The sequence below is a fragment of the Narcine bancroftii genome, chromosome 2 (genome assembly GCF_036971445.1).
Source record: "Narcine bancroftii isolate sNarBan1 chromosome 2, sNarBan1.hap1, whole genome shotgun sequence".
Taxonomy (NCBI): Eukaryota; Metazoa; Chordata; class Chondrichthyes; order Torpediniformes; family Narcinidae; genus Narcine; species Narcine bancroftii.
Window position 1 is genome coordinate 98,014,703 of NC_091470.1, and position 72,089 is coordinate 98,086,791.

At 38.6% G+C, this 72,089-nt stretch overlaps 1 protein-coding gene and 1 non-coding gene across 7 annotated transcripts; both read right to left on the reverse strand.

Annotated features, from left to right (window-relative positions):
• Positions 1-247: 247 nt before the first annotated feature.
• On the reverse strand, positions 248-44,891 carry tia1 (TIA1 cytotoxic granule-associated RNA binding protein). Of its 6 annotated transcripts, none has more exons than XM_069917607.1 (14): positions 44,639-44,888; positions 38,684-38,730; positions 37,923-38,019; positions 36,369-36,464; positions 31,669-31,723; positions 29,654-29,741; positions 21,452-21,527; positions 20,483-20,591; positions 19,548-19,643; positions 13,843-13,927; positions 12,991-13,114; positions 5,210-5,361; positions 3,304-3,423; positions 248-1,601 (listed from the first exon to the last, which is right to left on the reverse strand). In XM_069917607.1, the coding sequence occupies exons 2-14, from the start codon at positions 38,692-38,694 to the stop codon at positions 1,526-1,528; spliced, it is 1,185 nt and encodes a 394-aa protein (XP_069773708.1). In that variant the 5' UTR covers positions 38,695-38,730; positions 44,639-44,888; the 3' UTR covers positions 248-1,525. The 6 variants fall into 6 exon arrangements, with proteins under 6 accessions (XP_069773708.1, XP_069773709.1, XP_069773707.1 ...); XM_069917608.1 differs by lacking the exon at positions 44,639-44,888 and adding an exon at positions 44,181-44,319; XM_069917606.1 differs by lacking the exon at positions 38,684-38,730 and having other exon boundaries at positions 44,639-44,889.
• Positions 44,892-46,540: 1,649 nt separating this feature from the next.
• Positions 46,541-46,611, reverse strand: trnag-ccc (transfer RNA glycine (anticodon CCC)). Its single transcript has one exon. It is a non-coding gene; the product is annotated as a tRNA-Gly (tRNA).
• Positions 46,612-72,089: the final 25,478 nt, after the last annotated feature.

A 72,089-nucleotide genomic window follows, 5' to 3' on the forward strand; every position in this document is an offset into this window, starting at 1 on the left:
TGTATCTTTATTATATAAACACTATTTGACCTGCTGAGTTTCTCCAGCTTTGTGTTAACTTCAATCATGAAGTCTGAAGACGTTAGTGTTTTACTCCCATCAACACTGTCAACTGGTAGCTAGGTTTTTATACAATTCTTGTATCAAAGTCTTGACAATTTTTAGCTCCAATCAAGAATGTAATTATTAAAAGCAGACAAAATGAAGCAGAGATTTTTTGTGGCTGTGATTAAACAGAATAAAGGAGTTCAGTACGATGGCCCAATGACCGTTTTATTTATTGACCATTAATAACTGCTACAGTTTTAATGCCGACAAGGTCGTGCAGTTAACAAACCCAAATCCAAGTCAATTGGTCCTTCACAAACCTAGTTCATGTGATTTTTGCCTGGAATAGATATCCCCTGAGGTGAAGTTTTATTTTAATGCTGATGCGGCTTAAACAGAAAATAGAGACTTTTTCCTTTTATGGCCTGTTTAGCCTGCATCTATTCTTACAACTTTGATTGAAAACCCGCTTTTACCATCTGTGCTCATCCCATAGTGTCTGTAACAACAGGTTAGTCTACCAACCATTTCAATGACAACCAGGGAAGATGCTGGATGCACCACCCCCTCCCAGACAACTGCACCGACTCTGCAAGAGGTAAAAGCTGCCCATCCCATGACCAGCACTTCCATCTTATCTTCCATTCTAACAGGTAGGGATGGAGGAAGGGACCCAACATGAACAAATGAAATTGAAACAAATATTTCCATCTTGGAAAGAACTCTGTTCCATTTGTTTCAACATCCAACTTTAATAAAGATGAAGGCAATAAAAGTTTAAGTTCCACATCAAAAATTTAACCCAAAGAAAGCTTAATATTAACAAAATTTGTCATTGTATTTTCCAAGTGCCAGCCCTTGAATGTTAACAAAAGGGATAGTTTCCAGCTCTTTCTAATTTTGGGGGGGGGGGCCTTAAAAAAAATCCACTAGTTGAGTATGGTTAATCTGCAGTGCATCACACCACTGCAACAACAATTTACTTGAACTCCTGGTGCTGTGCTACTAGTCATTTTGGTAACTCAAAACAGTATTAGAAGAGAATTTGCTAAACAATCCAATGGATTAAAAAAAACATCAACCCATTTAAATATGCATATATTCTGGCAAAAGTTGCAAACATATCATTTGGGGCATATCACTATTTTGCCCAGATACTATTTTCTCCAAATAATACACAGGCAAGCTGTCATGTGAACATATTTTGAAGAGAAAACATTTTCACATTTGACTTAATGCTGCAACTATATTTTACAGAAGAGCATCAGAAGGACGAGATCCTGTATGTACACCACACTAACCAGACCTCTGCAAGTCAGTTGTCTCAAGTTTAATCGATTAAAACGTTTCAGTCAGTAGAATTGGCACAGCCCTCTTTGATCCAGAAGCCCAGGCAAATGTGACAATCACATTAAGACGATATTGATGAAAGCTTGTGAGGTTGGCAGTCTTCTCAGTTTTGTGACTGCAGAAAATTTCAACTGGAAGGTTTTCCAAGACATTGTGCTGTCTGGGAGACAACAGGCGGAAAACACAAATTTTCCCCTGGTAACCTAGGAAAAAGCATTTTAAAACAATGTACAACTGATATGCGATAAAATACATTTACAGTACCTCTTATGCATATGCAGCCAATATTGCGAGCTTAGCCGATCATTTACACTAGAATATACTACATTCTGAACACCCTCTGAAGAGACACGTCAAGAGAATGTTTTATTTTAAAAGTACTTTTTTTTTTATGAGGTGCTCCAAATAGTGACCTAGCCAAGAACAGACAAAACACATCAACTGTGGCAGGTGGGCTTGTTGCATGATTTGGACATCCCTGGCCATGTAACAAAACCCACAATTACCTGGTTAAGTCAGGGGTGCAAATGCCACATCACGGACAATATTTAAATTCTGCACCCACCCCCCCTCCCCCACCAATCATGTGCACAGGCTTTTATTTTGGGCAGAGATGCATTAGCAATCTCTAACAATAAAATGCAGCCTTCAGACACTGCTGTGTCAACTGCCCAAAGTGTTTACAAGCCAACACTTCAGTCATCAATCACAACAGTAAAATTATTCCTACCATCAGCCTCTTGAAATCATTTACAAAAACACAAAAAAAGTATCGTTGCCATGTGTTACTGGTGGAGGTTGTAAATATTTTAATCATCTTTACATGCATATTGCATATTCTGGAAAATCAGTTAACAACCACATATCTGAGTGCATCAGGATTATTCTAGTCCTGCTTCCTGATGCACCCACCACCTTCAATCCAACACAATTTGGCAGAAATGGTGCTAGTTTTATTTTGCCAGCGGCTGTACTTTTAAAAAAAATGATGCAAAGGTGTATTCATTTTAAAATGGAAATTCATTCAGATTTTGGAAGCAAGCTGACAGATACACTAAAATGATTTTTCTTCATAGTTACTTTACATCTGGAAATTTCAGCTTCAACCAGCTCCTGAGGAAATTGTTTTGCAGTGCCATGTGTATTTGCACTGCTATGATCCGGGAACTATGGTCCCAGATGATAGATGTTTTAGATGATACTGTCTCCCAGTATCAAATCCAAGTCCACACTAAGAAGTGCTTTTGCTATGAGTTCACTATGTTTTTAAAAAAATCAAAATTATTAAAATACTACTTGAAAATAACGAAATAACAGAAATAAATGCTTTCATTGCTATAGACTATGCTGTGTACATGCTGAGAGCTCAAGGGATTCTACAATTTTTCGTCTTTTCTGAGGGATCATAATATCCCTGAATAAACTACATTTACAAAGTATGGCCTTGTACAGTAGAAAGGTGGAAAACAGGATTATCTAATTTTATAGTTTAAAATCAAATTTGTGGAATGCAAAACTAAATTGCCTAGTGTCTGTATAGAAACATGGCATCTAACATTGTGCAATTTGTCTGCTTCATTTTACAAAAGTGGCAGGCATCACTTAGAAACCCCTGCTTTTATTTATACTCTTCAATGGCCATAGGAAAGACTGTAATCTTTTTAAAAAAATAAGAAACTGGGACAAAAAAATTGGCAAACATCCAGCATCTTTAGATAGCTTGGATGAGGCAGATTTCCATGATTTCTAAAAATGAATTGCTTTCCTTTTAAAATAAATACAATGCAGTTGACATCTTTCATTGATCTGGCTTTGAAAAAAATCTTTAAGTAAACAAAGGCTTGACGTGTCCACTGTGGCAGGAAACCACTGGCTATAGGTAGGAAGAGAGTCCATTCTGCTCACTGGGTCTGGTAGCCTGCCATGCCAAATCCTGCTTGGTTGGTTATCACACTGGGACTTTGACCTTGTGGAGGTTGGACTCCGTAGTTAGCACCCATCCAAGCAGCAGTGGACGGTGTCTGACTGCAAGAGAAAGGGAAGAGAAAAAAAATTACACAAAATTACTGGTTTCATATAAATGGAACCCAGAAAATTGCCTCCTCTTCCAAACCCTAATGCTCTAAGATGCCTACTGAATCACTAATTCAAACAGATGCTAAACCAAATTACTCAGCACTTCAGGAAGACAATTATTAAATAAAAATCTCACTGTTTCAGATAACCATCACCATTAACCACTGCCAGAAAATATTTGTAGATTTATGATGGAAAATTTGGGAGAAAGGAACACTTAAAAATAAAATCAAGTGAAGTAACGCCCATTCAAGATTGCTTCAATTGCATTTTTTTTTGCCCATTCATTATACCCTCTAATTTCCAAGTGTCCCAAAGTCAACTGGAACCTTGAATATACTCAACGACTGAACATTCACCTCAATGCCCTGAGATCAAGGATTCTAAAGATTTCCACCATGTGCCTAAAGAAATTTCTCTTCATCACAGTCTGAAATATCTGATTCCTTATTCTGGGAATTGCCTCTCAGCAATTACTGGTCAGGCCATCTCTGATCTTCTGCCTAAATGAAACAATTTCCCACTTTCTGGCCACTACAGACCAAGCTTTCTCAATTATCCCCATGACAGAAAATCTTGAAAAACAACTCAGGAAAATACATCTTTCCCATACATCTGAAACACACTCCGATAAATGTGACAAAATATCTGCAATTACTGCTGAAAATCCAAAATTCTTGAAAGAAAGGTTATTTTTGTTTGTCATACCTGCATGTTAAAATGATGCAGTTAAGTCAACGTATCTGCTCCATTTATGAACAAATGTTATGCAGTTTCACATCTTTAAAAAAATCTGTTCCTTTTTCTATTCTACCATCATTTTGCCCAGTCACTTAACTCATCAACATCCTGTTGGATGATATCTCTTTTCTGTTTATTCTCCCTTATGGCTTTAGTCAGCAGAAAACGTGGATACATTACACTCCTTTCTCATCCAAGTCACTTAACAAAATTATGAATAGCTGGTCCAAAGAAGACCACATGACCCTATCACAAATAAAACATCAGATAGAATGGTAAATACTTCATTCTATTCCTAGTTTATAAGAAAAAAAGATTCTCATTTATTTACTTTTTCAATTCCTTCATACAATACACTGATTGCCTGTGTTCTAAAGGCAAAACACAAAAGGAGACTCCAGTAAAGAAAGGTACTTTCTTTTGTCATATTGTAAACTGGAGCTCCATCACCAATGAAGCATTAGGGTGCAGAGGAGATTCACCGGAACATAGCTAGATTTGAAAATAAGTCTTATGAGGCAAGGTTAGCAGATTGAGCACTTTTCTCTTTGGAGCGAAGAAGGATATCTGAGAGGCATAGATAAGGTGGTCAATCAGCACCTTTTTCTCAAAGCAGGAATAGTAAACATCAGAGGTTATCTGTCCAAAGTAAAGAGAGGAAAGTTTAGGGGAGACAACAGGGGTTTTTTTTTAAATATAAAAGTCATGGATCCTGAAATGCCTTGCCTGGGGAGGAGGTGGCGGTTGGAACAACAACGGCTCTTAGACAGGCACATGAATAAAAGAAAAATAGAGGGTTACAAGGTAGGAAGGGTTTCTTAATTTTTAGTAGGAATATATAGGTTGGCACATCATCGAGGGCTGAAGGACCTGTACTGTGTTGCAATGCTCTATGTTCTATTAATTATTCCTCAACATGTCAGCCAGTTCCCTCAACAAGAGCCAATTCAGCAGATAACATTCCATATCAAGATATGAAAAAAAATTCTCTTACTCCATTCTGAATCCTTGTTGATTCCAAGCTTGCCCATAAACTCCGTATGGAGGCATTTGCCAGCCATTAGGCATATACTGCCCAAATTGTTGAGTATTTCCATACCACTGACCAAACTGGCTCCAAGGTTGAGGATAACCCATTTGATTTTGCTAAACAAAAACATTAAGAAATAACAATATTTTTCTCAAAACATACAAAATTTCTTATATCATGTGTTTATAATAAATTTCCTGAAACATGCATTAGATTGCAAAACATTGCTAGATTTGCTTTGCAGTAATCCTGTACACGTTTAACAATTTTCAGTTCTCCCTCCCAAAATTAAACATCATTTGACTGAACGCGACTTCTTTTCAAGTTGGTTCTGACTGAATCCTATCGCAACATGCCATCAAATTGAGACTTTGGAGAGCAGCATAAGATGCTGTGATCCATGGATGTGACAAGAATACGTTTGCTGGATAAATCTTATTACAGTGATCATGCGCACTTTTACAAGCTAGTTATTCATTTGTCATTTGCTCGGTTGAAAAAACTCTTTTCAGCAATTTAAGGCCCAAGCAATTAACACTGCATTGTTTGCCTCAGTTAGAATCATTTCCTCTCATTGAGATGTTCACAAAGTAACTCATATTGACAGTGTAAGATTGCTGGTTAAAACAATTTATGATTCAATGGATAGGATCACATTTTGTGAATGCACAGTATTTGATTGATCGTTTAAAGGTTCATTTTATTAGGAGTCACGTGATGGAGTAGTGGCCGGTCGGGAAAACCAGCCCTCTCCAGGAAAATAGGAAAAAAAGTTAGGAAAGAGCAAAGCATAACAAAAACAAAATACAAGAAATAGAAGATAAAGAAAAGAGAAAGAAGATGGCTCCCAAGAAGGAGAAAGTAAAAGCAACTGGAAAAAAAGTTGAAAAGTCACCGGAGAAAATAGAAGAAGGCCTTACCTGCACGAAGGAACAGGATGCTGTGGTGGCGAGGAGCGCCCGACCCTTGAGGTCAGTACCTGCCCTGCAGAGTCGCGACCCACCAGCCAGCGCACTACAAAAATGGCTCTCGGAGCCAAACAAAAGTGCGCAACTGCACAATCAAAGGAGAAAGAGGACACTGGCAGGAGAGGGGCTCAGCAGAGGAGCGGGCTGTCACAGAGCGAACGGCTCAGGGATGCCCGACAACAGGCGCTCAGCTGGAGGACGAGGAAGCCAGCAGAAGAGGGAGGTAGACAGAAGGATGACCGACGAGAAGATCAACATCAGGAAGCACAATAGACGAGCAGCCCAGGAGGGGAGGACCAGCAACAAGAGACCCAGCAAGAAGAGAAGAAGACACAAACACAGGCACAGACACAGAAGACCAAGATCTTCACAGAGAGATAGAAAGAAAAACAGATGGACAGAATATAGATAAAGCTTTTTTTGAAGAACAAATGAAAAGAACAGAAGATAAAATGCAAAGATTAGAGCTAGTCATGACAGAAATAGGGAAAATAGTAGAAAATGTGGAAGAACGAGAAATGGCTGTAGAAATGGAAGTGAATGACTTAAAAATAAATTGGAAGAAAGTGACAAAAAAAAATTAAGAGACACAAGAGTTGTTATCTCAGAAAATTGATATGTTGGAAAATTATATTAGGTGAAACAACATAAAAATTGTGGGCCTGAAGGAGGGTGAAGAAGGCACAGATATGAAGGAATTTATAAAAGAATGGATCCCGAAGGTCCTGGGAATGACAGAAATGGAAACAGAAGGGGCACACAGAGCATTAGCTACGAAACCACACACACATCAAAAACCAAGATCCATTTTAGTAAAATTTTTGAGATACATGACAAGATAAAATATACTGGAGCGGGCAAGGAATAAAGTTAAAGAAGACAATAAACCATTGGAATACAAGGGACAAAAAAAATATTTTTTTACCCAGACATAAGTTTTGAACTCTTAAAGAGGAGGAAGGAATTTAATACAGCAAAATCGATTTTATGGAAAAAAGGTTACAAATTCATATTAAAACAACCCCACGCTTAAAATATTTATACCCAGGGAGCAAAACAGACTGTTCTCAGATCCAGAGAAAGTGCAAGAATTCGCAGAACGTTTGCAGGACAGGAGAAGAGATGTAACAAGAATGAAGAATGGCGATAAAGAATATATAAAGATGTAAAAACAATGTATATGTAAAGAACTAAAGAGGGAAAAGAGAAGGGAAGGAAGGGGAAAAAGAGAGCTTTGTTATGTGTGCTTAAAAAAGTGTTTTCTGGTATATAGAAATGAATAAATGTATTCCATTAGAAAAAATAACATATAATTTAAAAAATAACATTACAATATTCGAACAAATATGGGAGCCATACATGAAACACAATAGAGAAATCCTACCATGGACTTCCACCACCTAAAATGACAGAAGGAGAAGATAACGAAAAGAACTGACTCAGTAAAATTTCTTGTTTATTTTTATTAAGTTGACAACATTGTTTAACGGGTTTAATGTATCGTATAGAATGAACTTCAAATAAATGGGGAAGGGGGTGAGGGAGAGAGGGAAGGGAGGGGGGAAAAGGGGGAGAAAATGACACTGTATATATTTAAGAAGAAAAATATCTGTATGTATCTTGGTCAATATGGTTTATAGTGTGAAAAATAAAAAAAAATTTTAAAAGTGTTTTCTGGAGAGGGCTGGGTTGAGGAGGAATAACCGTCACTGCAAAATCAGTTGATGCTGTGAACAAGATCGCAATCCAAATGAAAAGGGGTGTTGTGGTTGCCCGGCAAGGGATATGGGGCAACTCAGAGGGGGAGGGGGGGGGGAGAACGACATTTTGGGGTCAAGGTATTAGTGGATGTGGGAACTGCTGAGATACTTTATGTTTTAAATGTGTTATCATACATTAAGTGTAATAAGAGAAAACTAAGAGATGAAAATGGGGAAAAGGGAGATGGAGGTGGAAAAGAGGTGTATGCAAGATACAAGATGGCCATGTTGAACTATATGACCATAAACGTTAATGGAATACATAACCAAATTAAAAGGAAGAGGCTACTAAATTTATTGAAGAAGGAAAAAATAGATATAGCATTTGTGCAGGAAACGCATCTAACTGAAGCAGAACATCAATTAAAGAGAGATGGGGTAGGACAAGTAACGGCAGCATCCTACAATTCTATAATTCTAAAGCTAGAGGTGTAGAGGAGGAAATAATGGATCCAGCAGGGAGGTATGCAATGATAAAGTGTCAGATATACTCAGAATTTTGGAATTTGCTCAATATATATGCCCCTAACGAGGAGGATCTAAAGTTTATGCAGGATATTTTTTTGAAGAATGCAGACACACAAGGAAATATATTGATAGGAGGGGATTTTAACCTTAATTTGGACCAATGTTGGATAAAACTGGACAAAAGACAAGTAAAAAGAATAAAGTAGCCAAATTCATGGATAAATCAATGCAAGAAATTAAACTTATAGATATATGGAGGAGGCAACACCCAAGAGAGAAGGAATTTTCATTATTATTCGAGTAGGCACAAAACTTACTCAAGGATTGATATGTTTTTGTTGTCAGCCCATATTCAAGGGAGAGTCAGGAAAACTGAGTATAAAGCTAAACTACTATCAGATCATTCACCCCTATTATTAGCAAAAGAACTGGAGGACATCCCACCAAGAACATATAGATGGAGGTTAAACTCCATGCTACTAAAAAGACAGGAATTTAGGGAGTTTATTGAACGCCAAATTAAAACATATTTTGAAATAAACAGGATCAGTGAAAGACAAATTTATATTATGGGACGCAATGAAAGCCTTCATTAGAGGGCAGATAATAAGTTATGTGACTAAGATGAAAAAGGATTACAATCTGGAAATAGAGCAGTTGAAAAGGGAGATAGTAAGTACAGAAAAGGAATTAGTAAAAAGGGATGATATAACGAAAAGGAGAGACAAAAAAATTAAATACAAAACATTACAAACGTACAAGGTGGAGAAGAACATAATGAAAACAAAGCAAAAGTTTTACAAACTGGGAGAAAAAACACAAAATATTAGGCTGGCAACTTAAAACAGAACAAGCTAAAAGAACGATACTGGCATCAGGGAAAAAGAACAAACAAATTACATATAATCCAACAGAGATTAATGAAAATTTTAAGGAATTTTATGAATAATTGTATCAAACTGAGAACGAGAGGAATGATGACAAAATAGATGAGTTTTTAGCTAAAATTGATTTGTCGAAATTGCAAGAAGAGAAACAAAACAAACTAATAAAACCATTTGAAATAGAGGAAATACAGGATATATTAAAAAAAACTGCTGAACAATAAAACACCAAGAGAGGATGGATTTCCAACAGAATTTTATAAAACATTTAAAGAGTTATTAATTCCTCCTCTCCTGGAAGTAATGAACCAGATAGAAGAAACACAAAACTTGCCAGATTCATGTAAGACAGCAATAATTATAGTAATACCAAAGACGGGGAAGGATCCATTAACACCAGCATCATATAGACTAATATCTCTACTTAACACAGACTTAAGATAATAGCAGAATTATTAGCAAACAGATTGGCCGAATGTGTATCTAAAATAGTAAAACAAGATCAAACTGAATTTATTAAGAAAAGACGAACAGCGGACAATGTCTGCAAACTTATTCATCTAATCCACGCAGTTCAAGGAAATAAGAAACCAACAGTGGCTGTTGCTCTAGACGCAGAGAAAGCCTTTGACAGAGTAGAATGGAATTACTATTTAAAGTATTACAGAAGTTCAATCTACCAGAAAAATATATAAATTGGATGAAAGCATTGTATAATGGACCTTTGGAGAAGGTATGTATCAAGTCACTTTAAATTAAGTAGGTCAACTAGACAGAGATGTCCACTATCCCCCTCATTGTTCGCCTTAGCAATAGAACCTTTGGCAGAACTGATAAGACTAGAAAATAAAATAAAAGGAATAAAAATAAAGGAGTATAAAATCAGCTTATTTGCAGATGACATCATAGTATTCCTAACAGAACCAGAGGTATCAGTAAAAGAATTACATAAGAAATTGAAGGAATATGGAGAAATATCGGGGTACAAGATCAATGTAAATAAAAGTGAAGTGATGCCAATGAGTAACGCAGACTATACAGAATTTAAAAAAGAATCCCCATTTAAATGGCAAGCACAAGCAATCCAATACCTAGGGATCAGGTTAGATAATAACTTAAGCCACTTGTACAAACTAAATTATCAGCCACTAATAAAGAAATTGCAGGAAGACTTAGAACATTGGAAAGAATTACTGCTAACGTTGATAGGGTGGGTAAACTGCATTAAAATGAACGTGTTCCCAAGGATACAATACTTATTTCAAACGTTACCAATTCCTTTAACAGAAAAATTCTTTAAGGAACTAAAGAGAATAATAAGGAAATTCTTGTGAAAGGAAGGAATCCAAGGGTAGTGTTAGATAAATTAGCAGAGAGGTATAATCAAGGCGGTTTGCAGTTACCAAATTTTAGAAATTATTATAGAGCCGCACAATTAAGGTATTTATCAGATTTTTACCAGACAAGGGAAAAACCAGACTGGACTAAGATACAACTAGATGAAATAGGGGAAAAGGTACCAGAACATATACTTTATAAGTGAGATGAAAAGCTGGTGCAATATAAACTCACCAGTACTGCATCATTTACTTAATACATGGAAGAAGATCCACTTAGAAAGGAAAAAAAACGAATTATCAAATACCAAAATTACTATTGACGCAAAATCCGCGATTCCCTTTTACAATAGACAATCTTTCCTTTAGAGAATGGGAGAGAAAATGAATCAAAAGAATAGAAAATTGTTTTTTGGGAAATAATTTATTAACATTTGAACAGTTGAAGTTCAAATATGGAATAACTCATGGTACAATGTTTGCATATCATCAATTGAAAGCTTATTTAAAGGATACATTGGGAAACAGCTTGAGATTACCTGAAGGAAGCAGCTTTGAATATGTGATTACAGACACAATGATAATTAAAAGATTTATAACCAACATGTACATTAAGCTGCAAGATAAGGAAAATGAAATAAACTATAAATCCAAGCAGAAGTGGGAAAAGAATCTAAAGATGAAAAATGAAGTATGGGAAAAGTTATGTTCTGGAACTATGGAGAATACAATAAACACAAGGTTACACATGATACAGTATAATTGGTTACACAGGGTATATATCACTCCTCAAAAATTAAAAGAATGGGATTCAACATTATCGGTAGATGTTTTCGCTGCAAGAAGGAAAATGGGAACAACATTACATGCAACTTGGGCATGTACGAAAGTAAATATGTTTGGGAAGAATTAAATCAGATACTAAATAAAATTACAAAAAACATACCAAAAAAACCAGAGATATTTCTTTTAAGTAACATAAGTAGAGAATTAGGCCTCAAACTGGATAGTGAAAAAAAAATTCATTATGATATCCTTAGCTATAGCAAAAAAAATATATAATCTCAACTTGGAAAATGGAAGAGAGCCTGAGTATACAGCAATGGTACATGGAAATGAATAAATGTATTCCATTGGAAAAAAATAACAATTAAAAAAGTAAAGTCACAATGTTTGAACAAATTTGGGAACCATACATGGAACATATCAGAGAGAGTTTGCCTACAACCTCCATCGTCTAAAATGAGAATGAAAATGATAAGACAAAATGACTAGATTCAGTGTGTAATAAATAGATGACACAATTTTCTTGTTTATTTTCCTTTGTGTGAAGATATTGTTTTATGGTTTTATTGTATTGTAAATGTTGAATATTTATAGGTTTTGGAGGGGGGTGGGTAGAGGGGAGGGAGGGAAAAGGGGAAAAAAAAGGGGAGAAAAGACCACTGTGTAAATTTAATGAGAAACATTTGTACATATTTTGGTTGATATGGTTCATAGTGTGAAAAATAAAAAATTATTAAAAAAGGTTCATTTTATTGTCACTTAATAATACACTAAAAATGTAATATACAGCAAAACCCCTGGTATTGGCACCTATGGGGATTGGAAGATACTGGTAAGTGTATTTTCCAGTTGCTAGAAACTTACTCTAGCCCAATAGCTCTGCAATAAAAATAAACAATTTAAAAGACAAACCTACTATATTGAACTTACACTGAACAAATTTAACCACCACTGCATCTGCAGGTTCTTCCCCCTCCACTGAACTTCCCAAGAGATGATCAATAACATAATTAACTCTCCCTCCAAATTTACAGATAAAGCCTCTGACCGGGGTACTCTTACAAGCAGGGATAAGGAGACACTTTAAGAGAGTCACTCTAACAGATAGCAGCATCAATCAGCTCTTCATCCTGGGCGAAGTTATTGCTATTTCACACAACTTTATTCAAACAGCTGCTACGAGCAAAGCATGACCTGCTGAATATCTACTCCCATCGTCACCAAAGGTTTTTGTGTTACTTCACAGAACATTTAGTGTTACAATTTTAAACTTGCATTTTTTTTTTTTTTTTACCTATTATTGCATTCTTATATATTTTCCTCAAATTTTTTTGCCAGTTGCTTGAATTTTGGATCCCAGGGGTTTTAATGTGCATGATATGCTTCAACTTTTGTCTGCCATAAGGCAAACACCCTTACCCAAAGTTGCCTCTCAAATTAGAAATATATCCAAGCAACAACAATCTGAGATTCTTTTTTTCATAAACAACTTGTCAGTGATTAGATCTGCCTAATAGAGAAGAAAAAAAGATTTTAACTCACTTGTTGAAATTGTCCCATTCCATCAGGAGTTTCTTTTCCCCAGTAACATTTGACAATGTGTCCTTCTATGGTAGTTCCGTTGACCGAGACAATGGCATGTGCAGCACTTTCGTGTGATGAAAAACTAAGAAAAACAAACAAAACGTTGTGTACTGGCTTTCATGCTGCAATTATGTTTTACACCAGGGATAAATCGAGCCATTGGAGGGAACTGGTTGTAAAATTGCCGGACATTTCTTCTGCACAACAAATTAATTCTGAAAGGGTAAAATTAAAATTTAAAGCAACATTTTAAAAAATTGTTAAATTTAGTCTGACGTCTGCCAGAGATGGTCATAAAATGTCGAACAATTGCTAAATCTACAAAAAGTGTTAATGTCCTTAGCAGCATAAAAATCTTGGTTTTAAATTTATTGCAACAGATTTCTAAGGGACTGATACCTTTATCATCTATTATTTATCCAATTTTTTTCTAAAATGCTTAACCATTTATAATGAAATTAATGAATGATTTGCAAATGTTAGATTTACATTGTTTGTTAACTTGCATCAATAATATATTCAAATAAAATGTTTGGATGGCATAAAGGTTTTTCATTTGATAATGATTCCAGATTATATCACTGTGAATATTCCTGTTGAGCCATCAGTACTTTTTTGCTACATTTGTATCTAATTTCCATGTTGGTTTCCTAAGTTTGATGGACTTGAGTGAAGATAGTAAATTAAATGTTCCGAATTTCTGAAGGGTCATCAACCCAAAATGTCAACTGTTCCTCTCTCCACTGCTCCTTGAGCAAATCAATTCCAGCACTTTGCTTTTACGACTGATTATTCATGCCCTGAACATACCGTACAAATGAATATCCTTTCTCAGGAAACACCCTGATTTCCATGATTTGTCCAAAAGGTGAAAATGTCTGGCGCATGAGTTGCTCTAAAAAAGAAAAAAATCTTTTGAATGCAAGGTTTAAATAGAATACTTCAGCAGATGTAGGATTAATGGATATGGTATGCATTGTAAATACTCTCCATATTCCCAGAATACAAGTTACCTCAAAGTATTCCACATTTCTAGGTTTATAGGTCCCTCTGGTTTTTAGAACATCCAACTATTCAGTTATTTGACTTCAACAACTTTGTGATGGAGAATTCCACAGCTTCACCACTCAGAGGGAGAATTTTTTTCCTTTTTTGTTTGAAACAGCTTACTCCTTATCCTAGATGATGGCCTCTGCTCACGAATTGTCTGACCATCAGGAATAGCTTTCCTAGATCTAATCTGTACAATCCTGTTCAAATTTTGTAGAGGCTCCAATAGCTCAGTGGCTAGAGCACTGGTCTTGAAAACCAGAGGTCGCAAGTTTGTTCCTCGCTGGGGCCTCATTTCTGTGAGCAGCACTTGACAGAAGTGGAAACTTTGTCTTCCTTATGGTAGACAAAGTTAAAGAATTTCATGTATGTTACATTCTAAATGTAGTATTACATGACAATAATGGAACCTTTACCTTTAGATTTCTACGAGATCCTATCTTTCTTTTAAACTCTCTTGATACAAGCCTAATTTGACTCAATCTCTCCACACGTACCAGTCTTGCCATTTTGGTGAACCTTTACTGAACTCCCTCCACTTCAAAAGCACCTTTCCTCAGATAAGGAAACCAAAATTCACACTATACTTCAGGTGCAGTCTCACCAATTGCAACAAGACATCCTTGCTCCTGTACTTGAATCCTCTATGAAGGCTATACCATGTGTCTTCTTCTGTTCCTTGCTTACTTTCAGCAACTGGTGTACTGGACATCCAAGTATCATTGTATCTCCCCTTTCCCAATTTATTGTCATTCAAATAATGTTTTCCTTTCCAGTTATTACCACAGAAGTGGATAACATTTATCCACATTATGTTGCATCTGCCATGTACTTGCCCACTCCCTCAATTGGTCTAAGTCCGTTGTTAGATTTTATTTATCACATTCTTTGAAATCCATGGCTGAACTACCTTTTCTGTTTTACTTTTTCTCCACACGTGAATGAATGAACATTACAATTAATGTTAATGAGCAATCGAGTTCAACAGTTGAAGGGAAAGGAGGTCAGGTGACCCAAACATCACTATAAAAGTGAGGGTCTGTGCAGCAGAGCTGGGCATTGTTGGAGTGGGCTGAGTCAGGGTGGAAAGGCCTTGGCTCAAGGGGCTTTGGCAAATAGGGGCTGAGGTGGTGGTGTAGGAGTTGAAAAAAGAAAGGGCCACCCTATTCAAGGAACAAAAAAGGATTCAGCAGGTAGGGGCAGGTTTAATTAATTTTTTTCCTCTTGTCATAGACAATGGGAATGGCAGGGAAATGCTCCTCTTGCAGAAAGTGGGTGGTCAGGAAAGCCCAGCAGTATCCCTGACAACTTCCTCTGCAAGAAGTGCATCCAGCTGCAGCTGCTGACAAACCAAGTTAAGGAATCGGAGCGGAATTGGATGTACCCTGGATCATTTGGGTGAAAGGAATTGCAGGGACACTATTACACCAAGAGGAAGCTAGACTGTCAGGAGAGGGAAAGGGAACAGGCAGACAGTGCAGGACACCCCTGTGGCCATTCCCCTCAATAACAAGTATGCCACTTTGGATACTGTTGGGGGCAGGGCGGGGCAGGTCTGGGGAAGCCACAGTGATCAGATCTCTGGCACAGAATTTGGTCCGGTGGCTAAGGGAGGAGAAGAGGCAAGCTGTAGTGATCGGGAATTCCATAATTAGGGGGAGAGATAAGAGGTTCTGTGGAAGAGATTGAGTATCTAGGATGGTACGCTGCCTCCCTGGTGCCAGGGTCTGAGATATCTCAGATCGCGTTCACTGCATTCTCAGGAGGGAGGGTGAGCAGGCAGATGTTGTGGTCCATAAAAAGACTAATGATGTGGGTAGGAAGGGAGAGGAAATTCTGCAAGGAAACATCAAGGAGTTAGGTGCTAAATTAAAGGACAGGATCACCAGGGTTGTGATCTCAGTATTGCTAAGGTGCCATGTACTAGTGAGGTTAGAAACAGGAGGACAATGCAGCTTAACACATAGCTAAAGATGGTGCAGGATGGAGGGCTTCAGGTTTCTGGATCATTGGATTCTCTTCCAGGGAAGGTGGGACCTGTTCCGATGGGATAGTTTGCATCTGAACTGGAGGGGAGAGTAATATCCTTAAGGGAAGGTTTGTTAGTGCTACTCCTGTGGGTTTAAACTAGATTTGCAGGGGATGGGAACAAGAGCGCCAGAGCATTTAGAGGAGTGAAGAAGGAAAAGATGGTGAAAATTGCTTGCACCAATAGAATTCTACAGATTGCACTTTATGGAAATGTTCTCAGGTTCATCTATTTCAATACAGTTTGTACAGAGCATTGTAGAAAAGGTAGTCGAGCTTAGAACGTAGATTGAATGTGGAATTATGACATTGTGGAAACTGCAGGAGGGACAGGACTGCCAGCTTTAGATGCGATAGAACGGGGGGGATGAAAAGCAGAGCAGTGCCATTGCTCATCAGGAAAAAGGCAAATTTTGAGTAAATTAGAGAGCATCTAGAATGCAAGAATTGGCTAAGTTGTTTTCCGGCAAGGTTGTGCGAGTAAGTGGAGGACCATCATAGGTGAAATTTTGAGAGAACAGAGTTTGTATGATTCTCTCAGGATTAAAGGCAAGGTTAGCAGGCATAGGGAACCTTGGTTTTCAAGGGATATTAGGGATCTGGTTCGGATAAAGAGAGAGATGTATATTAGGTACAGTTAACAAGGAGTAAATGAGGTACTTGAGGAGTATAAAAATGTGAGTAAAACCTCAAGAAAGAAATCAGGTTGGTGTAGCAGTTACAGCAACATTTTTACAGTGCCAGCGATCAGGACTGGACCTGGGTTAGAATCCTGCATTGTCTGTAAAGAGTTTTCTCTGGGGGATCCAGTTTCCTCCTACCCTTCAAAAACATATTGGGTGTAAGTTAATGGGGTGCAAATTGGGCAGCACTGGCTTGGAGGGCCAAATGAGTCTGTTTCATTGTTGTATGTATGATTTTTTTTTAAATTTAAAAGAAGACATGAGATTTGGCAGACAATGTGAAGGAAAATCCTATGGGTTTCTAAAGGATAGTAAGAGACAAAAGTTGGTCTCCTTTAAGATCAGAGTGTCAGTTTTGTATGGAGCCAAGAGAGATGGGGAAGATCTTAAAATTATTTTTTATACTCAGGAAACAGGCGCAGTCATGGGAAGTAAGGAAAACGAGCAGTGAGGACATGGAACCTATACAGATTAAAGAGGAGGTGCTTGCTGTCTTAAAGTACATAAGGGTCGAAAAATCCTCAGGGCCTGACAAGATATTCCCTTGGACCTTGAGGGAGACCAGTGTAGAAATTGCAGGGGCTCTGACAGAAATATTTAAAATGTCACAGGTGTGGTGCCAGAGGATTGGAGGGTAGCTCACATTGTTCGATTGTTTTTAAAAAAAGCTCCAAAAGTAACCCTGGAAATTATAGGACGGTGAGCCTGACTTTAGTAGTAGGTAAATTATTGGAAGGTGTTCTAGGAGATCAGATACACAAGTATTTGGATAGTCAGGGAATGTTTAGGGATGGTCAACATGACTTTGTGCATGGTAGATCGTGTTTAAACCAATCTTATAATTTTTCGAGGAAATTTAGCGAAGGAAAAGCTGTGGATGTTGCCTACATGGGAGGTTAGTCCAGAAGGTTCAGATGCTAGGTATTCATGGTAAAGTAGTGAACTGGATTCAACAATGGACAGAAGAAGCCAGAGAGTAATGGTGGATGATTGCTTCTCAGACAAGTGTGAGGTGTTGCATTTTGGAAGGAGAACCAAGAATGGAGCAGCATGGTTGGCTACAGTGCCAGCGATTGGGACAAGGGTTTGAATTCCGTGCTGTCTGTCAGGAGATTGTATGGGTGGGTTTCACCCAGGGGGTCTGGTTTCCTCCCACCGTTCAAAAAAAATGTATCGGGGTGTAAATTTGGCGGCACGACTTGTGGGCCAAAATGGCCTGTTACCCTGCTGCATGTCTAAATTTAAAATTTAAATTTTAAAAGGACATAAACTGTAAATGGTAGGCACTGAGGAATGTGGTAGTACAGAGGGAACTGGGAGTACAGATACACACTTCCCTGAAAGTGGCGTTACAGGTGGATAGGGTTGTAAAGAGAGCTTGTGGCATATTGGCCTTCATAAATCATAGGACTTGGGATGCTATGTTAAAGTTGTATAAGACATTGGTGAGGCCAAAATTTGGAGTATTGTATGCAGTTTTGGTCTGCTAACTACGGGAAAGATATCAGTAAAATAGAAAGACTGCCAAGAATATTTACTAGGATATTGCCTGGACTTCAGGAACTGAGTAACAGGGAAAGCTTAAACAAGATAAGACTTCATTCCCTGGAGCATAGAATAATGGGGGAGATTTGATAGAGGTATTTAAAATTATGAGGTAGATAGACAGAGTAAACGTAAATAGGCTTTTTCCACTGAGGGTCGGTGAGATACAAACCAGAGGACATGGATTAAGAATAAAAGGGGAAAAGTTTCAGGGGAACATGTGGGGGAACCTCTTCACACAGAGTGATGGGAGCATGGAATAAGCTGTTAGCTGAATTGGTGAATGAGGGCTCAATTTTAACATTCAAGAAGAATTTGGACAGGTACATGGATGGGAGAGGTATAGAAGGCTATGGACTAGGTGCACGTCAGTGGGACTAGGCCCTGTTTCTGTGCTGTTATGTTCTATGGTTCTATGTAATGTACCTCCATCTATCAGTGATAACTCATGCCTCATAGTTTCCTCCATGTAGATTCAGGACAGCCTCAGAATCAGCTCCCTCACTCTCCATCTTAATGAAGAATTCTTATGCTTTCTCCTCTGCCACAGGACCCCAAATAGACTGTTTATTAATCCTTTCACATCATGCAACGTCCACTTTAGGAATGCCCCACATTCTAATTGATTTCTCAATATATTAATCTGAACAGTCAACCCAAATGCACACAGGAAATTCCTCCTCTTCATAACAAGTCAACTTAAGTCAGCATAATTAGAATTATACTCACATTGCACAAATCTCTAACTTCCTGGCTAGTGCAATCTCAACTTTTTCACTATTGATAGGGGATCTACCATCAACTCCCACTAAGTTTCTGCCCCTTGCAGTTCCTTAGCTCCACCAAAATGCATTCCTTATCAGTATTCTGAGCCAATATTCTTTCTCATAACCGTATCAATTCCTTCTTTTCCTGAGAACTCTTCTATCTCCGTTCCTTTTTTTCTGAATATCAAGTTCCCATGTATATACATTTCCCATTTATTGTTGCCCTACAACATATCCCAGTAATCTCAACGATTTCATATCCATTTATACAGTATATAATCAATGTGCAGTTATTTCATGTACCTTACTTTGACAACTTCACACATTGAGACAGTGCCTTCAGGCTCAGCCCTTTGTCGTATGGCCCTGCTTGCCTCTCTTCCCACTGTCCTTTACCCTTGCCTTATAGATTCCTGATTTTTTTTTTCTATCCTTTTATTACCTGTAAGTCCAACGGCTATGCCACCACAATAAACAGTGCAGTTACTGGGACTGGACTGATTGACAACTTCTTCATAGGAGAGCTGTTTGGTATTTGCTGTAGTAGGGAAAATCGCAAGTTAAAAGAAAAGTAATAATCATCGCTACCTGCATTCTTAAAACTTTTCTTTACTATTCACAAAATAAGCTTTCAATCCACCAAAAGATCTGTGTACACCAATAATTTTGCTGAATATTGGTTCTGTTTGTAATATTTATAAAAGGAGACACTGGGGAGAGATTAGAGGGGAGACTGGCATATGATTAAGGGTTTAAAAGTTCTCTATACAAGAATAGATATGTTAGAGCAGCCACTCTCAATGGGGTCTCTACGACATTTAACTTCAGCACATTTAACTGAAAATCTTGTTTTCTTTTCACATCACATAATATAAATGTTGATTATGTGGTAGGTAAGCAAGAAGTAAAACAAAACAAAACTTGAGCTTCACATGGAAGGATGGAAGGGGACCTATAAACTTTGAGCAGAGACCTAAGGGTGGCCCATTGCTAAAAAAAAAGGTTGAGAATGGCTGGCTTACACTATTGAAACATCACCTTTTTGTTAAACCAACTGCAACTGTGAATATTTCTTTCTTTGCCTGTCTCATGGCATATTATGGTAATTTATACTATTGTTATTGGTGTCTCTTTTGTATCTGTGTGGTTGCAGCAAGATAACATTTTAGTCCTTCTGTATATTGTACTTGTATGACAATAGCCTCTCATACCCATATTCCTCAGCCTTCAAGAAAAATACCAACCGAGGAAAGTTGCTCATCAGTACAGTTGTACTATTTAATGTTGACAAAAATGTTTCATTACAAAGCATATATTTGGATTTTTTTAAAAACATATGGAACACTGCATCTCCAATATGCTATTGGCTGCACTTACGTTCCGATGTACTCTTTGGTGCAGGCGGCTTGCGGGTTGCCCAATTTGTTCGGATCTGCCTTCCTCCAAGCCACTGCCCACCCATCTGTTGAATGGCATTCTCAGCATCCTGACAGGAAAATAAAATGGAACAATAACTGGATGAAATGACCAACATTTTTATAAAACAGTGACAAGTTTTCATTAATAGATACCAGCCAATACATCCAGTAAATCTGACAGGGGACTGTCACTCCTTAGACTGTGCAGTGATGCTCAGCCAAAAGAGGCACAGTTAGCTAATACAGGTCTCTTCCAACTTAATAGCATTAGTCCTTTCCACTTTTGGGAAAAGTATTCTTTTAATACTTTGGATACACAATTAGCAAACATTGGAAGGGAGATCATGAAAGTTGAGGGACTGTTAAGAGGGTGAAAACAGCAAAAAGGTTCGGTAGAACCAGCGTTGTCTGAAAATATTGAATGTCCTGCTACAGGAACCCAAACATGCAAAAATATATTAATAAATGCATAACTAGACAGGGGTAAATACCAACAGTCATGAGGATCTGCAATGTGGCAATCATAGTTTATCTGGCCTTTGCCATGGTTCTTATGAATTCTTCTGCACCATTCAGACAGATATATAGATCTGTTATTTTCTTCCATAAATAGTCTTAAAATTTGTAAAAAGCTGACAAATTAACCATTTTCATAAATTTAAATTCAGACGTACAGCGCAATAATGGGCCCTTCCGGCCTACACGCCCCTGCCCTCCAAATACACCAAATGACCTACAACCCCCATACATTTTTGAAGAGTGGGAGGACATCAGAACACCCGAGGAAATGCACAGACACAGGGAAAACGTACAAACTCCTTACAGATAGCACCAAATTCGAACCCAGGTCGCTGGTGCATGAATAGCACTGCACTAACCACGTCGCCATTAAAGTACAGAATATTACCGAATATGAAGGTTCTCTTACCCACTTGTTATAGAAGGACACAAAACCATAACCTTTGGATTTTCCAGTTGCCAAATCTTTGACCACTCTAGCATCACTGAAAATATAAATAAATAAGACATCATGAATAAATAAATTCCCTGCTGGAATAACTTTACTGTAGAGAATAAAAGACAGGAACCACACACACACACAATGCTTATTGTCAAGACATCACATCTCACCTTCGAAAAAGGGACCACTTAATGCAAGAGCGCCATACAAGAGCTACAAAGCACCTTTCTTCCTCTCCACTATAAAATGTACATCTTCAACTGCTAGTTTACTATATTTTGATCTGCTAATCAGTTATAATAGCATTGTTAACTTTAAAGTGGTAAACATGCAAACTGTGGCTGAGCTGGCTAATGTACTTACAGAAGTTTATTTTTGTTTTTAAAAACTACTCAATAGTTTGTAAGTTCATTCAATTAAAAAAAAAGTTAAAATGTCTGCAAGGCATGGTCAAAGCAGCTATTCCCAGTTGTATAAATCACCAGACCAAATCAAAAAGGAAAAAAAAACATTTTAGATTGCAAAATTAATTGAATGGCTTTCCTTAACCATGCACAATACATTGTACTTGTTGCCAACAAGTTTTCTACCTATTCTTAAAAATACAGTATATGAAATAGAAAAAAAACTAGAAAAATAAAAAATAGGAATTAAAAGGCATACATCGCCTGTTAACAATTCTTTTAGTTTCTCGGTAGGGTGAATTCGTTACCCCCTTTTTGGCTGTGGGCAGCTGTAAATTTTGAGAAATTGAGATTTTCAGAAACGGTTGCAATATTCAGAGAAAACTAATAAGACACTGTACTTCCAAAAGTGTTAACAGAACTACTCAGACTAGCATAAATATATGAAAAGTGCATTATATAAAGACAGGATCAGATCACTAAAGAATTGATCATGAACTACTTTAAGCAAACTTGAAAAAAAAAACAAAGTCAATTATCTGTTTACAAAGACAAAAGGAAATAAGAAAACTACAACTGAGTGAACGATTATCCATTGTGACAGTCCCTTGCTGTTAGCCATGGAAATCCTGTCCATTCTTCAGAGACATTCTGTAAAATAACCAGAGCCCTATTATTTGAAATTGATTCAGAACTCATCTATGGCGTATCTTTCTTTTCCCCAATTATTGGTAATTATGTGGACATCCAGATAAAATGTTTCTCAGGCAATTTGTTAATTCAAGAATAATTTTGTAAATATGCTTTTTTTTTTAAAGAAAAAATCTATTGCTAGTATGAATAAATTGCTTTTTTTTTACCTTCAGATGTGAATACTTTGATAACATCTATGACATGCACTGTACAAAATGCATTTGCAGTCTGTGTTTAATGTAACATTACCACGCAACCGCACGTGAAAATACCAATTCTGTGTGGATCAAGAGTAGAAAACACAAACTATGAGGATGTGTTGTTTAATCTTGTAAGAGTATTTTGTCTCACTGCTCCATCACTTTAAACCTAATTACCGCTTGCTTTTGTTGGCCCACATAGACTGGATTTTATCCTACTTTAAAAAAAACCCCACAGTAGTATCATCACCACCTACCTATTACTTAAGGAAAAGGAAGTCATTAGGTAATATCCAAGTTGCATCAAATGTAATTAAGAAAATAACAAAGAATTGCATAATTTGAAATCAATTCTCAGGTTTCATTTCAAATGCCATACGTGCCAAAGAGACGCCCATTTGGTTGACTCCCAGGTCTGCAGCAGCACTCATCCCCTATCACAAATGGCATTTGGTAGCGACGCAGGGAGATTTCCATTTGAATCAGGATACTCCTCATTTTTGCTTGAAATCCATCGACCTTCTTGCTAAGTTTAGAAACTTACCATTTTGTTGGTTATTTATGGCATAGAACCCACATATTAATCTATGTGGGGTGCCAAATGCACCCCTGTACCCTCAAGACTAATTTGAAATAGTTACCAAAAATACCCAAAGTTCTGAGATGGCTTCACAATCAATCACTTCACACCATACCAGTTTTATTTGGTAGTTATTAGTAACAAGGAAGCTTAAATTTTTGTCAACTAAGTAACTTGCTTGGTAGCATTCATGTATCAGAATCAAAAACTAATGCTAAAACTAACCAACAGCAACTTTGCCAACATATTTTATTACTGTAAGCCTTCTCTTGGCTGCTGCTGGAACACATCCATGAGGGCCAACAAATATTTACATCTTCTCAAGCTCAAGTGGATGAATGTTTAACATGATAAAAAGCAAAGTGAAGCCAAGACTGTAATGCTGCTCTAGATGTTAATATAGTATTAAAAAGAATCAATAACCTGTACCTTCTACATGGAACAGACGGGCAGCATTCTGCAAACACACTGAAGTGAAGGACAACGGGAGGAATGCATTAAAATTCCTAGAGCCCTTTGAGTACTGGAAGGTTATTTCAACCACCAAATTACACACCCTTTGCGAGAACACCTTCAAAACATTCAATACAAACATATATAGATTACTTTTTCATTTCAATGCAGAAGTGCTTCTGCAGTCTTCCAAAGGAAAGAAGAGTTAGTTTAATATTTGAAGTTAAGGTTACCTTTGTGAGAAAGCTCAAATATTCCCCTCCCCTAACAAATCTGAAAAAAAAAGTCATTTTTTTTACTGCCTTGCACAACATACTCTGCTTCACCACTTCAAATATTATATTGTTCGCATATCTTGAACGTAAAATATTGCAAAGTCTGCAGTGATGTTGGTCTCTGCAATATGCAGGATCAACTGTTCCATGAAGATATCCAAATATCTGGATCATTGTATAATGCCAATGACCCAGTGATTAATCAGAAAGCCTAAACCAAATGACTATATCCTGGTATATGATTTCAATGGCAGCCGAATGGTATCAAAGCGATAAATGCACATCAATGGTTGGATATCAAGTTATTTGAACCCATTAACCCACATAATGGGTGTTTTCTTGTTAAGCTTGAAACTCCTGAATTATGAATTTCCAAAAAGCTCAGAAAAACTCAGCAATTCAAAAAATGTAAATGCTGCATTATCTGTAAATGGAATGAATTTAAACAATAGCCTGGCCATTCTAAAACATGACACTCAGGCTGAAAATTATATTGAAGGTCCTCCGAGAAATTGTTGGCTGTCAAATAAATCACCTAATTCTGCTGCTATCTCTTAAGATCTTATCAACAGCATATACATGTCAAATATCATAATAGGTATCCAAAAAAAGTTGCAAGGAGGGGTTGGAGAATTAATGCAAGGCGGGGCATAAATCCATGCCTAAATCTTTGCACGCGCGCACATAGATCATTTACTGGAGGGGCAATGGGAGCTAGCGATCTACTCTTGGTTGAAGCACAATTCATTGCACGGAAAGAAACGTCTCAAGAATCCCAACCTGTGCTTTTCTCTTGTTTTGAAGATGACCTTGAATACTAGGATGGAATGTTAAACAATCACTCTTGCATCTTATCCTCCCACAGAAAGTGGAAGTTCACTTTTGAACTCATTTGGACCCACATACTCAACCTACCCCATCAACCAGCAAGTCTGTGCTACATTTTAAATCCTTCTCTTTGCATTCTCTGTAAGTAATTTTGTTTGGTTCTGTACAGCAAGTGATGATGGATGTCCTGAGGAGCCTATTCCCTAGTTTGTCATCTCACTGAGTGCCAGTATAGCTGTGAGCAATCAGTGCCTCATCACGTCTGATGCTTTTGATTTGGTAGGGTTTGTCTGCAAATGTGACAAGCAGGAGAGATGTGCCTATGTGTTCCTGTGCATGCAAGTCTGTGTGCATGTGCAAGGGAACGACAAGCCAGGGATCTACAGGCCAGTAAGCCTTATATCAGTGGAGCAAAAGTTATTGGAAGGAATTCTAACAGACAGCAACACCATTTTCCAACATCTGCAGTCTTTCTTGCTTGCCTCCATTCTGACAAACAGGATTCATTTCAATTTGGCAAAGCATGGACTAATACAGATAATCACCATGCGGGAAATTGTCTCTCACAAGTTTGACAGAGTTATTGAAGAGCAGACCATGAGGTGGCCAGCTCACCTTGGATCCCATGTGTTCAATCCTCATGATAAAAGAAGGGCAGTATATGTTGTCTCTAGTGATTTTTTTAAGCAAGTCCTTTGACAAACATGGTAGGTTGGTCTGGAAGGTGAAAACATATGGGATCCAAGGTTAGCTGGCCAATTGGATATAAAAATGGTTTGATGGTAGGATAGAGGAAGAGGGATGTTTTCATTCTTGGAGTCCAATAAGCAGTGGTTTGCTCCCCCCCCCCAGCTGTATATCGATGATGGAGATGAGAATATGGTATGATTAGTTAAGTTTGTAGGTGATTCAAAAATTGGTGGTGTAATTGGACAATAAAGATAGCTGTCTAAGGTTATATTAGGATTCAGATTGACTAAGAAAGTGGAAGATAGAATTTAACTCAGACAAGAAACGTGATGTATTTGGAGAAGAAAACATCAGGCATGTTTGCCATCATCAGCCGAAGCTGTAACTACAATAGTCGAGATATCACATTACAATTATAAAAACATTAGTTAGGCTACACTTGGAGTATTGTGTTCAGTTCTGGTCTCCACACCATAGGAAGAATGTGATTAAGCAAGAGAGGGTGTAGAAAAGATTCACAAGTAGGTTGCCATGATTGGAGGGCTTGAGTTATAAAAAGAATTGGATAGGCTTGGTCTGTTTACCCTGGAGAAATGGAGGCTGGAATGGGCAAAGAGATGGTGGAGGTAGGAGAGTAACAACATTTAAGAGGTGTTTTGACAGGTAATTGAATGTACAGGGCACAGAAGGATATGGAATTATAGCTGGTAAGTGGGATGAGTATAGATGGGCCTGATGTTTGGCTATAGATTTGATGGCTGGAGGGCTGTACAATTCTATGACATACCCCACATCAGCTGACCCCATTATTTTACAAATACCAACTGAAGTCTCAGCTATAAACATTTCTGCCTGTGGTTTCTATACTACATTTACACAACAGGTTTCAGAGGAGTAATGATGCAAATATTGCCAAATTTTACTCCCATCATGACTGAAACTTCTATCAAGTGGCATTAGACTAAAAATCTCATTGTACAAAGATGGAAAACAGCAGCTACTTTAGCAAAGCCTTTGCTATTTCAATTATGCTACCTCAAAGATTACAGTAGTTCTCATTGCAAAAAGCTAGATCAATGTATTTTCAGAGCTAAACTGTTAATTCATAAAAACCCATAAAGCAATTGAAACTGATATAGGGCTTCAGTATTTCTCGAAGAAAGTGATATTCTGGGCTGTCACAAGCTGTTACCAATGCAGTGAAATAGCTTAAGAAACAGAAATTGAGCTCAGATGCAATTTCGAGTATAAATGGATATTAACTATTTTGACTTACCTGAACAGTAAACTTGAAAACAAAAGGCTTAGAAGAATACAGCAAAGTAAAAGATAGAATTACACTAAACAAGAAAAATGTTACTTGAAGGGAATCAAACAGAGCCAACCCGTAAAAGAATTTAACATCAACGTTTCTGTTCAAAACTTAAGATTATCCATGCAAACAAAATATTCTGCAGTAAGTGGTGTTTCCCTGAAATAACACTGTCTTTTTTATGGCACAGAGTTTTCTTAAACCAATGTGCATTTCAAATTGATTTCTTTAAGATCAGAGCATAAGAAAGCTTTAATTTATGAAAAAAAACAACCAAATTATTATGCTGCACATGGTTCCCAGCAGCAACCCAAGATTTTGAAAAATACCCACATATTTAAAAAAAAGTCTATTTTCAATGTAAAACTTAGTTATAATTTAAGCAACCTTGATTGGTCATCGGTCAACAGAAAACACATTCAAAAGGAGACTGCATTATGATTGTTAAAAAGAAATGAATTTTTCAAAATTCCAAGATGTTCCAAAACATTTTATAGCCAATCAAATACTTATTGATGTTTACTGTAATGTAAGCAAACACAAGCCAATTTGCTTAGTGTTGCACGAAACAGCACAGAAATAAATGACCAAATCATCTATTTTAGTGATGTTGTTTCAAGGAAACCGAGAATCTTCATTCCTTTAAAAAGCCATGAGATCTTTTCTAACCTCCTGAAAGGATAGGCAACTGATCTTAATGATGGTTAAAGAGTTGTGTTAAATAGATCAGAACACATCTCTATTTAAAATGTGATTGATAATACTGTACTGTAAGTTTCCCAGAGTCAATTTATAATGCAAATTCAGGCACTGGGAACTACATCAACCCAGGATTCAAACACAGATCTTGGATTTTCAGTTTAACATTCCAAAATATTCTAACAAACTAACTAGCAAGTACTTTCACATATAGAATGTTAAGATTTTGTCAAGAAGTAAATCCACGTACCAGAAGTCCTGGCCATTTGGTTATTTTAACATAACCAAATGTCCGACTTTGAACCAAGTCATGTGGTGACAGTGTAAAATCCAGTGTATTGCATTGACTGCCAAATTCCAAAGTTATGTACAGTACGCACTGATCAAATCTAAAAGCACAGAAATGTTTTAATTTTTAGGTGATAAAAATAATCCAAAGTTGAATTTTCCCTTTTGTACTGAAATAGACAAAATATTACAAATGTTACAGTTCAAGAGAAAATGGCCTTCAAAATTAAATGCTCCCCACTCCATTGTCTTGCAGTAAACATTGTGATCTTTCAAACCCTCTGCTTTCCTTGTGGGCAAAAGTAACCCAATAAAACAGCTGCCATTTGTTTCTTCCAAGTGTTTCACTTGTTACCTGAATGACTCTGCATGCTTCTGTAATTAAAAAACTTGCCCACAACCACTTTTCTCTTGAAGAACAGAATCACTTACTGCCAAAATCAACAACTCTTCACAGGGTATAGGTGTGCCACTTCCTAGTGGCCCTCGTCTTCTCAATTTATTAGAAATATATACTACTGAAATTTTATTAACTAACGTAATTTTCCAATAAAAAGGAAAATTAAATCCAAAAAAAAGAAACTCATTACTCCAGATGTGAGAATATTTAAGAAATTTAACTTAAAAATAATTAAGCTACTATCAAACACATGACCATCAACACAATACTCTTCACAAAACATCAAATATAAAAATGTTAAACCTATCTGCATGTTAAATTAACACCATGATAAGATTTTCAAAGGTTTAAAGTTACTAGTGTTTATTTTGGCACAAACTATGTTACCCATATTAAGCAATGAACAGCTGGTAATACAGGAATGAAAGAGTAATAATTTTATCCACTGTTCCTTCCAGTGGGGCATCCTGATTGACTTCATTTATCTAAAAGACACATGACACAAGCCAGTCTGGATTGTCTGAATTTTTAGAATAAATACTGCCAAAGTGAATTTTACAAACCAATCCATGAACTAAAAATGAGAAAAAAATTATTCAGAATGCACCTGAACAGCAAAAGAATTACAGAAAATTATTTACTGAACTATTTAAAATATGATCACCTCCCTCAAAAGGTGGCAAAAGGATGCAATTTCCTTGTTAACGTCTAACAGAAAATATAGTTGCAGTTGAAAGTGGATACTTAAAATTCTACATTAATTCAAAACGGCCTGATGATAGTCTAATCCATATACACAAAGATTTTCACATCTGCAGTTCTGTTCATGAAAAATAGCAGGTAAACAAGTTAAAAGAAAGGGATAGTGTTGCTTTGTACAATCTTATAAAAGCTCAGTCACAGCTTTAAGCTTTTAAAAATAATTTTAACTTCAGAATAGCTTATCAATTTAATTTGTACATAATTATTTTTGAAACAGAACACATAAATGTTTTCTTTTTAAACATATAAATCAACCTTGTGGACAAAAGTACCAGATTTCACTACCGAATTAAGCACATTGAAAATGTGGTTATGAAAGTAATGCAAAGTTTTTCCTGATGCTGTTCAAAAGGACGTTCAAGAGAACATTTTCTTGATTAATCACTTTTTAAAAAATTTTAAACTCATCAATCCACCAGAAACAATCACATCTAGGTAAGCTTTAAAAGGCCCCTGGGTAGTATTGTAGAGATACCAATGTAATATAACCCACAGAAAAAAAGAAGTACACAGAATTAATGCCCTGAATGTGTGTCAGTTGTTTAAAGCCAAACACTATAAAAATTCAAACCAAAATGTCCTTACGATATTCTTCCAAATGGTGCAAAAGCTGCTTTTATATCTTCTGTGGTAATTTCTGGACTCAAGTCGCCAACAAATACATGGAAATGATCTGTTGAGTGGATGAGAGTTTATTTTCAATTTAGGTCATTAAAAAAAAGGGTGACTATCCGACAAATCTAGAAGTATTTAAACAGTTAGAACAGACAAAAGTGTATTAACATAGGCTATTTGCTTTGCAAAGATTTCAAAACTCCTTACGTACTGAAAATTTTAACAGCTATGCATTTTCCTAATCGTTGATAGTATCAGCAGAATGCAATTCCTTCATTTTACCAAACTTTGCATGTTCAAAGGAAAAGTTGAAAATTAATATTCTTGCATCAGTTGTTTGACACTAGTCCCAAAGGAGCAGTTGTCGTTATCTGAAAGCAAGAAGCATCTTGTGAATGTTAAGAGTGCTGTTGAACACAATTATTATAACAATAGTAGGTGGTTTATGTTTGACTATTACTTTGTGGACTATTAACGATCCACAAAGATGCTTTTCAAAAATGTGATTTCCTCCAAGCTTGAGTAATACAGGATGCCTTGTGCTGTTATCCACAAATTCAAAAAGAATATGCAATAGAATGTGGCCTAAAATTATTGATCTTAAAATTAAAAACGGATCTTAAGAATATTTCCCGTCACTTTGGCTCTAAAATTTGATTTATGTGCTTCTTTGATAGATTAGGCAATGGAGTAAAATTGTCCAGATCATAACATGTAACATCAAGGAAAAAAAAATCAAATCCATTTCAGATTTTTGTGTTAAATGTAAAAAAAACATGAAGCATCATGGGGAAAATATACAAGAGTAAATGTTGGATGTTTAATTTTAAAACCACAAAACTAACTAGGGTAATGTGGTTAGCACAATACTGCTACAGTGCAGTTCGAAACCGGCGCTGTATGCGTGACTTTCCTGTAGGACAATTGGGTGGCTCGCTCGAGGGCCAAAAGGGCCTGATACTGTGCTGCATGCCTAAATTTTAAGATTACTAACCATGCAGTCCAAAACAATCCAATACTTACTACCATTAATACATACAAACTGTTAGGTCTGCTTTGTTCATGAATGAGTGAGACAAACACCAGGCTGAGTCGAAATCAGGGTTCTTTGTTCTTTATTACCGGATTGTAACACTTGCGACTAACCATGTTAGTCGGAGAATGCATTCTGCCGTTATCAGCAAAATGGTGATTTTTTATACCCTTGGATATGTGCTTAGAACATCATCATATCATTACTTGTCCAATGACTAAAACTGTTGCTATCCTTTCCCTGCTAGCTTCCTGCCTCTCAATCCATCAATGTCTCTCTTATCTTGTAAGTACAAGGATGCATTCACATCTTGTTACAGCCCTGCACATTCCCATCTCATGATGTTTTACCTAACAGGAGTACAAGGACACCTCCCCTTCTTGTTACAGCCCTGTACAGGGTAACTCCTTACACATTCCCATCTCATGATGTTTTACCTTACAAAACATAGGAACATAGGAAGTAGGAGCATCCTACCCGAACCCTAACCCTAATTGAATTTATAACCATTTAATATCAATTACATTTTCTGCTTTCAATGATCATAACCCTGGCATTTTAATTTCCTGGTTCCTAAACAATGTGAACTGTTTAAACCTGATGCAAAGGCTGTATTCTTCAATAATTTAATTGAACAGCTGCAAAACTTCTAACACTTTGCAGAATTTTTGCACAGCAACAATTTGAAATGAAGTTTCAGAAATAACTTTGAAAATTTAGACATACAGCATGGTAACAGGCCCTTTCAGCCCATCGAGCCTATGCCACCCATTTAACCCACAATCTCCGGTACGTTTTGAACAATGGGAGGGAACCAGACACCGAGGAAAACCCATGGCAGATACAGGGAGAACATCTAAACTCCTTACAGACAGCATAGGATTCGAACATCATACTAAACCACAAACGATGCAGGCTTAAAAAAAAACAATGACAACAATCCAATACTTACTACTTGTGTCTTTCTTCTGGCTACTTGGAGTTGTTGCCCAGTTCACTTTAACTTCCTGAAAGTTATTGTACAGTGATTAGAAAATAGATTAGTCAGTTTCATTTATAAAGCAAAAATATACCATTAAAATTTGACATTGCACTTCTCGACTCGGCCACTGGGCACTACAGTTGAATATTTATAGAGCGATTAGAATACAGTAAAACCCCTGGCACCTGGAATTCAAGCAACCAGCATCCTCAAGCTAACGGCAAAAAAGGAAAATAAATTTTAAAAATTCAACTAAATAAGAAAAAATAATAAGGTAAAAAATACAGAAGTTTAAAATTGTTAAAGTAAACGTTCTCTGAAACAACACACAAACCTTTGGCAAAGATAGGAGCAAATATTCAGACAGCAGAATGTCTTGGACGTGTTTTGCTAATAGCAGTTGTTTGAATAAAGTTGTGTCAAACAGTAAAGGCATCACCCAGGGGTAAAGGTCATTTGTATACATTTTGATTTGACCATGTAGAAATTACAGCACCTTTTATTCATCGTCTGCTCATTTCTGGGCACCATAATATTTGAGACATAGTAATGGTATGTACAGTACATTAAAGGGTGGCACAGTTAGGGTAGTGGTTAACGCAATGTTGTTACAGTGCCAGCGATTGGGTCCTGGGTTCGAATCCTGCACTGTCTGTAAAGAGTTTGTACGTTCTCCTCAGATCTGTGAGAGTTTCCTCCAGGTGCTCCAGCTTTCTCCCACTGTTCAAAATGTACTGGGGGTTGGAAGTCAATTAGGTGTAATTGGGCAGTACAGGCTCATGGGCCGAAAGGGCCTGTCACTATGCTGTATGTCTAAGTCTATGATATCACCAGGGGCTGAGTATCTTTTGTGGTGATCCTCGGCCAGGCCTCTACAGCAGCCGTCTTCAGCTCCTCCTTGTTTTGAGGGGCTTGTCGCCTTAAGCTTTCTCTTCAGCAAATGGAAAGCATGCTCAATTGGATTTAGTTCGGGTGACTGATTTGGCCATTCAAGAACTTTCCAGTTTTTAGATTTGAAAAACTCCTTTGTTGCTTTAGCAGTATATTTGGCACTATATTGTCTTGCTTCCAAACACCTCAGAATTCTTTTTGCGACTGCATCAGCAGTTACATCATTAATGAAGATAAGCGTGCCAGTTTCTGTGGCAGCCGTACATGCCCAGGCAACAAGACCCCCACCACATTTCACAGAAGAGGAGGTATGCTTTGAATCTTGGGCAGTTTCTTTGCGCCTCCACACTTTGCTCTTGCCATTTCTCTGATACAGGTTAATCTTGGTCTCATCTGTCCACAAGACCTTTGTCCAGAATTCTGCAGGCTCTTTTAAATATTTCTTGGCAAAATGTAATTTGTCCATCTTGTTTCTATGGCTAATTAGTGGTTTGCATCTTACAGTGTAGCCTATTTCTGTTCATTAAGTCTCAGTGGACAGTAGTTATTGCCACATCCACATCTGCCTCTTAAAAGAGCTTTTCTGATCTGCCAAACAGGTATTTGGGGATTTTTCATCATTAGGATGAGAATTCTGTGATTTGCAATGGAGGCCTTCCTTGGCCTACCAGTCCCTTTGCGATTACTGAGCTCACCAGTAAGCTCCTTCTTCTTAATGATATTCCAAACAGTTGATTTTGGTAACCCTAGAGTTTGGGTGATGTCTCTTACTGTGGTGTTCTTCATTTTCAGCCTCTGGTCCTCATGTTGAAAAATGTCCACTACAGGCTCCAAAGGCGAACACAAGCTTAGAAGCAAGCCTAGCTCTCTTATACCTGTACCAATGAAGCAATTAAACATACCTGTGAAGCCAAATGTCCCAAACATTATGGTGTCCTGAAATGTGGGGACTATGTATAGAGCCAGCAGGCTCACAGGAAGTCTGCTCCCAAGGGCAGTTGTGCCACAGCCACAATCATGAATGTCCACATGAACTGGTTGCTGCTGAAGCGGAAGGGGATGGTGTGGGTGCCAAACATTTGTATGGTAGTGCTATTTGCTGCCCACAGTGCCAGGCCTGGTTTGTTGCTCTGGATGTCGTTTTTGGGGGGGGGGAGGGGGAGGACACTTATTTCAGCGCCGTGTCCATGAGGAAGTGTCTTCCTGACAGAGAGTCCCACACATGGAGGAGGCTGTCACACTGGCCAACCTCCATAGACATTGACGTTGTCCATGGCATTTCCCTGAAATGTGCAGGGTGGGCGGCATCGACAGGCCACTGCACCCCATCTTTGATGATGTTAGCAACTCTGTTTGCTATGGGCTTGTTGCTGGCTGTGTGCAGGGCCTAGAAACCGGCTCCACCGAGGCGCCATTTTCTTTCTTCGCTCTTCAGAGCATTTCCTGGGGTCACTGAAGTCCTTGTCAGCAAGCAAGAGTCAGATATCTTCAGACAGCTGCTCCAGGAAAATCTGGTTGAAGACCAGACAAGACCTGTGTCCCCCAATCCATCCATATACAGCACTTGGGTGCAGCGAGAGCCCAAAGGTGTGGGTTAATAGCTCCTTGAGGATTGTATTTGCTTGCTTCGGAGGCTGCCATTGGAAATCAACGACCCTTGCTGCTGTTTCCTAGTCGAGCAAGCTTACCATGTAGTAACGTGTGTCATTGGCGTTGATCTGTCGAAGGTGGAACTGGGCCTCGATCTGTTCAAACCACGTGTGGCTGCGACGTCCAGAAAGTTGACAGCTTCAATGAAACTGTATGAAGAGCTACTTGTTCCATCATCTTCGGGTCCAATTGCCAGAAGGACCTGTAGGGGTCACCAATGTAGCGTGCGCGCTACCCCAAAGTGTAGAAAGAAGACACACACAAAAGAAGGAGTCGAGGACTGATTTATTGCACTGGTAGTTCTGCATATATTCACTCCTTACTGCTGATGTTGGGAGTGATGTCACAGCAGCGACAATATCTGACTGGGCAGCGTTCCCACCTTTGCTCGCTGTTTCCTACCATGCGGATGGACACCTGGGACGAAGGTCGTTGGCCCCCAGCAGGGTTTGCGTGGTTGCCATGTTCATCGGTCATTTTGTGTACCGAGTTGCTTCCCGGTTAGCAGGCCGCCACAGTGCTGTAATTTCAACATGGTTAAACCAATATATATTGTATACAAATAACCTGTGCAGGAAGTAATATTTTCATTGCATTTTTACATTGTACTTAAGTCTGACTTGTTCCTTTTGTATGCTGGAAGAGTTTTGTTAGGAGGCTTGAAAATTGAAGAGGTTGGAGCCTGGCTTCTGTGATGGTGTTATCTCAGGAGAAAGCCATTTATTTGGCTCTTTTGGCTGAACATAGGGGGGGTGGAGAGAGAGAGAGAGAGAGAGAGAGAGAGAGAGAGAGAGAGAGAGAGAGATAGTGTCATTAGAGTCAGAAAAGTAGCTAATAAAAGGTTCACATTTTGGGGAGAAGCACAAGTTTTATCTTCAGATATAAAGAAGATTATTATGGACTTTCTTCCCTGGATTTGTTCTTTACACCATATCAAAAAAGAACACTGGTACTTTAAACAACCTAAACAAACTTGTTTTAAATTAAATATTGATCAAGTCAAAAAACTTGATAATTTGACCCAGAGCACAACTTTACTGCAAACAATATATTTGTTTAAAAGATAATTGAGATTAATGGAGTAGAAAGCACGTCACCAGCTCTACTTCCTCAGGAGTTTGCGGAGGTTTGGTATGGCATCAGAAAGAATGGCATAATTCTACAGATGTGTGGTAGAAAGTGTGCTCACCGGTTGCACCACAGTTTGATATAGTGCTACGAGCCCAGAGGACCCCAAAAACCAGCAGCAATAAATATTCACCAAGACAAATGGTTACTTAAACAAAGGTTGCTTTTAATCATCTTTAAACATGAAAACAGAATCACACTTTAACTTATCACTATTAACTTAACTAACCTAACTTCTAAAAACCCCACCCCAATTTATCTCCCATAAACATATCTATATTCTGTCACAATAGGCACACCAATACCCCTGAGCAAAAAGCCCTCCAAAAGGAAGTTGGCACAGCCCAGGACGACAGGTAAAACCCTCCTCACCATCAAGAACATCTACAAGGAACACTGCAGTCAGAGAACAGCAGCACTCATCAAGGATCTACACCACCCACCACACAATGTTCTTGCTGCTACCATCAGAAAAGAAGTATAGGTGCCACAAGACTCGCACCACCAGGTCAGGAACAGCTGTTACCCCTCCACCATCAGACTCCTTAACAACAAACTCAGTCAAGGACTCATTTAAGGACTCTGACTTTTGCACTTTATTGCTTTTTTATTCTCTCTTTATTGCAGTTTCTTTACATACGTTATCTGTTTACAATGGTTTTTTTACATGTGTATATTGTGTAGTTTTTTTTCTTGCACTGCCAATAAGTAGAAGTTCTGCCTCGCCCGCAGGAAAAAGAATCTCGGGCTTATATGGGATATCATCCATGTATTCTGACAATAAATCTGAAATCAGAAGGCCATGATACCAAAGTAGCCACTTAATGAAGAAACTGATATAAAAGCAAGAAAGGATGTAACTTAATAACTAAGAAAATCCACTTGTAATTGAAGCAGTTCAAAAGGTTTCAGACTGATTATTTTCTGACAACTGAACATTAAGTCACACATGCATTTTCCCTTTTAATTACCACTCACCCGTAGACTAGATGATAGCTTACCTTACCCATAATTTTACGCCCATTCATAGCTGCTAATGCCGCTGCTGCATGCCGGTGTTCATAGAATTCCACAAAGCAATACGGATCATTGCCAGTCTGTTGGAATAGGGGGAAAAAAAAAATCAAACTGATACTTGAACACAATTTTTGAAAAAAGTGGGTTGAAAAACCTAAAAAGACCAGTTAAGACAAGGAAAGGAAGTCAAAAGGGCTCTAAATGAAAGTGGCATAACAAACCTAGCATAATCTAAATTGAATCCCAGTTCTGTGTCAGTTTGACAAAATTCATCTGGTTTTAAAGTAAATGACATCTTGCAGGACATGAATGACAGCTCAATAGGGCCTATCACTTATTTAGCCAGCAAGAGTTGCATCTGCAAAAACAAGGTTGTGTTTTTCACCAGATACAGATAAATCCAGCAGGAATTGTTGGAAAGGCCCTACACATGATTTCTTTCTGCTAACTCATGAAAGCCAAGACATACATCAGTAGTTGACCTCGTTAAGAACTGTCCCAATAGGGAGATGCACTAATAATGCAATTACAATAGCATCCTCAATGATCATAGAAAAGATAACCAATTGTAACAGAGGTGGCAAACATTTGCGATTCATTCCTCTTTACCAGTTACTGGTAAATAAAAATGGGTTTATAAACAAAAAAATCTTAATGTTAATGCAACAAATAGAAATGCTGCCTTTCACAAGTGAGATGGAAGGGAAATTACACCATCGTGATTAATCCCTGAAGAAAAACTTGCCATTAAGGTAACACTTCTACCCTTAAAAAGGATAAACCTTTCTGTAACAAAGTGCAAGATAATTTGTACATTTTAATCTCTATGCCCATGTGATTCAATTATAATTTTGTCTTGCAACACAAGAGCCATAGAACGATGGGACAATACAACACAGAAAACAGCATGTTTGGCCCTTCTAGTCTGCGCCAAACTATTATTTTTGCCTCATTCTAGTGACGCACCTATTTCATATCCCTCCATACCCCTCCCATCCATATACCTGTCCAAAGTTTTTCTTAAATGGAAAAATTGAGCCCTCATTCACCACTTCAGCTTGCAACTCATTCCATACTCCTACCAATCTCTGTGTGAAGAAATTCCCCTAAACTTCTCCCCTTTCACCCTTTAACCATGTCCTTTGTTTTGTATCTCATATAACCTCAGTGGAAAAAGCCTATATCCATAATTATGTATACGTCTAAGAAAAATCTTTCCCATTTTTATATGCTCCAGGGAATACAGTCCTGTTTAACCTTTCCCTGTAACTTGGTTCTTCAAGTCCCAGCAAAAGCCTAGTCAATCTTTGCACTCTTTCAAGTCCTGACAGGTTTCACAGCTGCTATGACTTCTTTTAGGCAGGAATTGCAGCATGTCCATGTGAAGGCTCAAGGAGCTGCTCAAGAAATGATCTCAAAGAATCACTTTTCATGCATAGCTTCAACAATATTTAGTTTTGCTCCTTCTATGTCACAAGTGTATCTGTCAACAAACAAATGGTAATCAAAGATTCTTTGAAATGGGATACTCAACACACCTCAACAATCATTTTGCAGCTTTTACATGGTCCAATCTGACTGAAAAGTTGAAGAATTAGAGCTTCCGTCACATCCCTGGAGAGATTCCCCACATATCTATCGAAACAAAAATAAAACATCATTACAGAAAAGGGTAAGAGTTCTGAAACTTAAAGAAACCTGCAAATACTTTTTGTTACTTTTCCCTACAAACCCTATGTCCTCAAAAACACAGGCCAATGGTGATGTTAAGATTTTCCTATTTAAAATATCCATTCAAATATTTAACAGCTACTACTTTAAAATCAACTTTTCATTTAAAGCAAACATTTCTTAGCTTATGGTAGAAAAACATGCAAAAAAAAGAAATGCAAGTTATTCAGATATAAATATAATTAGCAAATAATGAATAGTATTGTTTGAAGGAAGTATTTAGTGTAATAAAATTAAAATGCTATTTTCAACTGACAGTTTGCTATCATTCATAAAAGATGACTTTCAAAGTTTTACATCAAGTCAACTATGGTAGAGTCTGAGAAATTAATTTGATCATGTCGGGTTATAAACCACAGTATAGAGGATAACTGAAATCCATTAATATTCCTTTGAAATGAAAGAAGGAAGAAAAGGAACACTACATGTTATAAATGCTGAATGTACACATGAAGGCAGGAAAACACGTTTAATTTGCAGAAAACCCATCAGGGAACAAATAAGTCAAATAATTATAATTGAAAAAGATTCAGGAAAATATATTAAAAAAGGAATTTAACCATTCTACCTAGTGCTCATCCAAAGAATTTACCCCTGCTGATGACTTCAAAGGTGCTTTTGAAAAACAGAGAAAAAAAAGTCACAAAATAATGCAGGACATCAGTTACTTTTCAACTAACCAACAGAGGATTTGCATAATCTACATACAAGGGCAGAATTACATTTCCAAGAGAAGCAAAAGTATTCCACCTAAAAACAATACTAAGGATTTTGTACCTGGTAAGAGACAAAAGATTAATTACAGTCCATGAATTCATATTTTAAGTTATAAAAGGTGTTTTGAGATGTAGAATTACTATCCATAAAAATTCCATGAGCTCAAAAACCAGAAAGCATATTCTGACAAAACGTCAACTTGAAACATTAACTATGAGGATGTCAGTCTTTTCTATTTCTCTATTTAATTTATTTTATTCAGGCAGCAGCCTCAGGTACGGGTGCATAATCCTTTGTCCGGAGGGGAACAGTGTGTTCCAAATTTCAGATTTTTCCGGATTTCAGAAAGCCAGGTTTAAGCCCACCCGAATTGTGCTGCCGTATCCACTCCCTCCACCCTCGCCCGCTTCAAGTTGCCAGTCTCCTCTCTCTCGCCTACCCGACTCGTGCTGCCAGTCTTCCCCCCCCCCACCCCGTCCCACTCGTGCTGCTGGTCTCTTGCCCCACTTGCCGGATTTTGGAGCTTTCTGGATTTTAGATGTCCGGATAAAGGATTGTGTACCTGTACAAAAATAGCAGACACCAAATCATAATATATAGTTACTTTCTTTCCTGAAGGCAAAATAAAACAAGTTATGGTTCAATGAGTAGTGGCCATCCTCCATTTTTCATGTCGGCATGAATAATTTGTTCTAGCAGACTTTTTGTCTCTAAGAATCTGTTCTCACCTTGCATGCAAGCATTCTTTTATTTTCCTTCCAAGTCGCAGGATCTCTGAATGGTAATCTGTCCCCTACTTTTGAACTCTAATGTTGCAATGATGTGATATCAGCTAACTACACAAACTGGAGACTTGTCAAGCAAAACTGAACAAGTCCCAACTTTTATACTCTTGCATTGAGCTTCTGGGACAGTGGTAATTATTTTTAAGTACCAAAGTCCCTTGCATAATTTTCAGACAGATGTGATCCAATAATAATCTTTATTGCAATGATTTGTTACTGAACTCAGAACTCATTTTACCAAAAACAAAGCTACTATAATTTTTAAGTATCAATTCATTCTAAATCTTTAATTTGTTTTCCTTCAATAGAATTATTTTGGTGACTAGGAACTCATCTTGTGAGAAAACATTCCCAATTAAGCATCCATATTTCAGCCCTGTGTACCAACAATTATTAATATCAAAAGCAACAATGAAATTGACATAAAATGTCATCGCTAGTTAATAAAGTTCAAATGATTTTCAATAATCTGAAACTATCATGTGCTTATTAAATTGCTGTCAACATAATTAGAGCTTAATTCACCCTGAGTTGGAATTTAAAAAAACAGTGAAAGTACATACTTCATTTTTTGATGCAGTGGAAATTTATGCTATTCACCTCAATTACATAAAGCAATTCCTTTAGATTGTACATTTTACCAATGTGGACTAAACCAGTCAAGACTTGACCCAACTATATGTGCTAGTTCACGTCAAATGGGCATTCTGATATACATACACAAAAAAAAACACAAGGCTAGGCTAATGTAGTTTAGCACTTTATCCAGGTCAAGATGATTTGCTTAGTTTTACCACATCGATTTTATTCCCCACTTTTTTGCAAAAGGTTGTGGTCAGATTTTCATTTTTAACTGACCACAACTTAATGTAGCATTTCAAATGGCTCATCATCACGTTCTCAAAAAAAAAGACCATGAATGTCTGCCTGACAAATGATAGTCCTACAACAAGAATTAACATTTAAAGACAGCATTTCCCAATTTTCAGAGTTTTGCTTTCAACATACCAATTATAGCAGTTTCACATGAATCAACACAAAATTGTCAAGGAAAAAACACTGCAGATGTTGGGAAAAAATATTTTAGGCCTGAACAGCAAGAGAACACGTCTCTCCCTATCATACACCAATTTCACTGTGGTCATTCATTTTGGTCTACAGGAAATTTTTAGCAAATTTTGGAGTAACTGAAACAGACAAATCTAAAGGAAATATGAATGTATACAGTTTCTGTACAGGAGGCACTCAACATTTGCAATTCTACAATTGTAAAAAAAAATTACTCATCAGGGCATTCAGCTTGCTGGTCTATAATCCAAAAGGTTATTGTATATACTCAAAGATGGTTAAACAAGGATTCTGCCAGGTAGCAAGTTCCAGACATCAACACCTGTGGATTAAAATTGTTTTCCTCATTCCCCTTTTAATCTTTTTAACAATGGCTTTAAATCTTTTTTTAACTCCTCTGGTGAAGGAAACAGACAGTTCTTTACTCTTTAGGCAGCTTTTAAATTACACTTCAATTAAGTTTCCCTTCAGCTGTTCCTGTTCCAAAACATTCCAACTTTTTTTTTTGCCTTTAACATGTATTGATCTTTCAGGAATGCTGTAAATGTTACATTAGCTCAAATTTCCGGCCATTTTGAAGTGCTCTTTGCCCATACTGCTACTACATTACGTTTTACTTCATTTCCCCTTTAAACTACCTGAACTGACATATTTAATCACACAAGCACAATACTGGCATGCTGGCAATTTGTTTTCATAGAGTACTTTTATTTCTAATGCACCTTTCACAATCTCAGTACGTCCTGGAAGAAGTGTGGTTACAACTGCAGGGAATTTGACAGATCAAGAATCCATAAACAGGAATGATGATGAAATAATATTTAGCAATACTGAATGAGGAAGTAATTTTTTTTTTGCTTTTAACCAGGCATACTGGCAGAGAGCCCTGGCTGCCTCAATTGGAAAATCATTACAATTACAAATTTAGTTGAATATATAAACGATGAATTATGAAAATTTGTTTTCATCCATTGATATACATTTATCTTAATCAAAATACTAAATATTAAGATTAAGGCACATGGGATCCATGGAGACTTGGTAGATTAGATTCAAACTGACTTGGGCATTGAAGACAGAAAGTAGTGATGGAGGGGTGTTAGTCTGACAGGCTTGCGATCAGCGATGTTAGGCAAGGATCAGTGCTAGGACATCTGTGAGATATATACATGATTGTATTAAAATGTAGGTGGACAGATTTGTAAATTTGCAGATGCCACAAAAATTATCAGAGTTGTGGATAGTGAGGAATGTTCTCAAAGGATTCAGCAGGATGTGGATTAGTTGGAGTAGAAATGTAGCTTAATCTGGATGAGTGTGACCATTTTTTGTTTTGGGTTAAATGCAAGTATACAGTAAATAGTAGAATTCTTAGAGGTATTGAGATGCAGAGACTTTGGTTTGCAAGTCCTTAGCTCCCTGAAAGTGGACAGTAAGCGTGGTTGCTTATTGCCGCTATGCATCTGTGGCACTTACGCATGAATGCACACAAAAGTCCATTAAATTTTAAAAGTTTAAGAGTATTCAAAAAGTCTGGATTCTCGGGTGGTCCGGATTGCTGGCAGCTGGATTTTTTGACTTCTACTGCATAAGGTAGACCAAACTTTTTTTCTTTGGAATATTGGAGGATGAGGTGCAAAATGGTGAGTTCTATATAGGGGGGGGGGGGGGGTGGTGGAAAAAAAGAACTTTCTATTTACTGTTTCTAGCATATGGTGCAGGGAATGATCTGGATGTCCAAAACTACAGGTCCTGTTTTTTTCAACTTCCAAAATTCTCTTTGGTGTGACCACTTCCCTGAAATTCCTATCAACACTTGCTGCTGCCTCCTGGATTCTACTCAATGAATCCACTGCTCCTCCAACAGAGGAATTGCAGCAGGACACTTGCTGCAGACATGGTCAACAGGGACACCTGAATAGTCCCTGATATCGCACATACCAATCCACAATCATTAATGTGCCTTTTTAAAATAATAATGGAATTTAAAAAAACCTTCCACAATGGAAATGCAAGCTTATCCGAAGAAAAATATTATCACTGTCTTGATCTGATACGATTCCCATTCATTTCACCAAATGAAACGATTCTCTCACACCAAATTAGTGAATCTCTTTTAATGTAAAAAAAATTGTTTCAATTATCATGTACAAAATGTGTACAAAGTGCTTTCATTTTTCTTTCCTTTTCTAGGGAGATCTGTAAAATACTGTATTTGTTCCACGAACCAATTTTATCTGCATATACTATTGTTCTAACTAATTGTTTAATTATTTAAGGATTAAGATGATGAAAAGCTTTTTCATTCTGGAAGCTAAGAGCTTATGATACTCCCTACCACAAAATGCTGTTGAGGTCAGTTGGGAGTTGGATGTGGGGTATGGAAGGAAACCAGCAATAAGGAACCAAAGTCATATGATCACCCATAACCATATTGAATGATGGAGTAGGACTGAATGACCTTCTCTTCCATCTATTTCCCCATAGGGAGTTGCACCAAAGACTACAGTTGTATCCTAGCAATTCCAGATTCTGTCCTTGAATCCATACAACTATGACACAGTTGAAAAATTACAATACTGAAAATTATTTTTTTCCCCCCTATCTACCAGTAATTCTTTTTTTCATGACTTTCTATTACACACCTGGCAGACAACCTTGTTCTATCTTTTGACGCCATGACTGTTCACCTAGATTTTGTTTCCAACTGAACATCTTGCTTCCGTATCTGTGGCCTCCACTCCACCCCACCCCCTGACTTTGTTATAACTTCTAAATATGTGTTGAAGTGACACACAAAGTCTGCAGATGCAGGGAATGAAATAAAAACAAAATGCGTTTCTCCAACTCTGATACTGGACAGAGACAATCTCAAGCATGCTTTCTGCTTTCAGGGCGATGTACTCTGGAATTTACTCCCAACTTTCTTCTTTGAAAATGCTTTGTCTAATTCGCCTCTGACCAATTTTTTGGATTTTGCAATGCTAAATAATAATCTCATGAAGCTTCTTGGACCTTTTCCTATGTTCTATTACACATATAAAAAAGCTTTTTTAGAAATTGTTTTGTAAATAATTTGTGGACAATAGTAACAACCCTATGTATTCACGGATTTAAAACAATAGTCAATATTCATAACTGCATACATACAGCATAACTTTGCAAGGTGAGAACGAAAGAAGGTACCCGACAAATGGCCAAAGAGAATGTGATCGGGGCTTTAAAATATCACTCAAAATTAACTATCTTGCTGACCTGTATGCAAACTGAAACACAAACGAATTCCACCAGAGCCTATATTATTTGCCCTGACTTTGTCACAACTCAGCCGGTCTTTATTTTTTTTTAAAATAGAAAATAAACACCCCCCCAGGAAATGTTGGCCACGCACAAACGAAAAGAAAAGCAAGAGTCCAAGCTGCTGCGTTTGGTTTTACGTGGGCCTTGATAAACCGTGGAAGGTTCAGCTCCAAAATTGTGGGAGACAATTCCTACCTGAAGTTAAATCCCCAAGAAGCTTGAGCCACGAACAAAACGGAGGGAAGGCTGTCCTTCCACGCAGACACGCGCGACTCAAGGACAAATAAATCCACTCAGACATGAGGAACTCGGTGTTGGGAGGGAAATTGGGCAACGCTGAAGACGGAGCCAACTTGGCTGAAGGGAAATACTCTTTTCCCCGGGGGGCGGGAGCTCGTGTCCGAGACCGAGCTGCGGGGAGGGGAGGGAAGGGCGGCTTTCGGCTCGGAGCACCGTCACGTCACCACCAGCAGGCGACTCGAGGCCCGAGGCCTTCGGGCGGAAGATGACAAGGCCCGAAGCGGCCTCGGACCCAGTTGAAAGGCTTCCCCGGGCCGCAAGGGTCCGGAGAGGCCGTTTTGATCGGTTGGTTTGGAAAGGGAAGGGGCGAAGGCCTGTCCCTCCCTCCCTCCCTCCCTCGGCCGCGGACTCACAGGGTTCTCGGCTGCCCGTCGTCCTCCATCATCATGGCGGGAGCGTTGTGCAAGCGCTGAGGGCTCGGGTGGGGGAGACGCAACGAATTCTTCTTCTAATGTTTAAACGCGGCCCGCTCCTGCCGGGGGTTCAGCTGAGGGAAGCGGCCGAGCAGCAGGAGAACAAAGCCAGAAAGAAAAATAACTCCACAGACCCGGGCGGAGAAAATGGCGACCTGGCCAGGCCCAGTGCGCCTGCGCGGGCTCTGCCGGCGGCGCGGCGCGCGACCGACCGTCGCCCGCGAGCCACAAGTGAACGCGAAACTTTGGCAAAACTTTTAGTGCAATATTGAAATGGACAAATTATTAGTTGTTTGCAATAGAAACAGAATATGGTTTAATTATGCACATTTATAGGATATAGAGCTAAAAACAAAATACATTTTCCAGTATACACATTTATAGGATATAGAGATAAAACAAAATACATTTTCCAGTATACACATTTATAGGATATAGAGCTAAAAACAAAATACATTTTCCAGTATACACATTTATAGGATATAGAGCTAAAAACAAAATACATTTTCCAGTATACACATTTATAGGATATAGAGCTAAAAACAAAATACATTTTCCAGTATACACATTTATAGGATATAGAGCTAAAAACAAAATACATTTTCCAGTATACACATTTATAGGATATAGAGCTAAAAACAAAATACATTTTCCAGTATACACATTTATAGGATATAGAGCTAAAAACAAAATACATTTTCCAGTATACACATTTATAGGATATAGAGCTAAAAACAAAATACATTTTCCAGTATACACATTTATAGGATATAGAGCTAAAAACAAAATACATTTTCCAGTATACACATTTATAGGATATAGAGCTAAAAACAAAATACATTTTCCAGTATACACATTTATAGGATATAGAGATAAAACAAAATACATTTTGCAGTATACACATTTATAGGATATAGAGCTAAAAACAAAATACATTTTCCAGTATACACATTTATAGGATATAGAGATAAAACAAAATACATTTTGCAGTATACACATTTATAGGATAGAAAAACAAAATACATTACATGATGTATATAAAGCAAAATACATTTGCGTGTATAATTGCAGCATATTTTGTTTCTATTACTGTTTCTTTCTTTTTCTTTCTGTACTCACACTATATATATTTATTATGAGTACAGTAATGATATGTATACATTTAAACGTGTATAATTGCAGTATTTTCTTTTTCTGTTGCAAGAAAGCAATAATTTGTATATTTCCAAATTACTCCTTCCTGCGGCCACTGAAAGCAAAAAAATATAGGCAAGTCTAGATTAAAACGACTACAATATGCCATAAACCATATATTGACAAAGTAATATGGAGAAATTAATAAACACATAAATAAAATTACAATAGGCGTCGTCCTATACCATAGGTGCTCTGTGGTTAATAAGGCATTACTTAAGGTGGTATGTGGGGGAGGGGGGGTGGAGAGGTCGAGAACCACTGCAGTGAGTTTTGCATATAGCAATCGACTGCTTTGTTAACTGGGGAATTACAAATGGAAGTAAAGATTGTCAGAATTTTGAATGCGCAGAAGTTTGTCTGCATCCGAAACGGGGATCGGGGGTGGGGGGTGAACTTCTGCAACAAGGTCCCGATTCAACAAAGGGGACCATCCTGAAACGTGGACTGAATTTCCAACCAAGGATTCAGCTGCGTTCTGCCGACAGCCCAAGATCACGGCATCTGCAATTCTTATTGCACGTCACTGGAAAGTCAACACCATTAAACTGGTTAATTTGCAATAGACTCGTCGTGCATTTTAAAGAGTGACGATTTTAATGTTACAGGGGTAGACCGTAACACAGCCCAACGCGTTAAAAAAAAGTGTGCGCTGCCCGGGAATCGAACCCGGGTCGCAAGAATGGGAATCTTGCATGATACCACTACACCAGCAGCGCCTTAATAGCGGGTTCTCTCGGAACATTTAGTGTGAGAAGAGACGGGACTGACAACTGCCACCAGCTGCATGAAGAGGACGTTCTGCATTGTGTTCCGCTGTTAGCCATTGCAATCTCATTCGTGCGCTAAGCTTAAAGCATATCTCTCAATAACACATTTTACGCGAGCTAGTCTGAGGTGAATAGAAAAAATATATTAACAGCAGTGACCAGGAAAATTTGAACCCAGATCGAAACACAAAAATCTGCAGATGCTGTAGTTGTAGTGAAAACAGACTGAAATGATGGAGGAACTCAGCCTGTCTAGTTCATAGGAGGTAGAGATGTATTACCAACGTTATGGGCTTGAGCCCTTCTTAAAGGTGTGAGTAAAAAGTAGACAGGCATCTGAATTAAAGACTGAGATTGAGCGTAGAACAATACAGCACAGTTCAGGCCCTTAGAGTTGTTCCAGCCCATATGTTCTTTCCTAAATAGAAGTACTACCCTCTATTTTTCTTTCATCCATATGTCTGTCTAAGACTCTCTTAAATGTCCCCAAGGTGGGAGAATGGGAGGGAAAGGAGACCAAACCAACAGATAAAAGGTGTTCCAGTAAAAGTCCAAAAATCCATATGCCGGAATTCTGAACTGCTCGAGAATCCAGACTTCTTGAAAACTCTCAACTGAAATCTGGACTGTCCAAGATTCATGACCTCGAAAACTCTCGGCTGAAATACGGACCGCCCGAGAATACAAACTTCTCAAAACACTCATGGCTGAAATATGGACCACCTGAGAATCCTGACTTCTTGAAAACTCTCGGCTGAAATACAGACCGCCCGAGAATAGAGACTTCTTGAAAACCCTTGGATTCTGAGTGTGTGTGTGTGTGTGTGTGTGTGTGTGTGTGTGTGTGTGTGTGTGTGTGTGTGTGTGTGTGTGTGTGTGTGTGTGTGTGTGTGTGTGTGTGTGTGTGTGTGTGCACGCGAAAGCGCCACAGATGCACAGTATCGAAAGTGACCACACGGAAGTGTGAGAAAAATATTAATTTGTTTTTTTGTACTTTGTATTTTGTGTGAAAAAATGTTTTGTTAAACTATCAAAATTTACCTGTTTATTCTCCATGTAATTGAATTTTAGAAGTGCTGCTCGAGAATCTGAAAATATGGACTAACCTAATCCCCAAGCAGTCCAGATTTTAGGACTTTTACTGTAATTGGATATGATTAGAGGAAAGGTGAGAACTGATTTTGGGTGGTAGAGGGAAAAGGGGAGAGAGATCTGCATTTTCCATTAAAGCATCCTTCACTATTTTCTCCTCCTGTCTCCTTCCCTTTGGTTCTACCTTTCTTTTCCCTTTTCCATCTGAGTTTTGTACGTTCTCCCCATGTCTGTCGTGGGTTTCCTCCAGGTCCTCTGGTTTCTACCCACCCTTCAAAAAATGTATGATTAATTGGGGGATTTGGGAGCACGGGCTTGTGGGCCAGAAGGACCTAATACCGTGCTGTATACCTAAATTGAAATTTAAGGTGCCACTTGGTAGGCTCACCCAAAAGGTTGAAGCACAAGGAGTGTTGTCAAACTGGTTCCGAAACTACTTTTCTGACTGGAAACCTACAAGAAGTAGTTTGGCATGGTGCTGGGACTGTTCTCTGTAATATATGGTTTGGGTGGGAATGTAAGTGATTTGATTAGTAAATTTGACTTTGACATGAACGTTGGCAGCAGCGAAGATGGCAAAAAGGACACAGCAGGACATAGATCAGCTGGAAAGTTGGATGGAGTAGTGCATATGAACATGTTAAATTCATTAAACTGCAGGTTAGGAATTCATTCTACCTACCCCTAACTCCAAGTCAGTGACATACGCATGTTAAGTAAACCATTGAGAAGAGTGCAGATCAGAGGAGTCACGTGATGGAGTAGTGGCCGGTCAGGGAAATCCAGCCCTCTCCAGAAAAGTTGAAAAAAAACGCACAAAACACAAAGGTACAAGAGTAAAAATTAAAACAAAGTAAAAATAAAGGTGAGAAGAAAATGGCAGCGAAGAGAGAAAAGTTGAAAACAACGGGAAGAAGAGAAGATGAAAGAACGTCGGAAGAAGAAGGTGAAGGCCTTACCTGTCCGAGGAGGCCCGCTGCGGAGAGAGAAGCCCGCTCCCTCAGGACTGTGGAAGTCAGACTACAAAAATGGCTCGCGGAGCCAAGTAAAAGTGAAAAAAAACACACTGACGGGAGGGGGGAACAGCTGCGGAGTCGATCTCCACAGCTGAGAGTGACAGCTGCAACACAGCAACAGGAGCAGAACATAGAAAATAATGACAACAAGAAAGAAGAGGGTAAAAAGAAAACAAGGAAACAACAGATGGTCAACCCAGAGGAAGAAGAAGAAGAACAGAGAGAAATGGAAGAAGAAGAGAAAGGCAAGACGATGAATATATCTTTTTTTAAAGAATATATGGAATCAGTGAAAGAATGGCAATTACAAGAATTTAATGAGATAAAAAGAAGAATTAAGAGTGCAGAAGAAAAAATGAATAAAATAGAAATGGTCATATCAGAGATAGGAAAAAGAGTGGATAATGTGGAAGAAGGAGAAATAATTATAGAAATGGAAGTAGAGGACTTAAAAGAGAAATTAGAAGAATCTAATAAAAAAGTTAAAGAGGCACATGAGCTGTTGGCTCAGAAGATAGATATAATGGAAAACTATAATAGAAGAAATAATATAAAGATAGTGGGCCTTAAGGAAGATGAAGAAGGCAAGAATATGAGAGAATTTATAAAAGATTGGATCCCCAGGGTCCTAGGAAGACCAGAATTACAGGAAGAAATGGAAATAGAGAGGGCACATAGAACATTTGCCCCGAAACCACAACCGCAGCAAAAACCAAGATCCATTTTAGTAAAATTTTTAAGATATACAACAAGAGAAAATATATTGGAGAAAGCAATGAAGAAAATAAGAGAAGACAAAAAGCCACTGGAATACAAAGGTCAAAAAATTTTTTTCTACCCAAACATAAGTTTTGAACTCCTGAAGAAGAGGAAGGAGTTCAATACAGCAAAAACGATATTATGGAAAAAAGGATATAAATTTATGTTAAAGTACCCAGCGGTACTTAAAATAGTTATTCCAGGGCAACAAAACAGACCATTCTCGGATCCAGAGGAAGCAGGAAAATTTGCAGAACAACTACAAAACAAGCAGAGAGATGAAGACATGTAATGAGAGTAAAAATGACCACGAACTATATGTATGTGTGTATATGGGTATATATATATATATATATATATATATATATAGATGTGTATGTGTATACATGAGTGTATTTGTATTTAGAGGAAAATATACAGAGTATAGATAAGAATTAATAAGGGAATGAAAGGGAATAGAGGGAATAAGGAGGGAATTAAAAGAGTGACCTTTGTTATATATGAAACTTGAAATCTTTTCCGGGGGGGGGTGCTGGGTTGGGAGGAGTTACGGTCACTGCAAAATCAGTTGACGCTTGCGAGTGAATTCGCAAATCCAAATGGAGAGGGGAGATGTGGTTGCCCGACAAGGGATAAAGGGCAACTCAGGAGGGGGAGGGGAGAATGGGGTTAAAGAAGTTTTAAATAGGAGAATAAGGAAAATGTTTGATGTTTTAGAAATGTTGTCTTATAAAGTGTTCAAAACATGAAAGCAGAAATGGACAAGAAGGAAAGGTGATGATGGAGAAATGGAAAGGCAAGATAAACAAAGTATGAAATGGCTACGTTTAACTATATGACTTTAAATATTAACGGAATACATAACCAAATCAAAAGGAAGAAACTGCTAAATTTACTGAAAAAAGAAAAAAATTGATATAGCATTTGTGCAAGAAACACATTTAACTGAATTGGAGCACAAGAAATTAAAGAGAGATTGGGTAGGACATGTAACAGCAGCGTCGTATAATTCAAAAGCAAGAGGAGTAGCTATATTAATCAGTAAAAATGTGCCAATTAAAATAGAAGAGGAAATAATAGATCCAGCAGGGAGATATGTAATGATAAAATGTCAGATATATTCGGAGTTTTGGAATCTACTCAATGTATATTCACCTAACGAAGAAGATCAAAAGTCTATGCAAGATTTTCTTGAAGATAACAGATACGCAAGGGAACATATTAATAGGAGGGGATTTCAACCTTAATTTGGATTCAAATATGGATAAAACTGGGAAAAAAATTAACAGAAAGAACAAAGTAACCAAATTTATAATTAAATCGATGTAAGAAATGCAACTTTTGGATATATGGAGGAAGGAACACCCAAAGGAAAAGGAATATTCATATTATTCGGGTAGACATAAAACATACTCAAGAATAGACCTATTTCTGTTATCAGCTCGTATGCAAGATAGAGTAAGAAAAACAGAATATAAAGCTAGAATATTATCAGACCATTCACCCTTGATATTGACAATAGAGTTAGAGGACATCCCTCCAAGAATTTATAGATGGAGATTAAACTCCATACTACTTAAAAGGAAGGATTTTAGAGAATTAATTGAAAGACAAATTAAAATGTACTTTGAAATAAATACGGAATCAGTGAAAGATAAATTTATACTATGGGATGCAATGAAAGCGTTCATTAGAGGGCAAATAATAAGTTATGTAACCAAGATGAAGAAGGATGACAATCAGGAAACAGAGCAGTTGGAAAGAGAAATAGTAAATATAGAAAAAGAATTAGCAATGAAGGAAGATACAACTAAAAGAAGAAAATTGGCAGATAAAAAAAATAAAATATGAAACACTACAAACATATAAGGTGGAGAAGAACATAATGAAGACAAAACAGAAATATTATGAACTAGGAGAAAAAACACACAAAATTCTAGCGTGGCAGCTTAAGACAGAACAAACTAAGAGAATGGTATTGGCATTAAGGAAAAAAGACAAACAAATCACATATAATCCAACGGAGATTAATGAAAACTTTAGAGAATTCTACGAACAACTACATCAAACTGAAAACGAAGGGAAAGAAGATAAAATAGATGAATTTTTAATTAAAATTGAACGACCAAAATTACAAACAGAGGAACAAAATAAATTAACAAAACCATTTGAAATAGAAGAAATACAGGAGATAATAAAAAAAACTACCGAACAATAAAACACCAGGAGAGGATGGATTCCCAATAGAATTCTATAAAATATTTAGATTTATTAATTCCTCCCCTTCTGGAAGTAATCAACCAGACTGATAAAACACAAAGCTTACCAGAGTCATGTAAAACAGCAATAATTATAATAATACCAAAGTCAGGGAAAAATCCACTTACACCAGCGTCATATAGCCCAATATCTTTACTTAACACAGATTACAAGATAATAGCTAAACTATTAGCAAACAGATTAGCCAACTATGTACGAAAAATAGTAAATCTAGACCAAACTGGATTTATTAAAAAAAACGAACAACAGACAATATCTGTAAATTTATTAACTTAATTCATGCAGTAGAAGGGAGTAAAGCGCCAACAGTAGCAGTTGCTTTAGATGCAGAGAAGGCCTTTGACAGAGTAGAATGGAATTATTTATTCAACGTATTAACAAAGCAATTTAATTTAAGCAGATCAACAAGGCAGGGATGCCCACTATCACCCTTATTGTTCGTGTTAGCTATAGAACCACTAGCAGAATTGATAAGAACAGAAAATAATATAAAAGGGATAAAAATAAAAGACAAGGAATATAAAATCAGTTTATTTGCGGATGATGTTATAGTATACTTAACAGAACCAGAACTATCAATAAAAGAATTATATAAGAAATTGAAGGAATATGGAGAAGTGTCGGGTTACAAGATTAACGCAAATAAAAGTGAAGCAATGCCAATGAATAATGCGGATTTCTCAAAATTTAAGAAGGAATCACCGTTCAGATGGCAAATGCAAGCAATAAGATACCTAGGTATACAAATAAATAAAAATCTCGGCCATCTATGTAAACTCAATTATTATCCACTAATGAAAAAATTACAGGGCGATTTAGAGCACTGGAAAGATTTACCACTAACACTAATAGGAAGGATAAACTGTATTAAAATGAACATTTTCCCAAGGATACTATACCTATTTCAGGCATTGCCAATACACTTTTCAGAGAAATTCTTCAAGGAGTTAAAGAAAATAATAAGGAAATTTTTATGGAAAGGGGGGAAACCGAGGATAGCACTAGATAAATTAACAGAATGGTATAAACAAGGAGGCTTACAACTGCCAAACTTTAAAAATTATTATAGAGCCGCACAATTAAGATACCTATCAGATTTTTACCAAATAAGGGAAAAGCCAGATTGGACTAGATTAGAACTAGATAAAATAGGGGAAAAGATACCTGAACACATATTATATAAATGGGATGAAAAATTGGTACAACGTAGGAGTTCTCCAGTAGTACATCATCTGCTCAATATTTGGAAGAAGATTCATGTAGAAAGGAATAAAACAAATTACCAATTACCAAAACTAATAATGACGCAAAATCAGTTACACCCTTTTACAATAGATAACCTTTCCTTTAGAGAATGGGAGAAAAAAGGGATCAAAAGAATAGAAAATTGTTTTTCAGGAAATAGATTATTATCCTTTGAACAAATGAAAGATAAGTATAATATAACTCAAGATACAGTGTTGGCATATTACCAATTGAGATCCTACTTGAAGGACAAATTAGGAAGCAGTCTGAGGTTACCAGAGGGAAGTAACTTTGAATATGTGATTACAGATACAATGATAATCAAAAGATTTATAACAAATATGCATATTAAACTGCAAGAAAAGGAGAATGAGGAAACAAATGGTAAAACTAAACAAAAATGGGAACACGATTTAAATATAAAGATAAAGAAGGAAACATAGGAGAAGTTATGCTCTGGAACGATGAGAAATACAATAAACATGAGGTTACGTATGATACAATATAACTGGATACACAGGCTATACATTACACCTCAAAAGTTAAATAAATGGGACCCAACAGTATCTGACAGATGTTTTCATTGTTAAAAAGAAATGGGAACAACAATTCATGCAATCTGGACATGTGAGAAAGTAGAAAAATTTTGGGAAGTTCTAAACCAGATATTAAATAAAATTACAGAAAACAATATACCAAAAAACCCAGAGATCTTCCTCCTAAATAACATAAAAAACAAAGAATTTGGACTTGATTTGGATGGTGCACAAAAAAGATTTGTTAAGACAGCTCTAGCCGTAGCAAAAAAAAATGTATTATGTCAACCTGGAAATTGGAAGTTAATTTGAGAATACAACAATGGTATATAGAAATGAATAAATGTATTCCATTAGAAGAAATAATATTACAATATTTGAACAAATATGGGAGCCATACATGAAACACAATAGAGAAAACCTACCGTGGACATCTACCACCTAAAATGACAGAAGGAGAAGGAAATGAAAAGAATTGACTCAGTGGAATTTCTTGTTTATTTTTATTGAGTGACAACATTGTTTGACTGGTTTAATGTATCTTAGATTTTGTACTTTGAATGAATGGGGGGGGAGGTAGGGAGGGTGGGATGGGAAGGGGGGGGGAGAAAATGACACTGTATATATTTGAAAAGGAAAATGTATGTATCTTGGTTTATGTGCTTTATAAGGCATTGGTGCAGATCGCCCAATTTCCTTCCAGTTCAAAATACAACATTCCACTCCTGCTTTTTTTTTTAACTGAGCAAAAGTTTTAAGCATGTGGTTATGACCCCTTTTGTTCTTTAGCATTCAATTTTAATGACAAATGTATCATTTGACATGTTCATCAAACACATTTTGGAAGCTCATATACACCATATCAACTACCTTTTCCTCATCAACCTTTTATAGAATCATACAGTATATCAAGGAAACAGGCTCTCTGGCCCAACTTGTCTTGGCCAACAAAGTTACCCATCTGAGCTCTTCCCATAGGCTTGCACGTGTCTCTCTTAACCTTCCCTATCCATGTACCCATCCAGATATCTTTTTAATGTGTTAATTGTACCCTACTCTACAGTTTCCTCTGGTAGCTCATTCCATATACTCACCCCTTCTTGTGAAAAGTTGATCCTCAGGTCAATTTTAAATCTTTTTCCTCTTAAAAGCTTTTAGATTTCACTACCCTAGACCTTGACTTGTCACTTGGTGAACAAAGCCCTTTGGTAGAAAAAAATAAACGGGTGGACTATTTTTTAAATGGGGAGAAAGTTGAAAATACCCAGATGTAAATGGACCGAGGGGTCCTTGTGCAGGGTAGCCTGAAGGTAAACGTAGGTTAAGATGATAGAGAAGAAGGAAAATGCAATGCTGGCGTTCATTTCAAGAGGAACAGAATATAAGGAATGTGATGTTGAGGCTTTATAAGGCACTGGTGAGACCTCACTTGGAATATCGTGAGAAATTTTAGGCTCCTCATTTAAGAAAGAATGTGCTGATGTTGGAGAGGGGTCAGAGGAAACTCATAAGGACAATTCAGGGAATGAGAGTTATCATATGAGGAGCATTTGACAGCTCTTTGCCAGTTGGAATTTAAGAGATTGAGGGGGGTTGAATCAGATTTAAAATTTATTGTCAGAGTACATACATGACATCACATACAACCCTGAGATTCCTTTTTCCTGTGGGTGCGGGTAAAAGGACTTCAACTTCACTTCAACAGAGCTGTGTAGGAATTTCTTCAGCTCGAGGGTGTTAAAGCTACAGGCAGTTGTGGGGTGTATTTAAGACAGAGATTCTTGATTAACCAGGGCATCAAAGGTTATGGGGAGAGAGCTGAAGAGTGGGGCTAAGTGGGGGAATAGATCGATGGACTGAGTAGTATATTTCTGCTCCTATGCCATTTATATTTATAACATTCACATTTATTAGTCTTTCGGTTCATCTTCCTCCATGCCCCTTATGATTTTATAAAACATGTTAGGTTCCCCTCTCAAATCCACTACTGTGGACTCAGGGAGAGCAGATAGTGGAGACACATTGCTCTCCTGAAGCATCCTACCTCTCAGTCCTACAACCGACTGCTCCGTACAGACTTTAAATTAGCTGTTAAAGGAGCCGATGGCATTTTATTTAAAATCCTGCCACTGCAGGGTCTGAATCCAAGATGATGGCACCTATACTTGGCTGTAGCCACAAGGGGTTGCAAGCTCTCAGGGAGCAGGTCACCAGTAACTCTGTTAAGAAGGAGAAGCAGAGGAAGTGGCCCTAAAGATGGTGACCATGGCAGCGGACCAGCGAGGGGGTTCTGCGGCTGAAGGATTCACATAGGCGACGAGCTGTTTGTGATGTGGGCGAGGAACCCACATAGGCCGTGGGCTCCTGACAACTTGAGGACAAAGGACTCACACCAGGCTGTGGGTGGCTGGTGTCTGACTCATGAGAACCACGTATTGGAATCGGTGTTCGAGAGGGTGCTGAAGGCAAGAAGGGCTCCTGAAGGGCCCAGGGCACTGAAAGCTTCCTTGTTATGTCGGAGATTTGAATTTGAGCTCGGGTTGCCAATGGTTTGAACTGAACTGGAGTCCTGTGAACTCCTGGACACCCAGTGACTCTAAAGAGACTCTCCTTTGCTTCTCTTTCTCTGACTGTAAGGAGTGGCAGGCAATGCAAGTGGCAAATCTTTATCTGCCTTATGGCAGATTGAAGGCAATTTTGTGTAATATTGCACTTCTGTTTTATTACATGACAATAAATATTTTTGTTCTGATCTTTTGCTCTGAAAAGATAAGTCCCACCCTATCCAATATCTCCTTGTAACCCAAGTCCTCCAGTCCCAGGAACATTCGTATCCACTGTCATTGCCCCTTTTCCATCATGTGAAAGCTCTAACAAATTCGTTGGTCTATTTACCTTTAGCAAATACAAGATGACTTTATTTAATCATTCCACACTCTTTCAAATGACTGATAATTTTGTTCCCGATTATTACTTCCATAAGTTGACCCGGTACTGAGAGTGAACTGACTGGTTTTTAGTTGCTGTGTTTATTCCTGCAACTTCCTTACTGTGAAAAAAATGTTTCTGATTGAGATATTCACCCGTCCTTCACCTTCACAGATCAGTATTTTATTGTTTGTTCTCAGGACGTTGGTGATGGTGACAAAGTTATTTCTCTCAGTTCAAAGTTCAGATTCCAAATTTATTACCATAGTCCATACATGACATCACATACAGCCCTGAGATTCTTTTTCCTGTGGCCCAGGCAGAATTTCTACTTATCGGCAACCAGAAACTAAATTCAAGAAGAAAGATACATATATAAAGGAGACAAAAGTAAACAAAGAAAATAATGTAAAAAAAACAATAATAAGCAAAGTCAGAGACCTTTAAGTGAGTCTCTGACTGAGTGTTTAGGAATTTGATGGTGGAGGGGTAGCAGTTGTTCCTGAAGCTGGTGTTACAAGTACTGTGGCACCTATACCTCTTTCCTGGTGTAGATCCCTTAGTATTAGTTCTTTCTGAACTAAGCAACCATTCTTAGTTGCTTTATGAGTGACAGCCTGACTGATCCAAATGCCATTGGTGCTCCACATGAGCTTCTACTCCCTCAGGAGCTTGCGGCATTTTGGGATGACATTTGAAACCCTGGCAAATTTCTACAGATGTGTGGTGGAAGGTGTGCTGACCAGCTGCATCACGGTCTGGTATGGGGACACCAATGCCCCTGAATGTAAAGCCCTGCAAAAGATACTAGACACAGCCAAGGACATCACAGGCAAAGCCTTCCCCACCATCAAGAACATAGGTGCCACAAGACTCGCATCATCAGGTTCAGGAACAGCTGCTGCCCCTCCACCATCAGACTCCTCAATGACAAACTCAGTCAGGGACTCATTTAAGGCCTCTGACTTTGGCATTTCATTGATTTTTTTTCTCTTTGTGTGCACAATCAGTTTGTTTACATTCCTTTACATGGTTTATATGTATTTTCTTGTGTACAGTTCTAGTGCACTACCAATAGGTGGCAATTCTGCCTCGTCTGCAGGAAAAAGAATCTCAGGGTTGTATGTGATGTTATGAATGTACTGTGACAATAAATTTGAACTTTGAATAGTCTCTTCCCCTTTCTCTCTTTATGCTATAATTATTTTCTTTTAATGTGGATCTGACCAGCTTGGCTCAACTACGCTAAATGAAAATGAATTCTCCATTCTAAGCTCTCTCTGGCTTTACACAGATTTACCTGTCAAGTTCACTTGTGACCATCTGTGAATTAAATTGTCCATGGCTAGACAATCAAATTCTTTACTAATCTTAAAAACTTTTAAAATATGTTTAAATATATATTTATTTATTTATATATATGTTTATAGGTTATTGATGAAAGCTAGAAAAAAAATAATTGAACTACACTAAAGAATGGGATGCAATATTTTAGTCACATGACTCCTAATTGAATATGTCCCTTCTAGACTTTTATTAGATACTGTGTTCTCAATTCTTTGCAAATAATGATAACAGTGGCTTCAAGATGGTTGTGAAACAGCTTAGTGGGATAATTGAAAAGAAATCAAATTCCATAAATCAACATTTTACTTTGAGAACAACAGGGCACCAGAAACAGGGAGAATGCCCTCCACTGAGAATGAGAAGCAGAGCAGATGACCCTACAAGGAGGTGACCACAGCAGCACATCAGCAAGGGGCTCAGAAGCTGAAGAACTCCACATAGGCTGCAGGAGACTTTAACCATATAACCATATAACCACTTACAACACAGAACAGGCCAGTTCGACCCTACAAGTCCATGCCATAACAAATCCCCAACCTCCTAGTCCCACTGACCAGCACTCGGTCCATACCCCTCCAGTCCTCTCCTATCCATGTAACTATTTAGTCTTTCCTTAAATCTAACCAATGATCCCGCCTCGACCACGTCTGTCGGAATCTCATTCCACATCCCCACCACCCTTTGTGTAAAGAAATTTCCCCTCATGTTCCCCTTATAATTTTCCCCCTTCAATCTTAAACCATGCCCTCTAGTTTGAATCTCCCCCACTCTTAATTGAAAAAGCCTATCCACATTTACTCTGTCTGTCCCTTTTAAAATCTTAAACACCTCTATCAAGTCCCCTCTCAATCTTCTACGCTCCAGAGAAAAAAGCCCCAGTCTGCACAACCTTTCCCTGTAACTCAAACCTTGAAATCCTGTCAACATTCTCGTGAACCTTCTCTGCACTCTCTCTATTTTGTTTATATCTTTCCTATAATTTGGTGACCAAAACTGTACACAGTACTCCAAATTTGGTCTCACCCATGCCTTGTACAATTTCATCATAACCTCCCTACTCTTGAATTCAATACTCCGATTTATGAAGGCCAACATTCCAAATGCCTTCTTCACCACACCATCTACCTGAGTATCAGCCTTGAGGGTACTATTTACCATCACTCCTAAATCCCTTTGTTGCTCTGCACATCTCAATAGTCTACCATTTAATGCATAAGACCTATTTAGATTTGCCTTTCCAAAATGTAACACCTCACACTTATCTGTATTAAATTCCATCAGCCAATTCTCAGCCCACACCTCCAGCCTTCCTAAATCACCTTTTAATCTACGGTAATCTTCCTCACTGTCCACAACACCACCAATCTTTGTATCATCTGCAAACTTGCTTATCCAATTCTCCACCCCTACTTCCAGATCGTTAATATATATAACAAACAATAGTGGACCGAGGACCGATCCCTGAGGAACTCCACTAGTCACTGGCCTCCAATCGGACAAACAATTTTCTACCACTACTCTCTGACACCTCCCATCCAACCATTGCTGAATCCATTTCACTACCTCCTCATTTATACCTAATGCCTCCTACCTTTGTTATCGTTTTTTCCTAACCTCCTGTGGGGAACTTTGTCAAAAGCTTGACTAAAGTCTAAATAGACAACATCCACAGCTTTCCCTTCATCAACCTTTTTTGTAACCCCCTCGAAAAACTCAATCAGATTTGTCAAGCGTGATCTACCCCTGACAAAACCATGCTGATTACTCCCTAGCAATCCCTGTACCTCCAAATATTTGTAAATACCATCCCTCAGAATACTTTCCATCAACTTGCCCACCACAGACGTCAGACTCACGGGCCTATAATTCCCAGGTTTACATTTAGACCCTTTCTTAAACAGCGGAACCACATGCGCCACCCTCCAATCCTTTGGCACTACCCCCGTGGCCAGTGACATCCTAAATAACTCTGTTAATGGCCCCAGTATCTGTCCACTAGCCTCCCTGAGTGTACTTGGGAATATTTTGTCCGGTCCCGGAGATTTATCCACCTTTATCTTTCTCAACACAGCCATCACTACCTCCTTGGTTATCCTTATATGCTTCATTACCTCCCCACTATTTTTCTTTACCTCAACTGGTTCAATAGTTTTTTCCCTAGTGAATACCGAGGCAAAGAAATCATTCAAAATTTCCCCCATTTCCTCTGACTTCTCACTCAGCCTACCCTCACTATCTACAAGGGGTCCAATTTTATCCCTCACTAATCTTTTACTTTTAATGTACTTATAGAAACCCTTTGGATTTATTTTCACTCTGTCTGCCAAAGCCTCTTCGTGCCTTTTTTTGGCCTTTCTAATTTCTTTCTTAAGATTCTTCTATACTCCTTGTCATCCTCCTTCAAATTGTCAGCTCTCTGTTCTTTATACCTCCCTTTTTCTCCTAACCAAATTTCCAATATTCCTCGAAAACCAAGCCTCCCTATGACTTCCAGCCTTTCCTTTGATCCTCACTGGGACATATCTACTCTGTACCCTCAAAATTTCTTTTTTGAATATCCTCCATTTCTCATTTACACCCTCACCTGAAAATATCCTGTCCCACTCAATACTCCCCAAATCCCTTCTTATTCCTTCGAAATGTGCTCTTCTCCAATCCAGAACCTCACCTTTAGGCCCCTCCTTGCTCCTAAAACTACTTTAAAACTAACAGAATTATGATCACTAGACCTAATTGGATCTCCAACATTAATGTCTGATACCTGACCTAGCTCGTTCCCTAACAGGAGATCCAGTATTGCACCGTCCCGAGTCGGTTCTTCTACTAATTGATTTAGAAAACAATCTTGAACACATTTAACGAACTCTAGACCATCCAGCCCTCTAACTGTATGGGTATCCCAATCAATGTGAGGGAAGTTAAAATCTCCCATGATCACTACCTTATGATTCTCACACATATACGTTATCTCTCTACACATTTGTTCCTCTAGTTTTCTTGACCCATTTGGTGGTCTGTAATACACCCCTATTAGCACCCTCATGTCTCCTTCACCCCTCAATTCCACCCAAACAGCCTCACTGGACGATCCCTCCAGACCATCTTGCCACCTCACGGCAGTAATGTCCTCCTTAACAAGCAGAGCAACTCCTCCCCCTTTTTTACCCCCTGATCTATCACATCTAAAACAAATGTATCCTGGAACGTTAAGTTGTCAGTCCTGCCCCTCTTGTAGCCAGGTCTCACTAATTGCCACAATATCGTGACCCCAAGTATCTGTCCATGCTCTAAGCTCGTCTACCTTGTTCACTATGCTTCTTGCATTAAAATATATGCATTTCAGAGAATGACCCTCACATACATTCTCTTTTCTACCTTCTACCCTAATCTCCATCCTACCTTTGTTAACGTTTTTATTCTTATCTAGGTGGCCATGCTCCCTTGACTCTGCTCTCACACTCTGTTCCCCACCCCTCTGCCAAACTAGTTTGAACCTTCCCCCACAACTCTAGCAAATCTGCTTGCCAGCATATTGGTCCCCCTCCAATTCAAGTGGAGTCCGTCCCTTTTGTACAGGTCCGACCTTCCCCAGAAGAGATCCCAATGATCCAGAAATCTTATCCCTTGCCCAGTCGGGGGATCAGCAAGGGCTGCAGGCTGCTGGAGAACAAGGTATCAGAGCTGGGATTTGAGAAGGCATTGAAGGCAAGAAGGGCTCCCAATTGTGTCGGAGGTTTGGATCTGGAGCGGGAGTTTCCAATTAAGGGCTTCCACACAGAGCCCCAGAGGAGAATCCACGGACACTCAGTCTCTCTGAATGGACTCTCTTTTGCTTCTCTTTCTCTCTGACTTTAAGGGGTGCCGGATGACTCTCATGGGTAACTGTCTGCCTTACATCTGGCAGAAGGAACTTTGTGTAATACTGTTTTCTTACATGACAATAAAGGAATCTTGAATCTTGATAATCCTTCCCATCAATCTTGCTGAGCAATTCAACAGCTTCTTATTCAATGACAGGTCTGATCTTCCTCAAACTCCATTTTCCTGCCACAAACCCATACCCCTTAATTCCTTCAGTATCTAGAAATCCATCAGATTCAATCAATGACAGCCTTCGCAGGTCTCCAAGGTAGGGAACTCCAAAGGTTTAAATTTAGCACATTTTTTATTATCTCACTCCTAAATGGCCCGCTTTAGTCTCCTCAGGAAGTGCAGTCCCCGTTGCGCCTTCCCAACAAGTGAGGAGACGCTGTGTGTCCACGATAGGTCACGAGTTAACTCGTGAACTCCAAGGAATCTGGTGCTCTCTACTCTCTCCACTAAAGAATGTCCCGTTCTTCTCAACATTAGACAACCGTCACCATCTGGGTGGGATTTCAATGCACAGCGACCCTAGCATTGGACAAGAAACCCCCTGCTGGTTAATACAGACAGGTATTGGTTCATGTTTTACAATGCAGAAAAGTGAACTGTTTGTGGATCTGTTATAGTGCCACGTATAAAAACTTTGCAGCCTGATGCCTTCCATGCGACTTATGTTAAAAGGTGGTATTTCTTTGTAGTTTCAAAGTCTGATACTATTTATTGCAACATAATCAAACAAACTCGCTTTAGACTGCCATAAGGCAGACAAAGATCACTTTGCACATACGCCTGAATAATATATCCCTTGTTTTCTTTGGCATTCACCATTCATTTTGCTGCAACTTTCTGCTACAAATGCCATAGAACATATGATCATAATGTTGCTCACCTCAGCCACCAGAGAGCTCTGTAGCCCTTGGAATTATAATGACGCTGTTCTGGTGCAAGGCAGTAGATGGCACCAATCATTTCCGCTAAAATTTATTGCTTTTTGCATCAAAACTAATGCTGATGCAGACTTTTTCCTGTTTTCCCACTTGACTTTGGACTTCTACATCATCAATGTAGCAGAAGTTTTCAAACTTATACAAATAAGTGAACTGGGACCGAGCTAACGTAATATCGACAGGAAAAAAAGTGAATCAGAATTTATCGTCGTGAAATTCATTGTTTTGCGGCAGCGTCACAGTCACAAATATTGCTATAAAGTACATTTAAAAAATAAATTAGTGCAAAAGAAGAGAAAGTGAGGTAGTGCAGTGTCTGTAGTTCATTGTCCATTCAGAAATCTGATGGCAGAGGGGAAGAAGCTGTTTTTGTACTGTTGGGTGTTTGCCTTCAGGCTCCTGTACTTTTTTCCCGATGATAACAGAGTGAAGAGGGCATGGCCTGGGGAATGAGGGTCCTTGAGGATAGAGTCTGCTTTCTTGAGACACTGCGTCTTGTTGATTTCCTTCATGGAGTGAAGACTGGTGCCTGTGATGGCACTGACCGAGTTCACAACTCTTTGTAACCTCTTCCGGACCTGTAAATTGGCACCTCTGTAACGGACAGTGTCAGATTTCTGCAAGAAGCATAGCAAATCTCCTCAAACTCCTCATGAAGTACAGCTGCTGGCAAGCCTTCTAATTCTATGATTGCATCGACATGGAGACCCCGGGCAGATCTTCAGAGATGTGGACACCCAGGGATTTGAAATTCTTAACCCTTTCCACTGCTGACCCCTCAATGAGGACTGGTTCGTGTTCTCCTGATTTCCCCTTCCTGAAGTCCACAATCAGTTATATCTCACTTCCTGTTGCCGAATATGATTCTGCCAATGGCCTTGGTTTCATTGGGAAATTTTCAGAAGGCATTCGAATTGCACCTGGCCATACAGTCATGGGTTTGGAGTGAGTGGAGCAGTTAGCTAAGCCCGCATCCTGAGATGCACCTGTATTAATTGTCAGTGAGGAGGTTACTGATTTGCACTGACTGAACCAGCAAATATTTCAAGACAAGATGTTTCCCATAGAGGCAAATTACATTCCCACAGAAAAGAAGGGCAGAAGAACTGAACCCAGGATGAGAGATTGTTGTCAGGAGAGGTAAAGAATATTTTTAAAAACATGCCTTATTTTTTTCAGGTCAATTTTCAGGTCAAAAAGGAAGCTAAATAGAGCAGCAAGTGAAGAGGAGGGGATAACATGAGAATAGAATATCAGTTATCCCGAAAGCTTATTTCCATGGTATTTGACTCTACAATATGTGGAAAGATGTGGGGTGTGCCCTGCAGGATTTCCCCTCTTTTCACTCATTTATGTAGCCGCAATTTTTGTGCGGCTGGAGCAGCTGAGTTTCTGGTTAATTGTGGCCCCTGGAGGTTGATAGAAGGAATCCACATAGATGAGAGGTCATTGCCGGAACCTCCATGAATAATACTGCGCACAATCTATTTCTAGCAGAAAATGAAACAAGGAGCAGATTCTATTAAGGCAGCAAATCAAGTGAAGCTCAAGTAATTTGCATTTGCCAGACTGCCCAGAAATAAATAATGTGCATTATCAGTAGGTCTTTTGAACAGCAGGCTCTGAAAATGGTGCATCTGCAATGCAGACATCTATATTTAGCAACATGCAAGACAGGAGCCGCAAGGCTACAGCAGACAAGACTTCACAGAGACACACGGGCACCTTGTAATACACTCAAACATTATACTATGTGTGTATACACCTGTTCAATCCAACTCCCTTTAATAGGCAAATCCTTGTCCTCACATACTTACCCTCGAAATGCATACATTCCCATTCTCACACCCACTAAAACGTTCTAAATTTCTACAAACTTATTCTCAGACACACAGAAATTCCAAAGTCTGCAGCCTTGATTTCATTGTCCTTTGTCTAACAATGCACAGAAATCAGGATTTTCCTTTTCCCTGGGAAGTTCTATCATCATTGATAGCAAATAACAACGTAAAAGTAAATTAAAACATGAGGTGGTGTTGCATGAGGTGGTGTTGCATGAGCTTTCATTGACCCGAACAGACTTGACAGATCAAGTGGCCTCTTTTAATAGAATGCTATTTTTTATTCTTTCTGGCATAAACTGACAGACCCCTCATTTCTAATGCATTGAGCTCTAATGGTTTTAGTGCGTCACAGTTTCAGTTAACAATCAACTATAAATCTCATAGAGCAGTATTTCTCAAACACTGGTTTTCTCTTTTATAGGCAGTCAGCGGTGATGCGGCGGAGACAAATATTACTGATAAAGTAAGCGAAATATATGAAATGTGGTAAAATTGATGACAAGAACATCTGCAGGGAATGCTGCTGTCAGAGATCATCATGGACCCACACCACCCAGCACACACTCTGTCCTCGCCTCTACCGTCAGGAAAGAGGTATAGATGCCACAAGCCTCGCACCACCAAGTTCAGGAACAGCCGCTCCCCCTCCACCATCAGACCCCCCAACAACAAACTCAATCAGGGACTCGTTTAAGGACAATTACTTTTGCATTTTATTGATTTTTTAAAAAATTCTCTCTGTATTGCACAGTCAGTTTGTTTACATTTCTTATCTGCTTATTTATTTTTTTACATGTGTACATTGTGGACAGTTTTTTTGGCACTACCAATAAACATTAATTCTGCCTCGCCTGCATGAAAAAGTATCTCAGGGTTGTATCTGATGTTATGCATGTACTCTAACAATAAATCTGAAATCTAAAAAAAAGAAAATTCTCAAAAACAAATTCCCACCAGAATGTTGTGATCTAGGAAGGGGTTCGCGTTCCTAGCTTCCCTGCCCACTGGTGGTCTATGGGTTTGTTCCAGTGATCTGCCATAGGTAAAGGAATCCTTAAGGTGGTCTATTAATGAGAAAAGGTGCTATAGAGCATTAAGGGTGAATCTTTTTAAACAAAATTGGTGAGAATTTGGAACTTGCCACCTCAAGTGAAAGCCAACTAAGGGCACACAGGAGGAAGAAATAGGATCTTGGACAGGGGAGGTTGGCAACATTGATTAGAGACCGTTTGGTTCAAATTGTGCACTTTGGTGTGAATTTTATGCATTATTATATCATTCAGTCTGCAGATAATCTCTGTAAAATGTTCCAGTGTATCTGTTAGTCCTTAAAGCATAAGATGATAAGACATAGGAGCAGAAATAGGCCATTCAGACCTTTGAGTCTACCCCGCCATTTAATCATGAGCTGATCCATTTTCCCACTCAGCCCCACTGCCTGGCCTTCTCCCCATTGATGCCTTGGCTAATCAAGAACCTGTCAATCTCTTCCCAATGACCTGGCCTCCACAACTGCCTGAGGCAACAAATTCCACAGATTTAGCACCCTCTGGCTGAAGAAATTCTTACGCATCTCTGTTCTAAGCAGACGCCCTTCAATCATGAAGTTGTGCCCTCTTGTCCTAGACTCTGCCACCTTTCTGCATCTGCTCAACATTCAAAGTGTCTTCGTGTCTTCAAGGTGTCTAGGATATGGGCACAGCAAACTCATCAGAATAATTTGCCTGTGAAAACTGCTTGTGGAAAGAAATGAGAAAGATTATTTAAAGATTAATGGTCAAATCCAGATGTTGGGAATAAGCTAAAATGAGCATTTTTTTTCAAAGAAAATGGTTCAGCACAACTGGATTTTTATTGCTGAATCTGTAGATTGTGTTAGGGGAGAATCCAAGCATCTCATTTCAAATTCATTGGAAACATCATAAATGCACCACAATAATTAATTAAACTATTAATTCCCTCTGGCCCTGAAACAAAATATTACTATATGCTTCGTCCAGGAATGTCAGAAAAAAAAAGGCAGAGTGTACTTTATTTGATAGTGAACCATGTGTTCTCAAATGCAGTGCTCTGGTGGAGAAAACACCTCACAAATAATGATAAGAACATAAGAAATAGGAGCAGGAGATGGTCATCCGGCCCATCAAGCCTGTTTTGCCACTCAATAAGATCATAGTTGATCTGATGATTGGATCATCTCCACCAACCTGCCTTTTCCCCATATCCCTTAATTCCCCTACTATGCAAAAAATCCATCCATCCTTGGCTTAAATATATTTAAGTAAAAACACAAAGCTGGTTGCATTGCTGTCTGGTGTGGAGGGGCCAACTCTCAGGTCAAGAATAAACTCCAGAGCGGTGGTTCTCAACCTTTTTCTTTCCACTCACATACCATTGTAAGTAATCCCTATGCCATCAGTGCTCTGTGATTAGTAAGCGATTTCTTAAGGTGGGATGTGGATAGAAAGAAAAAGGTTGAAAACCACTGTTTTAATCGAACCTAATTGACTCGTTATGTGCACAGTTTCATAACGCCAAAAGAAATGGGCCAATGACAATTTCTATCGAGCAAATTATTTCAATAATAATTGGGTCTAGATCAGTGATTCTCAGCTTTCCCTTCCCAATCCCTTAGTAGTCACAGAGGACCAATCATATATAATAATATAATCATTTACGGAGCGGAAACAGTCCATGTTGGCCTTTCGAGTCCGCACCGGTTCACTGATTTTGTGCGCCCTCTTCAGGCATTGGTCCCGGTAGATCTTCATTCAATAACGATAGGCGAATTCAATGCGGGTGGAATCAGATAATAGCAAAACTATGTACTTAAAGTGATATGTGAGTGCAAAGAAGAAGGTTGAGAACCACAGGTCCAGAGGGTTGTTAACTCGGCCTGCAACATCACAGGCACCAGACTTCATTCTATCAAGGACATCTACATGAGACAGTGTCCTAAAAAAACAGCCTCTATCCTCAATGACCCCATCACCTGAGGTGCTCCACGCAATCAGGTTGCTGCTATGTACTGCCACCAATGTCACCCTTCACAAACAAATTTTTCTCCTTCCCCAGGAACACCATATCGGGGACCACCCTGCCATCCTAGTTGACATCCCCGGGGCCAGTTCAGCCAAGAAAGCACATGAGGAGCCATAAAACAAACCCTCCATGCAAACCCGGATGGCTGCAAGGAAACTGTCTCCATCCAGGACCTCATGTGTGTGGGGGCAGCGGGGGCATCTGAGAAGCATATCCACCAAACTGCACCCTCCCCTCACATGGACACACACTTTTTACCATGGCACCCTAGTCCTGCTCCTGCCCCAGTCACTCTGGTTAAACCCCCAGCAGGTCAACACAGCGCTGGGAGGTCCAGGAAGAATCAACAGCCCCAGCTACAGCAGAGCAACTGACTCTCTGCCAGTCACAACGGAAGACCAGGCTATCAGACAGGCTTAACCTCTAAGACTGTTGTAAGACTTTGTGCCCAACGTCACCCTGCCGGACAAAAAAGAAACAAGGGGTGAATGTGGTGAACTGCTGTACACTCTGTAATATAGCTCTGCCCCGTCCTGTCGCTGGACCCGTGGCTCCTCCCTCTTGACCCTGTATAAAGGCACCCATCCCCAGAAAGTCTGGGTCACAGCACAGGATGACCTTCAAGTTTATTGTGAATAAAACCCTACAGTTTCGTAACTCTAGTCTTTTGAGTTATTGACAGCGCTTCAGGCGTTTTAACAGAAACTGGGGGAGTCGATGTTCATGCCATCGGGTTGGAGGGTGCCCAAACAGAAAATGAGGTGTGGTTCCTCCAGCTTGCGGGTTGTCTCAGTCTGGCAGGGCACGAGGCCACAGACAGACATGTCAGCAAAGGAATGAGGCGGAGATGTGAAATGGGCGGCCAACGGGAGATCCAAGTGATTGTGGCGGACAGAGCCGAGGGGCTCGGCAAAGTGATCTCCCAGTCTGGAGCCCGTCTGGATGAAAAGGCTGCATTTTTACCTCAATCGCAGCGACTGCAGGCTTCAGTGTTTCACTCCATCTACTTGAGGAACCATTTGTACTTCCATGAAAGAAGCTGTAAGTAGTTTCTGAACCAGATGCTTCTGACACTTTATAATGGGAGAAACCACTGAAACATCCAGCAACAGTTGAATCTGAGGTCAATGCAAAGGAATGTGATTTAAAAGAAAGAAAGAGAAATTAAAGGATGCAGTTTCTTCAATGTTCAGAATATTCTCATATATACAGGTTTAATGTACAGGTGCACTAAAAGTCTTAATCGCTGCAGCCAAACAGAAACATAAAATACACCCACTACGATCATAAAAATACCCCACAAATGCCAGGCAGACAAGGGGGTAAATGTCATGGGATAGACAAATAAATATTCACAGTTGCAGTCAGTTCAAGAAAAAGAAAGTGATGTTTCAGTAGTGTGGTGGTCCACCACTGACCTACTGCAGGGGGCAACCTCTGTACCTGCAGAAGAGCATGGGGGCAAGACAACACCTGGCCGGCTGTCAATCAGCTGACCTGAACAGACCAAGCCCACCCGGTTGGGTGTCAATCACCCCCTGAGATATAAGCCTGAGCTGGGCCTTCGAAGATACTCTCAGAGTTTACAGCAGCTCTCTTCACCGCTAGCTCTGTGGAAGTTTATGTCGAATAAAGCCTGTTGTACAGTCTTTTGGTTTTGTGTGTTTGCTTCTGACCGAGAGCGCACCATAAGTAGTACTTGTAGCACCTGCGTAGTGAAGAACGGAAGTCTGCTGATGCTGTGATTGCAGTAAAAACACACAGAGATGCTGGAGGAACTCAGCCGGTCTCGCAGTGTCCACAGGAGGTAAAGATATATTACTGATTTTTTGGGCCTGAGTCCTTCTTCCACAGAGATGCTGGAGGTACTCAGCCATTCTTGCAGCGTCCACAGGAGGTGAAGATATATTACTGAAATTTCAGGCCTGAGCTCTTCTTCCACAGAGATACTGGAGGAACTCAGCCCGTCTCGCAGCGTCCAGAGGAGGTGAAGATATATTACCGACGTTCCAGGCCTGAGCCCTTCTTCCACAGAGATGCCGGAGAAACTCAGCTGGTCTCGCAGCATCCACAGAAGGTGAAGATATATTACCGATGTTTTGGGCCTGAGTCCTTCTTCCACAGAGATACTGGAGGAACTCAGCCAGTCTCACAGTGTCCACAGGAGGTAAAGATACATTACCGACGTTTGGGGCCTAAGTCCTTCCACAGAGATCCTGGAGGAACTCAGTGGGTTTTGCAGCGTCCACAGGAGGTGAAGATATATTACTGACGTTCTGGGCCTGAGTCCTTCTTCCACAGAGATCCTGGAGGAACTCAGCCGGTCTCACAGCCTCCGTAAGAGGTAAAGATATATCACCAATGTTTCGGGCCTGAGCCCTTCTTCAAAGCCTGCTTGCTTTTTACTCATACCTTGAAGAAAGGTTAAAGCCCAAAACAGTGGTTATATACATATCTTTACCTCCTGTGGACGCTGCGAGACCTGCTGAGTTCCTCCAGCATCTCTGTTTTTACACCATGGATGATCTATCATCACACTGTAGCAATTTTAGCTCCTGTATCATTCTAGCAAAAGTACACCTCCACCCCCTCTAAGGTCAATGTGCCCTTCCTGAAATGTAAACCCAGGACTAAATATGGATGGGATCAAAGGGGAATCCTTCTCATGCCAGGGGATGTTGCAGCCTTAACGACTCAATGTGGAATTCGATAACTTTCTTTTGGGTTGTGTCAGAACAGGTCACTCCTTCTGTAGGTTATTCAAGAGTGGAATATTGGCACAATTTTTAATCCCTCTGGCTGTGGCCAACCTCATCAGCTCTACATTTCATGTTCTGTTTGTTGATGTTTCCTCTCTCCAACCTTTCTTATGGACCTCACCATCAGATGATGTTACCTGATCAGTCAGTTGTTCTGTTGTCTGTGACAATGAATTCCACAGATTCACCACCTTCTGGCTGAAGAAACCTCCTTGCCTCTGTTCGAGACTGGTTGGAGGCTAGTTGAAGGGGGAATCAGCTATTGCAATTGGGACGTTAGAGGGTGCTGAGGGCACTGAAGGGTTCCAGATCGTTTCAGAGGTTTTGATCTAGAGGTCGGGCTACTAATGGTTTGGAGTGGACTATATGTAGCCGCAGGGGCTGAGGTAGCACTGCAGGAGAATCCATGGACATTCGGAGGCACTGAGGGGACTCTCTTTTGCTTCTCTTTCTCTGACTGTAAGAGGTGCTTCAGGCAATTTCTGCCGATGGCAAATCTGTCTGTCATAAGTGAATTTTCTGTTTTTATTACATGACAATAAAAGAATCTTGAATCTTCTGCTTTCTTTTTATTTTAAATTTTTTATTTTTCACACTATAAACCACATTGATCAAGATACATACATTTTTCTTTTCAAATATATACAGTGTCGTTTTCTCCCCCCCCCCTTCCCATCCCACCCTCCCTACCTCCCCTCCCATTCATTTAAAGTACAGAATCTAAGATACATTAAACCCGTCAATGTTGTCACTCAATGAAAATAAACAAGAAATTCCACTGAGTCAATTCTTTTCATTATCTTCTCCTTCTGTCATTTTAGGTGGTAGATGTCCCTGGTAGGTTTTCTCTATTGTGTTTCATGTATGGCTCCCATATTTGTTCAAATATTGTAATGTTATTTCTTAAATTATATGTTATTTTTTCTAATGGAATACATTTATTCATTTCTATTTTCCATTGTTGTATTCTCAAGTTGTCTTCTAATTTCCAGGTTGACATAATACATTTTTTTGCTACAGCTAGGGCTATCCTAACAAATCTTTTTTGTGCTCCATCCAAATCAAGTCCAAATTCTTTGTTTTTTATGTTACTTAGGAGGAAGATCTCTGGGTTTTTTGGTATATTGTTTTCTGTAATTTTATTTAATATCTGGTTTAGATCTTCCCAAAATTTTTCTACTTTCTCACATGTCCAGATTGCATGAATTGTTGTTCCCATTTCTTTTTAACAATGAAAACATCTGTCAGATACTGTTGGGTCCCATTTATTTAACTTTTGAGGTGTAATGTATAGCCTGTGTATCCAGTTATATTGTATCATATGTAACCTTGTGTTTATTGTATTTCTCATGGTTCCGGAGCATAGTTTCTCCCATGTTTCATTCTTTATCTTTATGCTTAGATCTTGTTCCCATTTTTGTTTGGTTTTACTATTTGTTTCCTCATTCTCCTTTTCTTGTAGTTTAATATACATGTTTGTTACAAATTTTTTGATTATCATTGTGTCTGTAATCACATATTCAAAATTACTTCCTTCTGGTAACCTCAGACTGTTTTTCAATTTGTCCTTCAAGTAGGATTTCAGTTGGTAGTATGCCAACCTTGTATCGTCAGTTATATTATATTTATCCTTCAATTGTTCAAAGGATAATAGTTTATTTCCTGAAAAACAATTCTCTATTCTTTTGATCCCTTTTTTCTCCCATTCTCTAAAGGAAAGGTTATCTATTGTAAAAGGGATTAGCTGATTTTGTGTCAGTATTAGTTT

Excerpts from the sequence above, each read along its gene's own strand:
- tia1 (XM_069917606.1), bottom strand. The coding sequence starts at position 44,673 with ATGATGATGGAGGACGACGGGCAGCCGAGAACCCT. Across the intron at positions 31,724-36,368 it reads GGCGTAAAATTATGGGTAAG|GAAGTTAAAGTGAACTGGGC; the intron begins GTAAGCTATCAT and ends AATAACTTTCAG. Across the intron at positions 5,362-12,990 it reads GAATGGGACAATTTCAACAA|CAAAATCAAATGGGTTATCC; the intron begins GTGAGTTAAAAT and ends GTTTTTGTTTAG.